General features: G+C 39.9%; 1 protein-coding gene across 1 annotated transcript; it reads right to left on the reverse strand.

The window, feature by feature from the left end:
• Positions 1-43,831: 43,831 nt before the first annotated feature.
• LOC118829127 (60S ribosomal protein L10a-like) lies at positions 43,832-44,521 on the reverse strand. Its single transcript, XM_036736087.1, has one exon. The coding sequence runs from the start codon at positions 44,503-44,505 to the stop codon at positions 43,852-43,854; it is 654 nt and encodes a 217-aa protein (XP_036591982.1). The 5' UTR covers positions 44,506-44,521; the 3' UTR covers positions 43,832-43,851.
• Between the last annotated feature and the right edge of the window lie 27,568 nt (positions 44,522-72,089).

The raw sequence follows: 72,089 nt of genomic DNA on the forward strand, positions 1-72,089 counted from the left end.
GCAATGGAATGGTACATGGTAGATTTAAGTAGTTTAAAACATATGATGCCACCAAAGAAACATGTGAGCAATAGAAAATATAAGGTGGTCATGTGGCAAGGGTGATACATAACTGAAGGATAGCCTATGCGGTGAACTTTTGGAAGGCCATAGACATAATCCCAAAAATGAAATCACAGAGCCATCTGATTATTTAGATGTCTGTGAATGAATGAATAAAAAAATATTTATCAAGCCATTCCTCCACAAGGGTTGCTGGTCTGGATGATGCCTGGGGGTTGATACTAGTTGGAAACAAATCATTCTGGGTTCACTGATTTTCCCAGAGCTCCTGGGTGGAGGGTGCTGGGTTGTCTCCCCTGACGTATAAGGGTGAGGTTTTGGCCAAAATTGTGTTTTTGACTTTACCATATGGAACATACTGACTATGAGAATCTTGCTGCTTCAGGGAGGTTGGCTTGTCTGCCCTATTAATGGCAGTTATTTGGCTGTAGGTGCTGGTGGTAAGTTCTTTTTCCACAGAGGTCACTCCTTTGAATGATGGCCACAAGGGTGGCCTGGAAACAGGGATGGTAGTCTTGGAGTGCAGTGAACAATTGTCTCTAAAGAATTACAAATGAGGGGGGAGGAGCCAAGATGGCCGATGGAAAGCAGGGACTTGTGTGAGCTCCCCCCCAGGTCCCTCCAAACACCTATAAAAAATGGCTCTGAACAAATTCTAGGACTGCAGAACCCACGAAATAGCAGAGGGAAGCAGGGCTTCAGCCCAGGACATCCTGGATGGTCTCTGGGTAAGGTCTATTGCACAGAACGCCAAGCAGAGTGCAGTGGAGCAGAGCCTAGCGTAGGCCACAAGGAGCAACCAGACCCGAGCCGGGCAGAACAGGCCCTAGCACCCTGAATCAGTGAGCTGTGGCAGTTATCAGACTTCTCAACCCACAAACACCAAAAACAATAGAGAAAGTTAGTGGGAAAAACTGTGGGGGACAGAGTTAAAAGAGTTCCCCCTTCGGCCAATGCCCTGGAGGCAGCAGAGGTGGTGCAGCCACAGAACTACAACTGCAGTTTCTTCTGGCCCCAGGCCCACCTGGTGGGAGGAATTGAGTGGCGGATATGAGCAGGAGTGCAGAGCCAGCTGAGATCTGAGTCCAGTCTGGGCTGGCCGTTCTTAGCGGAGGAGTAGCACTGGTGTGGCAGAGCTTGCTGTGTAGCTCTGAAAACAACAGCATAGACCCTCAGGCTTGGGACAAAGTACTCTATACTCTACAAGCAGTCATACCCCACTGAAAAACTCAAGGGTCAAGTAAGTTGGCTGGGAACATGGCCAAGCAGTGAAAATGGACTCAGATTCAGACTCAGACTGTGGAATCTTTCTTTGGTGACAAAGATGACCAAAACATACAGCCAGAAGAAATCAACAAAGTCAGAGAGCCTACATTAAAAGCCTCCAAGAAAAACATGAACTGGTCTCAGGCCATGGAAGAGCTCAAAAAGGATTTGGAAAAGCAAGTTAGAGAAGTAGAGGAAAAATTGGGAAGAGAAGTGAGAGTGACTTGAGAAAACCATGAAAAAAAAGTCAATGACTGGCTAAAGGAGACCCCAAAAAATACTGAAGAAAGTAACACCTTAAAAATAGACCAACTCAAATGGCAAAAGAGCTCCAAAAAGCCAATGAGGAGAGGAATGCCCTGAAAGGCAGAATTAGCCAAATGGAAAAGGAGGTCCAAAAGACCACTGAAGAAAATACTACCTTAAAAATGAGATTGGAGCAAGTGGAAGCTACTGACTTTATAAGAAATCAAGATATTATAAAACAGATCTGAAGGAATGAAAAAATGGAAGACAATGTGAAATATCTCATTAGAAAAACCACTGACCTGGAAAATAGATCCAGGAGAGATAATTTAAAAATTATTGGACTATCTGAAAGCCATGATCAAAAAAAGAGCCTAGATATCATCTTTCAAGAAATTATCAAGGAGAACTGCCCTGATATTCTAGAGCCAGAGGGTAAAATAGAAATTGAAAGAATCCACCGATTGCTTCCTGAAAAAGATCCCAAAAAGAAAACTCCTAGGAATTTTGTCACCAAATTACAGAACTCCCAGATCAAGGAAACAATAATGCAAGCAGCCAGAAAGAAACAATTTGAGTATTGTGGAAACACAATCAGGATAATACAAGATCTAGCAGCTTCTACATTATGGGATCAAAGGGCTTGGAATATGATATTCCAGAGGTCAATGGAGCTAGGATTAAAACCAAGAATCATCTATCCAGCAAAACTGAGTATCATGCTCCAAGACAAAATATGGATTTTTAATAAAATAGAGGACTTTCAAGCTTTCTCAGTGAAAAGACCAGAGCTGAATAGAAAATTTGACTTTCAAACATGAGAATCAAGAGAAGCATGAAAAGAAAGAGAAATCATAAGGGACTTACTAAAGTTGAACTGTTTTGTTTACATTCCTACATGGAAAGATGATGTGTATAATTCCTGAGACCTCAATATTAAGATAGCTAAAGGGAATATACATGTATAGAGAGACAGAGGTCACAGAGTGAGTTGAATATGAGGGGATGATATCTGAAAAAATAAAATCAAATTAAGGGATGAGAGAGGAATATATTGAGAGAGGGAGAAAGGAAGAGATAGAATGGGGTAAATTATCTTGCATAAAAGTGGCAAGAAAAAGAAATTCTGTAGGAAGGAAAGAGGGGGCAAGTGAGGGGGAATCTTGCTGTCATCGGACTTGACCTGAGGAGGGAATAACATACACACTCAATTGGGTATCTTACCCCACAGGAAAGAAGGAGGAAGAAGATAAAAAAGGGGGGACAATAGAAGGGAGGGCAGATAGGGGGAGGAGGTAATCAAAAACAAACACTTTTGAAAAAGGACAGGGTCAAGGGAGAAAATTGAACAAAGGGGGATAGGATTGGATAGGAAGGAGCAAAAGATATTTAGTCTTTCACAACATGAGTATTGTGGAAGGGTTTTACATAATGATACACATGTGGCCTATGTGGAATTGCTTGCCTTCTTAGGGAGGGTGGGTGGGGAGGGAAGAGGGGAGAGAATTTGGAACTCCAAATTTTAAAAACAGATGTTCAAAAAAAAGTTTTTGCTTGTAGCTGGGAAATAAGATATACAGGCAATGGGACATAGAAATCTATTTTGCCCTACAAGAAAGGGGAAAGGGGATGGGGGGGGAGTGGGGTGACAGAAAGGAGGGCTGACTGGGGAATGGGGCAACCAGAATATGTGCCATCTTGGAGTGGGGGGAGGGTAGAAATGGGGAGAAAATTTGTAATTCAAACTCTTGTGAAAATCAATGCTGAAAACTAAAAATATTAAAAAATAAATAAACAAACAAACAAATAAATAAATAGTAAAAAAAAAGGAAAGAATTACAAATGAGTATCATCCAGAGGGCAATGGAATGGTACATGGTAGTTTAAGTAGTTTAAAACATATGATGTCACCAAAGAAACACGTATGCAATAGAAAATATAAGATGGTTATGTGGCAATGGTGATAGATAACTGAAGCATAGCTTAGGTGGTGAACCTTTGGAAGGCCATAGACATAATCCCAAAAATGAAATCACAGAGCCATCTGATTATTTAGATGTCTGTGAATGAATGAATAAAAAACATTTATCAAGCACTCATTATATGCAAAGAGTGTTCAAGAAAACTAGCACCTCTGGTGTAAAGGTTTGCTGAGCCTTTTTTAGGGCTACTCATCCAATTTGGCTTCCAACTTCACCCAACTCTCATCTGTGGCTCAAAGAAGCTGTAGCGACCACATCCTGGTAAAACTGTCTCTGCAGATGGACCAAGCCAGGTTGAGAGTAGCTGACAGGCCTCAAACCATTCGTGAGTCAGGCAGATGTCTATCCCAAGCATGTGAAGACTTTCCACAGGAGAAAGGGCAGATGAGAACAATTTGTTCCAACAGTGTCCAAGAAGGCAGCTGAAGCAGGTACTGTGGAGTGCTTAGAGCTTTCTCAGACATTGAAGGTGCCAATATCATCCACTGCATCCTAGGCTACTGCCAGACATCTTGACTTTTGTCTTGCTGGTGGACTTCCGTGGCTCAGGAAGACATTGAGGTTGATGACTTTGTGCAACTCTGCCTCACTTAAATCCAATTCATTACCTTCATGATGTCATTGTCATCATCAAAAAATGAAGGACAAAAAACTTTATTCAAAGTACTATGTTGAAAGCAGGGGATCCAAATAGAAAAAGTGAGATAGTCCTTGTTCTTGAGGAACTCACATTCTAATGGGAGACTGGCTATATTTGGTGTCTATGGGGAGCATCAGCTATCCATACATCTATAGGTCTCTCTTCTTGCCAAAAGTGAAACAGCAAATAACTTCTTGACTAGCCTTGCAAATTATTTCATACTTCAAAAGGTGGAGGTAGCCAAAAAAAGAATTGCAAATCTGAACTTGAATCTAATTAATAAGGATGACCTGGCTTCTGAAGTGGAAAAGCTGATGAATCCTGGGATAAGTGGTCACCTCATCATAGAGTTCATGACGGAGTAGGAGAGGAAAGCCGGCTTTGACGTGTACTCTAGATTAGATGATGTAATGATAGTTTAAATTTGAATATCTTTCTCACCCATTAATAGGCCCATGTGACCTACTTATGTCACAGGAAGCCTAAATCACATGTGGTGGGAGGAGCTTGCTAAATGAGAGGGACTGAAAGCGTAGAGGAGGAAATCTTCAGAGCGGTTAGAGCTGGGGGAGAGAACAGATAACTGTGCTGTGAGTGGGTTTGTGGGTGGCAAGGCCCCAGCAGGAGGTGGGGAGGTTATGGAATGGAATTGTTCTCTGCTGTGATAATGTGTATTCATTTCTTTGTTGCTATGTGGATTGGGGTTATTGGTTTTGGGATCTGGTTCTCTGGTGTCTGAATAAATGGTTTACTTCTTTTACCTTCTATATAGTCTATATATATATATATATATATATATATATATATATATATATATATATATATATAGTATATATAGGCATATTGACAATTATCATCTATATTGTGCTTATTGCCTTGCTAAAACAGGGGAGAATATAGAAAAGAGAGGTAGAAAGAATTGGTCTAATGGCCTAAGATTCTACAGGGGAAATTGTCCCAAGAAAGATGAGGAACTCTCAAGAATAAAATTTTGAAGGGAGAGAAATAATTCCAATGATGAGGAAAAGGAGGAGATGTAGAGATGTATATAGCTGCACAGGGAACTCATTAGCCAAATGAGGTTTTTGAAATATATATAGAGGTGTTAGAACTATGAGCTGGTAAATGAGAATAAAAACAAAGAAGTATCATGACCCTCTTGAGAAAAATGTTATAGCTCAGAATGAGTCAAAGCTGTCAACTGATGCTAAGGAAAACACTTGAAAATGTCTTAGCTGATTTTTAGATGGAAACATCAAAGAAAGGCTAGAACTACTATTCAGGGTGGATGGGATAATGATTATGGTTGACATGGATAAGGCTGAAATATTCAGCTTTTCTTTTGCCTCTTGTCTTTTCCAAGAGAATGAAACAAACAAACAAACAAACAAAAAAGAACAACATGGAGTTGAAGTTGAAAGTAAGCGAAGGGATGGTAAGAGTGGCCTCAGATGCCTACAAGTCACTATTTTTATTATTCAGTCATTTTTCAGTTGTGTTTAACTCTTTGTGACCCTTTTTTGGGTTTTCTGGGCAAAGATCCTGGAGTGGTTTGTCATTTCCTTCACCAGCTCATCTTATACATGAGGAAACTGAGGCAAATTGGGTGAAGTAACTTGAGCAGGGTCACACAACTAGTAAGTGTCTGAGGCCAGATTTGAACTCAGGAAGAGGAGTCTTCCTGACTCCAGGCCCAGTCCCTGACTCTATCCACTGCGCCACCTAACTGCCCTGAAGTCATTAAGCCTGGACCAAATTTATCCTTAGGGAATTGAAAAAAAACTGGCAGATTCTCAGTGATTGATAAGCTACAGCAGGTGATCTTTGAAAGATAACAAAGAGCAGGAGGCAGTTACCCAGGACTGGAGAAAGGCCAATGTTTCTTTTTTGGGGGGAAATCAGAAGGAGCTAGGGTCTGGAAGATATAAGACCAGTAAGTCAGATTTTGATGCTGCCAAAATTCTAGAATGTATTAAAGGAGTGGTTTATAAGCATTTAGAAAGGGAAGGAATGATCCATAATGGCCAACATAACTTTATCAAGCATGAACCAGGGTTAAGGTAATCAGTAAAAGAGAAGATCTTTCCCCGCCCATTTGAATAGGCTTAAGGTGAGGCCCCAGGTGGGGCCAACTAAGGGAGGACTGATTAGATCTTTGCTCCTAAGTTTGACCCAAACCCCTAATTACCAGGTACTAAGCAGGGTCCTAAGGGGAGGTGCTAAGACCAGAGCCAATCACAGGAGTTTAAGTTCTGGTCGCTCAGATGACGGTTGATGATGCCTGAAACTGTATAAAAAGACAGAAAAGAGCTTGGAGATCGAGACATGGTGAAGGTGGGAGAAGCAGCAGTAGTGGCAGTGGCAGCAGCAGCTTCGGCCGAAGCCAAAGCAGCAGTAGAAGCAGAAAGAACTGAAGCAGGTACTCCTGAGAGCAGGGCTGACCCATGTATGGACAGGAGAGTGCTGAGCAAGGGCTTGAGGCCAGTGGGTAATCTTCTTACCAGAGCAGGAAAGCACCAATGATTTGGTTTAATGTCATGTTTTTCTGTAACCTCCTGGTTACTCTTGTGAGGCAGACTTATTGGCCTGGAAACTTTTGGCCAGGATATCGAATTGGGGACACTGGTCCATGGGTCTGCTACTTTGGAGCTTGAATAAATGCTTTAATTCTTTTGCCTTCTACTTGGAGAATTCCTTATATCCTGTGGTTCTGAACCATTCAGGCATATATATGATTTTCTTTGAAATCATGAATTCTGCCTTCATGATATAACCGGGCATATCAGTAGCCAAGATAGTGGAGCAGGAAGAGTCTCCCCACTCCCCCCAGTAACTACTCTAATCATTATCTAAGAAGAATACCTAGATGAATAGTGATGGGGAGGTTGAAGGAGAAACTACAGTTACAGTAGGTCATCTTTTCAGTTCAACATTACATATTTGACCTACAGGCAAGTGACTGGAACTCTAACCTTGGAATAAGAACGGGCTGGTATTGCAGACTCAGAACCTAGAGCTCCAGTCTGGGCCAGCAGTGTTTGGATGCCCAGAATTGATCACTGATTTAGCCCCCAGCCCAGGCTAGCAGAGACTCCAGAGCAGCCTTCAGGCTGACAGAGTCTGCTAAAGGTGAATAGAGGAGGCATGAAGATCACGAGGTAACTGTCCTTTGCTATATTAACATTTACCTGGGCTAAGACTTGAAGAGGGTGTCAGGACCCTTTGGGACATGAGCCAGATCCAAGTGTGGGAGATGAACCAAATAGGACAGAAGAGGAGCCAGTGATTAGGAACAAGAGCAAGGGGAGTTCATGGAGCAAAGCACTGCCAGTCAGGGGAATGCTATGAATGAAAGCTGCACGGGAGGCTGCAGTGAGTTGGGGTCATGTGAAGAGGTACAATTCCCAGATCTCATGGATCTTCTGTCTTCTGCAATGAAGGGGCAAATGGATCTTTTTTTTAATAATATTTTATTTTCCCCCAATTATCTGTAAAGACACTTTTTAACATTTATTTTTTAAAATTTTGAGTTCCAAATTCTTTTCCTCCTATCTTCCCTCCACTCTCCCTCACTCCTTTCAGAGGAGGTAATCACAAGATGGCTGAGTAAAGGCAGAGATTCTCCTGAGCTCTCCCCTAAACACCTCCAAATACTTTTAAAAATGACTCTAAACAAATTCTAGAACTGAGGAACCCACAAAAAGACAGAGTGAAATAAATTTCCAGTCCAAGACAACTTGAAGGTTGGCAGGAAAGGTCTGTTGCACCAAGGTGAGAGAAGAACACAGTCCAGCTCAGGCTGCACCAGCACAGCTACAGCCCCAGCAAACTAGGAGCAGGCCTTAGGAGTGACTGAATCATCAGCCGCAGCGGCAGCGACAGTCACAGCTTCCGGAGCTCTCAAGCCACAAGATAGTAAGGGGATCGAACAACTGATCAGAAGGAGATTACAGGGGTCTTTTTGATAGCACTGAGGCAGGATTCTGTTGCTTTGCTCATACTTGGATTTGGGTGGCAGTCCCAAGGTCAGGAGGAGCACTAGCACATCAGAGCTTGTGGCCACAGTGGAGGGGGGGGACCTTCCTCACAGTTCTAGGGCAGAAATGAGTGGTTGTGGTCACTCACAGATCAGAGCACAGGCCAGGAGAAGAGTAAACACACCTCTCCTTGTATCATACCACCTTGGAAGAACTGAAAACTTACGGGTCCCTAGAAGTATCTATGAAAATAGCTGCACAAAACCCCTGAAGCCTGGGACAGCAAGCCCTCCACACTGGAAACAGAGCCCCACTTTAACAAAGAATTAAAAGTAAAGTAATAGGCTGGGAAAATGAACAAACAATGGGAAAAAATTAACTAGAGATATTTACTGTGGTGACAAAGGAGATCAAAATAAATACCCAGAAGAAGACAACAAATTTTTTTGAGTTCCAAATTCTCTCCCTCCCCTCTACACTCATTGAGAAGGCAAGCAATTTGATATAGGTTATACATGTGCAGTCAGGCAAATCACATTTCCATATTAGTCAGGTTGTCAAAGAAAACACAGATTAAAAAAAGAAAAATTTAATAAAGTATGCTTCGTTCTGGATTCAGACTCCCTCAGTTCTTTCTTTGTGGGGTAGATAACATTTTTCATAAGTCCTTCCGGATTGTTTTGGATCACTGTATTGCCAAGAATAGCTAAGTCATTCACAGCTGTTCATTCTACAATATTGCTATTACTGTGTACAATGTTCTTCTGGTTCTGCTCACTTCACTCTGCATCAGTTCATGTAAGTCTTTTCACCTTTTTCTGAGAACATCCTGCTCGTTATTTATTACAGTACAATACTGTACTCCATTACAATCGCATACTACAGCTTGTTCAGCCATTCCCCAATTGATGGTCATCCCCTCAATTACCAATTATTGCCACCACTAGAAGAGCTGCTATAGATGTTTTTTTGCATCTGTCTTACCTTTCATTCAAGGCCTACGATTTGAAGGAACTGAGATATTTATCCTGGGAAAAAATATTTTGAGGGATACATGATGGCTATCTTCCCATATGAAATGGACCCAGAGTGGAATATCCTCATTTTACAGATATGGGAATAATAATAATGATAAAATAATCAAAGATTAATATTTTAGTAGCTGTCACGATATTGCTAACTCATAATTTTCAAACTATATAGAATGAAAGTGCCGAAAAAAAGGACCAAACAGAAAAAAAATCAAAACCATTTGTAGAGAAGGGGAGCTATCTCAGAATATCCTTATCCACGGGGTTTTCTTGGCCAAGATACTGGAATGGTTTACCATTTTCTTCTCCAGTGAATTAAGGCAAACAGAGGTCAAGTGACTTGGTATAGCTGGTAAGTGTCTGAGGCCATATTTGAACTCACCTCTTCCTAACTCTAGGCCCGACGCTGGCCACCAAGCTACCTAAGTGCCCATTTTATAGACAAGGAAACTGAGCCTCAGATTAAATGACTTGCCCAAGATCACATAACTAGCAAGTATCAGAGGCAAGATTTAAACCTAGGTTGCTCTCAGCTCCAGGTCCTGAAGTTTTTCCACATAGCATCAGAACTTTTTCTTTTCTTTTTCTTCCCTTATCTTTCCTTTCATTCTCTTTTGCTTTCTTTTCTTCTCATCCCTTGCCTTGCCTTCCCTTCCCTGTCTGTCTCTTTTCCTTCCTTTTTTCTTTTGCTAGGTTTCTCTAATTTACCCAGGCTGGAAGTGCAGGGGCTACTCACAGGCTTGATCCCATTACTGATTGACATGGAAAACTTTAACCTGTGCCATCACATCAGGTCACCCCTTTTTAGGTAGCGTCCTGGCCTGCACCTCCCAGGGGTTCACCCTATTGGTAACAGACTTAATGGAGACACCTGATCATCTTTAGCGCTCCTTAGCTCACAACTGCAAAGCTAAGCCATCATCCAGCCTCAGCCTCTCCGATAACAGGGATGGCATGTGCTAATACACCTGGCCAAAGATTATTTCATTTTGCCAAGAAGAATAAGTCTGATTTCCAGTCCACTTTAGGTCTGTATCATATGAGGAGATAGCCATCATGGATCTCTCTCTAAATCTGTTTCCCCCGTCATAAATATCTCAGTTCTTGCAGATCATCATTGTTTAACATTGATAGTTAGATCTCTAATCTCTTCTAGCATTTGGTCAAGTCAACAAGCATTTATTAAGTGCTTACTGTATTAAAATGGGGATACAAAGAAAGGCATGTTTATCCCTTAGCATTTGCTAGGTGTTTTGCTGTGTGGCTTAGCAGATGGAGTGCCAGGCCTGGAGTCAGGAGGACTCATTTTCCTCAGTTCAAACCTGGCCTCTGACACTTACTAGCTGTGTGACCCTGGGCAAGTCACTTAACCCCGTTTGCCTCAGTTTCCTCATCTGTAAAATGAGCTGTAGAAGGAAATGGCAAACTCATCTAGTATCTTTGCCAAGAAAACCCTAAAATAGAGTCACAAAGAGTGGGAAACAACTGTATAACAAGGAAAAAAAAACTAATCTGGGTCACTAGGGGCAGACACTATGCTTTTGATTTATTTGTATCCCTGATACCTAGCACAGTACCCCTGCACAGAGTGGGCACATATTTGCAGGTGCTGAGTCCTATTGAATGACTTTGGAAAAGAGGACTTTTCTTGATGGAGAATAGGAATACAGCTCTAAAGAATGAATGGTCTCTTAACATACTGTTTCATTGTGGCCAGGTAGTTCACTGGAAAGAAATTTGAATTTGGGGCCAGAGTCCTGAGTTGCAATCCTGACTCTGCCATGGTTGACCTTAGGAAGATGATTTCTCTACTGGGCTTTAGGTTTCTCATCTACAAAATAAGAGGGGTGAACTAGAGCGAGGGTTGTTGTTATTGTTCAGTCATGTCTGACTCTCCGTGACCCCATTTGGGGTTTTCTTGCCAAAGATACTGGAATGGTCCACCATTTCCTTTTCCACCTCATTTTACTGATGAAGAAACTGAGGCAAACAGGATTAAGTGACTTGCCCAAGGTCACACAACTAGTAAGTTTCTGAGGCTGGATTAGAACTCCGGGAGATGAGTCTTCCTGATTCCAGGCCTGGCACTATCCGCTGTATCACCTAGCTGTCTCTGGAGCAATGGTGTCAAACTCGAATAGAAATGGGTACCAGTAAACCATACACAAGGGTCTTTGGGGGCTTCATATTGACTTAGTTTTACAATGCAATATTATCTCTATTTTATTGTGTTTTTATTTATTTTGTTAACTATCTTCCAATTAGATTCTGATCTAGTTCAAGTGTATTTGGGAGTGATGTGGGTTTCATAAGGCCTGTGGGCCATACTTGACATCTCTGGACCAGAGGATTTCTAAAGTCCCTTCCAGCTCTAAATTTATGATTATCTCAGCACAAAGAAGGGGGGATTAGGATGGGAGAAAATGGATGATCTAGGGCTGTTAGGGGAATTCATACAGTGTTTTTTTTTGTAAATTTAAAATTTGAACTTTTAATTTTATCTTTTATTTTAATAAAGGAGGGTGAAAACTTTACCTTGAACACATTAATCACTCACAGAGCTCCAAGAACTTTCCATACGCATTACTTCCACATTTTTCATGAATGAGGTATGAGATCCTCCATTAATTTTTATGAGCGGAAACAGAGCCTTAGTGGTTAAACATAAAAAGGGACAGTGGATAATTCTGGACAACTTTGTACTTCCTTGAACTATCCAAAGAGTATTTATTAATTTAAATTAGCTGAATAAAGGCCTCAATTCTCAAATATACTTTGTGTGTTTAGACTTGAAAGACAGTTTGGTTTAGTTCTAGAGCTCTGATTTTGAGAGTCAGGACACTTACGTTCAACTCCTTTGACTTATTGGTTATGGGACCTTGGGTAAAGTTGCTTAATGTTCTTTAGTTTCTTCATTGTAAAATCAATAATACTTGCATTAGGCTTCTCAAATGACTGAGTTTTGGGGGGAAATACTTTGTGCTTTTAAATATCAAATAGGTGTTGAAACCATCTACTCAAGATGACTCCATTAGGTAATGGCAAAATTGGGACCCAAATAGAGAAGGCCTTCTTAATCCCAATGTAGTGCTCTGTCAACTAATTGTCAGCTGGACTCTCTGGCTTCTTTCAAGTGCCAGCTAAAATCCCAGCATCTACAGGAAGCATTTCCATATCTCTCTTAATTCTATTTCCTTCCACTTGCTGATGATTCCCAATTCATCCTGTATGTAGCTTGTTTGTACATAGTTGTTTGCATATTCTTCTCCTCCATTAGATTGTGAGCTCCCGGGGACAGGGTATGTCTCTTGTCTTTCTTTGTATCCCCAGTGCTTAGCCCAATGCCCGGCACACAGTGGCAGTCTAATAAAGGTTTATTGACTGATTGACTTAGTTTCTTTAGGAGAGCTCGCCAGTCCTTTTGGATCTTAAGATTGGATCTTAAGTTGTTATGAAATAGTGCCATACAAAAAATACCTAACTTGCCCCTGCTGAAGTGCTGTACCACAGGAACTGGGTTCAAATGCTATTTCTACATTTTATTACTTGTATGTCCTTGGGCACTAAAACAAACTCACGTCTTTAGTACACATTGTGCAACTGATGTGTGATTATCTGTGTCATCTGAGGCCCGTCACCCAACTTTCTTTGACCTCTGTTTCTTCATCTGGAAAACAAGGGGGCCAACCTACATGGTCTAATCATCTCGAAGGTCCCTTCCAGACTTATGATCTTACATTCAGCAGGTTCCTCAGGTCAAACATCCTTCTGCCCCTTTCCCCATGGGGACCTCTAAAATAGTATGAATTAGATGTGGTCCATGTGCTGCCCTTTATTATTATCCCAGAGGTGGCAAGTGATTGGAGGTAATTACAGGGAGGGAATTTGCCTGACAAAAGTACTTTTCACTCCCTGCTGAAGGGGGCTGTTTCCCTTCTGCATCAGTGACAACTTAATGGTTTGAAAAGAGAAATACTGCCAAGGAAAATGACACCTACTAATTTCTAACCTGGACCTGGTCCAGAAAGAATATTACAAAGGGGTTTTCGATTCTAGGGAGGTCCAAATATCTATGTTTGGTGCAAAGTGAAATGAATTGATTCAGTCCCTCCCCCTTAGAGGCTTCTAAAGATAAAATGGACTAATGTAGATGGATGTGAGAAGGAACAGACCATTAAAACAACAACAAGAATTGATATGTTTATAGTACTTGCTAGTTTGCATAGATGATCTCATTTGAGGCTCATTCTCTTTGGCAACACCTTTGCCCCTCTAGTCTATTCCTTTGATTGGTGAGTTCATCTCTGACCTTCACTTGAGGAAGCACCCATACCAGCCATGCTCACTCCAAATGTGGTTCAACCTGTGACTCTCTGATTTCTTTCCACCTCACTTACTCTCTCCTCTACATTTTTAAAGCTCTTTCCACACAAAAATGTAAGATACCTGAGGACAGGGGAGGGTCTTTCTTTTTGCTTATATTTGTATTCCTAATACGTAGCACAGTGGCTACCATTTTTTGTTGTTCAGTTGTTTTAGTCGTGTCTGATTTTTTGTGACCCCATTTGAGGATTTGCTTGGCAAAGAAACTGGAGTGGTTTGCCATTTGCTTCTCCAGTTCATTTTACGGATAAGGAAACTGAGGCAGAGTTAAGTGACTTGTCCAGGGTCACACAGCTAGTAAGTTTCTGAGGCCAGATTTGAAATCAGGAAGATGAGTCTTCCTGACTTCAGACCTGACACTATCCACTGTGCCCCCTAGCTGCCCCAACTACCACTAGTAAATGTTTAATAACTGTTGTTTCTTTCTTCTTTCCTTCCTTCCTTCCTTCCTTATTTTTTTCTTATCTATCTATCTATCTATCTATCTGTCTGTCTGTCTGTCTGTCTATCTATCTGGCTAGCTAGCTATCATCTAGCTGTCTATTTACCTACCTGTTAGTGTGTCTGCTTGTCTTGTCTGTGTGTCTCTATCCATGTAAGGTAGGCACTATGGTTGTTATACTCTTCCCCTCACCCTTTGTTTCTCTACCTTTTGGGAGGCTGGCCCAAGATATCCTTCTGGGTCTAAGCTGCAGATTATGTGCCAATGCCTGGAACACAGGCACTTAATGAATGCTTGTTCCCTCCCCACACCTCCCCCTTCAGGGAAGGTTTCATCGAGGTAGTGGAACTCAGGCTTACTCCAGTGCTTTTCAAGGAGCTCAAAGGACTTCTGTAACATCTTTCAAAGAAGTTGCAAAAACCGTCAATGGACCACCTACATTTACTCATCTCTTTCCCATTCACTCCTCCCTTCTGTGTGACAGTGGGGTGCAGCAGCCAAATTAGCTCGTGTGAGCTTTATGGCATTAATGGCATCAGACTGTTTAGATTAAGCGTTGTATTCGGGTCTGGGAGCCACATCTAAGGAAGAACCTTGAGGAGCTGAAAAACATCTACAATAGGGCGACCACAAAGGGGTATGGAAACTTTGCTGTGAAGGTGAATCGGCTGAAGGAACCAGGGGATGTTTTACCTAAAGAAAAGAAGAGCTTGAGACATATTCAGTGTCTTCAAATACCTAAATGGTTTCGTTGCTCAAGAGGATTGGCCTTGGCCCCAGTGGGCAGAAGCTCCAGAGACACATTTCTGCTCAATATATGACAGAACTTGTAAGAGTGATTAGTAATCCAAATAACAGACTGCCTCCAGAGGAGTGTGTTCTTCAATCAGAGTCTACAGTTATACCTTCCACATCGTGAGGGTTAGGGGCATGGCACCCTCACAATCTGGAAAATCCTTGTAAAAGTTTTTGACCCTCCCTTTGTACCAGAGAAGAAGTCTGAATTATTATGGCATTAAAAGAGAGAATACATTGATATTATACAATACTAAATATGTATTTTGTGCATTTTTGAGTTTCTAAACTTTTTGGTTTGTCTGCTGGCCTTTGAGTGTCATCAGCAGCTTCCATAAAACTCCCCCAAAATTCATGTTTAATTTCTTTTGCTACCTGTGATATATTAAAACCTCCATGGGGAAAGTGATGATGTGGAGGGATAAGTATAGTTGACCTGTGTTTCAGCTAAGAAGATAAATTAATGAACCTCTGAAAGAGCTGCCTCTAACCCTTCTCTGGGCTCAGGGAAAGTTTTGCATAACAAGCAGCACAAAATAAGCCTGCAAAGTAACTTTTAAAAATAAATTTGAGATGCGGCATGGCATAATTGATATAAAGGGGACTTGGAGTCAGGGAGACCTGAGTCCAAGTACCTTCTCTGACACAAACTGACTCTGGCCAAGTCACCTGTGTGGGATGCAAAACCCACACCAATTACAAAAAAGTTATTTTTAATAAGGAGCCATCTTGGGGTGGGAACAGAAATAAAATTTTATTCAATTCTCACAAGAATAGGGTGTCCTCTGCTAGAACAGATCTAGCAAGGGAGGCCCCTTACAAGGGCCAAAGCACCAATAATTATACCTAACGCGAGAGAATTCCCGCCCTCCTTTGACCCTTCTCACCATTGGCTGGGAGGCGGGCTTACAATCTGAGCATGAAAAACTAGACAAAGAACCGGGAAATCAAGGCACAGAAACTCCAATTCCCATTCCCTTAGTTAATGATTACAACTGAGGTGACACCTATAAATCTGAAGGAGAATAGGATAAGGGGAGAGGGAGACCCTCTCCATTCTTCTATAGTACTTTTACAGTAAAGGAAAGCAGGTCACAGTGATCCTATTCTTACTGAACAAATCTTTAAACCAGAGCCAGAAGAAAGAACAAAAAGTTTCAGGGTAAACTTTCCCAGAGGCTGAGCCATCAGACTCTCATGGCCTTAGCAGAATTTTCCACTTACCTATTTCCCTATTTCTTGATTTTTAAACATTTCTAAGTATTGATATGAATAGACATAGATATATATTTATACATATATATTCCCTGTGAAGTCTTCACATTTTATTGTCTCACTACCTCACATATCACCTAATCTCCTAGTGCCCTAGATTACTCTCTAAGACTACAAATTGCAGAGTAATAGGCAATCAGGAGGCAGCTAAGTGGTTCAGTGGATGGAATGTTGGGCCTGGAGTCAGGAAGACCCAAGTTTAAATCTAGACTCAGACACTTACTAGCTTATATGACCTTGAGCAAGTCACTTAACCCTGTTTGCCTCAGTTTCCTTATCTGTATAAGTGAGCTGGAGAAGGAAATGGCAAACCACTCCAGTATCTTTACCAGGAAAATGCCAAATGGGGTCACAGAGAGTCAGACATGACTGAACAACAAACAACAAAAAATAATCAACGTTGGTAGAATGAATTCCTCACCAGGAGCTCTCTTCACCGATGGAATCACATTATTCCTATTTTTCAAAAAGATAAATTTAGTTGGGGGTAGTGTTGGTGGGAGACAGAGACCATAGGATATACCAAAGCCATTTTGCTGGGATGTGGCAACTGGGTAGCTTCCAGTTTTAACTGATAATTCTTGCGAACTAGGTGCTAAACTCAGTTATTTCTTTGCTCTGAAGGAGTGAATTTTATAGCCCTTGGACAAAGCTCTAGCTGCCCTATCCTAGTTATAGCTCTGCCTCTAAGTTACTTTTCCTTCCACATCTGGGCTTCTATGATTCCTTGCATTGCTACCTGTCTGATAAGGCTGAGGAAATACATGTCCTCTGCAATGAACATGCTCACCAGTTTTATCTTCCAGTCTCTGATGATGCAGATGTTGTGTAAACTAAGGGAGGTTAAGAGGCTTCTTAGAAATCCACCCCTAGACTGGAAGTATGTCTGTTCTCAGTTCGGGAAATTTTTATTTAGAGAAACTGAGAAAGGTCCTAAGCTATTTTATAACACCAAGCCCTCGCTCTAACCTGTGTTCCTGATAACAAAGCTCAGAGATGGACCAATATGTGTGCTGCTGATAGACCGAAAATGAAAGTCTTCCTTTGTCCTTGGGAGTGGAAATTCCATTGTTTGGTCATTACATGACTTGCCCTGGAGTTCTAACTCTGGAATCCATGGCTTTTTAGTAGCAGCTAAAAGTCACGACTCTGTATGATGGCGGGAAGGTAGTGGTGGGGATTTCCACCCCTCCCACCAATCCAACTCCAGCAAAAGATTCCAAAGCACATTCCAGATAGCGACTGAACGACCAATGCATTAACTCTTTCTCTACTCACCTGACTATAGATTTGCCTCTGCCAGGGGTTCCTTGGATTGTGAAGATTTTGTTTATATGTTTTTAAGGCCTGTTTTACTTTTTCTCATTTTGACAAAGGAGGGGGGCACCAAGTACAAAACATTCTACTTTGGCCTTGCAAGATATAATAAAAATGCTTCTTTTCTAGTTTGGAATATTGGACTTGGCAGTAATATACTAGATCAGATGGAAACAGCTAAAATGCCTTCAAATGAACCTTGCAATTCATTACATGAAAATAATATAAGGAGTAATAAAGACAAATTCAATTGAGTGGGAGGGAATTAGTTACTAAAGTAACTTAAGGATAGAATCTCAGGTGGGGCTAGAATTTCATCTCTTCTAATAAATAGGATTTAGAGTCCTATATTCCTTAAAAATGTCTAGAAACATTTTAATGATATATTTTGTTTTTACTTCATTTTCAATTTTGAATGTACCTCTCATTTCTCTATGTAGTGAGTCATCTCTTGTAACAAAAAAGAAAAAAAAGAAGAGGTCAGCAAAACTAACCAACATATCAACTGAGTCTGATGGTGTATGCCATGTCCCATACCCATAGTCCCTTACCTTTGCAAAAATGGGAGGGTATGATACACTTCTTTATTTCTTCCTTGGGGCCAAGGTTAGTCTTATACTTTTTCAATTCCACCAGAGATGCCTGAATGAAGTTCCCTCCTACATATTGAGCAAGGGAGATGATAGTATTACGATTACATATCTTCTCTGAGTTAAGCTTTTCTGCTGATAGAGAGAAGAGAGGAAAAACAGTAGTCTTCTTGAAATGAGAAGCCCTGGGAGGGGATTGAATGGGTGTATGGTTGGGGATTCCTTTATGAAACTGAAGAAGAGTGGTAGATCTATAGTCTGATGGCCACTGGCTTCTTGGAACTCTACCCTTTCTTTAGTAGACAGAACATTGATTTTGCAGTTACCTTCTAAATTTTGCTGCCCTTGTGCAAAACCCCAGTTGTCCTACCCTAGTTATTTCCCAGACTCTAGGTTCCCTTCTGTATCTGAAATATTAGGATCCCCAAATTGGATTCCTGACTTTGCTACTTGCTACCTGTGTGACATTGAAAAAGTCAGCTAACCTAAATCTTAGCCTCCTCATTTGAAAAATGAAGATGTAGGATTAGATGACCTCTAATAGACCTGGGATCTTGGTGAAGCCCAGTAAGGTTAAGATCACAGTTACATCAGTAGCAATTAGTCAGAGCAGGATTTGAATTCAGAAATTGTAGAATTCTAAATAAAGAAGGGAAATTAGAAGCAACACTATAACTAGGGCAGGGCACCTGTGGTTTTGCCCAAGGGCACCAAAATTTAGAGGGTGACTACAAATTTAGTTCTCTATCCACTGCATCATAAAGGATGTTCAGTTCAAAGAATCAGGGGCTGGTAGACCTCAGCCCTATTTGACTCTTCTAATGCTAATTTAAGAAAAAATCTCAACCATCCTGCTCAACGTCCTTCCCTTTAAGGAAGGGCAGTGTTTCTTTTGCCCTCCCTCAGTTTTAGAAGGGATATTAAACGACATCTAGTTCCACAGTGGATAGACTGCTGGGCCTGGTGTCAAGAAGACTCATCTTTCTAAGTTCAAATCCAACTTCAGACAACTTACCAGCTGTGTGACCCTGTTTGCCTCAGTTTCCTCATCTTTAAGATGAGCTGGAGAAGAAAATGGCAAATCACTCCACTGTCTTTGCTAAGAAAACCCCCAATGGGGTCACTAAGAGTCAGACATAACTAAAAACTCTAACATCTTTCAGATAAGGAACTGAAGCCCAGTAAGGTTGAATGACTTGCCCAAGGTCATACGGGTAGCAAGCAGTAGTGCTAGAATTCAAATTCAGGAATCTTAGGATTCCAGGCCTAGAAGGAAACTTCGATCTAGAGATGTAACTAAGGTAAGGGATCTGGGGTTTTGTCCAAAGGTATCAAAATTCAGAGGGTGACTGCAAGAAGGTAGGAGGTCATCTAATATAACTCTTTCATTTTATAGATAATGAAACTAAGGCCCAAAGAGGTGAAATGAGAGCTAATATTCTCCTAGCCTCCATCTACTCAGTTGAAGGAGTATGTGTGTTAAATGTTCCTTCCTGGGACAAAGTTCTCATGGCCCTATGTTAATCTTGGCCCTGGAAATAGAACGTAGATGTAGTAAAACAGCTCCTCGGTGTAACCAGCCATCAGTATCTTTTGAAGTTTTCAGATGTGTTCATCTCAAACACCTATGCTTCCTTAAGTATGGAACAGAGCCTATGTGAATAAGCTGTCTTTTATATACCAAGATGATGCTACTGAGTTGAGACTACTATTGCAAAGAGCAATAGTAGTGGGTCTAGATTTGCATACTGAATCATCCCACTTTCTCTTCGTTATCCTTTTGTAGCCAAAGACACACATTTTTAGTATATTTCATATACTATATATAGTATATTTATAGTATATATATACATATATATATACACACACATATGCAGTAAGTAAAAATTTAGCTGTGGAACAAAATATTTCCTGTATCAATTTACTTAGCATACGTGGCAGATCGAACCTATGATTCCAGCCTCATTAATGTCATCATCTATTTGAGCTAAAAAAAACCCCCCATAACAACTTTCTTAATAATCACATGCCAATAGCTACCCCTTCAGAAGGGCAGACTTAGAATCAGAAAAACCAGAGTTTGACACCCTCCTCAGACATTTACTAGTGGTATGACCTTGGTCAAGTCACTTAACTGTTTCTTGCCTCAGTTTCTTCATCTGTAACATGAGGATAATAACAGCACCTACCTCAGAGGATTGTTGTGAGGATTAAATGAGATAACATACGCAAAGCACTCTGCCAACCTTAAAACTCTATATAAATGTTAGCTATACAATGACGATTATTATTTTAAAGTTGCATTATATTTTGAAAGCAACCACAAAAGTTTTAGCCACTAGTAAGCCTTTTCCTGTGCCTCTGTCTTTTTTTTTGGAAACTCCAGATTCCCATCCGCCTCCAAGGATCCCACCTACTTCAGCTTCCCACCAATGGACACTTTACAGGCATAAGCCTATTGAATAAATGTGGTTGTCTATGATGCTAATGATAAGTGACTGATGTGTTATTTCCTGCCAGATTTCCCACTGTCAGTTGGATTTATGTTCTTCTGGGTCTGACCCTCCTGATGTCTCTGTGACTTCCTGTTGCTGGGAATCATAGGAGGCAAACATAAGCAGCAGTGGTGAGAAACTCCCCTTCAGTCAAATGAAGCTCCAAGCTTGTTTGTACACAGTGATTTGCACGTCATCTCCCCCATTAGATGGGGAGCTTTTTAAGAACAGGGATAGTCTTTTACTTTTCTTTGCATCCCCAGAACTTAGTGTGGTTCTTGACACATAGTAGGTACTTAATTAATGATGACTGACTGACTTCAGAAATGACCATTTATGAGATGGATTACATATGATGTCTGGGCAGCTAGGTGGTGAAATGGATAGAGTACTGGGCTTGGCATCCTCATCAGTTCAATCTGGCCTTAGACACTTACTAGCTGTGTGACTCCGGGCAAGTCACTTAACCCAGTTTGCCTTAATTCTTCATCTGTAAAATGAGCTGGAAAAGAAAATACTAGACCCAGTATAAACCCCAAATGGGGTCATGGAGAGTTGGGATATCACTGAAATGACTCAACAACAACATGTGTGATGTCCAGAAGAATTGGACATGTTTTCAAGTTTTGAGGAACTCTGAAGATAAACTTCAGAATGCTTTGTGACTATTGTCCTCTGGTTGGCTGGGGAACATCAGCCTGTTATACAGCATGGAATAGTGGTAAGAGTGTTGGATTTGTGATCATTGGAGTTGGGTTCAAATCCCAATTCTCTTACTTTCTAGATATGTGACCTTAATCAAGTCACTTAATCTTTCTAAGAATTAGTTTCCTTATCTGTAAAATGGAGAGGGTTGAACTAGATGACCTCTGAGTTTCCTTCTCGCACTAATCCTTTGAGCTTATGAGAACAAGATGGGGAAACATAGCTGGAAATGGAACAAGATCTCTCACATTCTCTTCCGAGGCAGCAGCTTTATCCCATTGACTCCAGTTTTTAGGACGAAACTACCTTCCAAATTCAACCAGGCTTGTCCTCCCCACTGAGATTTATTATGTGTGAAGTGTGCTGTGGTTCTTTCAGAAACACTAAAAATGAGACATATGGTGTGATAGGTAGAGTGCTAGAATTATAGTCAGGAGGGTAGGTTTGAATCCCTCCTCAGACATTTACAGGCCATGTGTCCAGAATCACTTAGCTTCTCAGCTCCTCAGTGTCCTCGTCTGTAAAATGGGGACAACAGAAATAGCATTGCCTACCAGAGAGGCCTATTGTGTGGAAAGTGCTTGTAAACCCTAAAGCATCACATGAACGCTTTGTATGAATTTTGGAAATCTCTTTCTATGACAATGCGTTTTTGTACAGTAACTATTTTATTTGTGAAATGGACCTGCACACTGGAGGGAAATATGTCTGAACTGCTAAATAGCAAGCCAGGGCCTCATCATTTTAGCACTGCTTTTCTTCATCATGTCTAGCACATGCCCCTTCCTACTTCAGGTACGGTTTGGCTGTTTTGGATAACAAATTATGCAATAGAAGGTATAAGCCCCTATCTGGTACACTCTGTATTACCAGGCTAAACCAGAGACAAATACGATAGCAAAAACATTTAATGAAGACACGAAACAAATGTCGCACGTTATCCCAAATATGAATGAATTCGATCACTTTCACCAAACCACCTGGAGGAATGGGATAGAAACCTCCTGGGAGAAAGCTGCTCCCAAGCATGTGGGAAGATGAGATGAAACTATCAACAGGTTTCCTCCTGTCTGTTCTCTACTCTGTTATTGGTGGCTGCCTGGAGATGAGCTAAACTCTTGGAGGCAGGCTAGAATTCTTTGCAATCTTTCACTTTGCCTCCAGCGTCATCAGGATAATGCTAGGGCGTGCCCCATCTCTATTCATTTCCACAGCCCTGGAAGCCCTGTTTTCACTTAGCATTCCTAAGTTCAGGTCTCTGTTCAAAGCTACTGAGAAATGTCCCTAGTGGAGTCCAGTTATTTTTCTCTGTCTCCCTGTCTGTCTCTCTCTGATTCTCTTTGTCTCTGACTCTTTGTCTCTCTTTATATGAGGCTTTTCTTCCCTTCTGTATCCAAATTCATGCTGCTAGTTACTAAAAACCCACTCACTAGCAAGATCCCTCACCTTCATCTCCTTCTTAGCTCTGTAGGAACTCCACTGATGGAAGTTTTCTTTGGGTAAACATCAGCTCCCCATCTCCTCCTACACATGAAAACTTAAGTCCTTGCTGAAGAGTTTACCCTGAGGGCAGTCCTTGCCCATATGTCACAAACTGAAGCTCACAACTTGAAGGAGGGAATGAGAATATCTCTGAGAGATGGAGCTAGTGTCAATAGATGGGAAGGGATAGAAATGATGGATTGGGGTGGTGCTCATCCTGGAAAGTCATTGAAGGCATTGCTGAACCAGAAGGGCACCCTGAGGGAGAAACAGGAAGTGGCATGAACACGGAAAGTGAAACCACCGCCACAATCTTGGCCACGATCTCGGCCACCATCTTTCCTTACATCTGATGGAAACAGCCCAGGACACAGAGCCAAAGAAAAGCAGAGGAGGGGAAGGGGATAAGCATCTGTATAGTATCTACTGTGTGCCAGACACCATGCTGATCCCTTTTACAGATATTATCTTATTTGAGCCTCCCAACAGTCTCAGAGGGTAGGTGCTATCATTTTCCTTATTTTATAGTTAAGGAAACTGAGGAAAAGAGAAATTAAGTAACTTGTCCAGGGTCACACAGCTAGTGAGTGTCTGAGGCCAGATTCGAATTCATGTCTTCCTGATTCCAGACCTAGCACTGTATTGCTGCCCAAAAGACCACTGGGAATAACCATGCCCCCGAGACCACCAGCTGTGCTTTCCTTCTGGCCCTTGAAACCATCATTCCAGGCAGCGACCCCTATGGAGATGCCACCTGGTAATTAATTACTTCTGCAGATGCTGAAGCCTCTGCTGCCTTCTCAGTAACCACAGTGACCGTGGTCCCAGAAAAGAAAACCTGCCACTGCAGAGTCCTTGGTGCAGTCAAATGGCTCAGCATCAGAAACAGATGTGATATCATCAGTGGAGATGACAGCTAAGATAGCACATTACCATTTGCTTTGCTGTACTCTTAAGACCTTGGGACCCGAGTTCAAATCCAGCCTTGGACACTTGACACATTTACTAGCTGTGTTAACCCCAATTCCCTTCTCCCCTCAAAAAAAAAAGTAAGAGTGAAGGAAAACAGATGGAAAGTTCAAATGCTAAAATAGAACCTATGAAATAATCAAGGAACTTTCTATATGTGTGTTGTTTTTCCCCTCCACAGAATGTAAGCTCCTTGAGGACAGGGATGGTTTTGTTTTCATCTTCAGTTTTTTCTAGCATTTAGCTTGGTGCTTAAGAAATGCGTATTGAATGAATGAATGACCTAGAAGATCTCCAACATATTTGACACTCTGTTGGAGGGTTGGGTAAAATTTTATTTTTATATACTACATACATATATGTGCATATGTTTATATATGTATATAGGTATAGATATAGATATGTTTTTTTTTTCCAAGGTGAGAAGACAAGAGTGGCTTGAAATCACTTATAACTCAGCTCATGGAGCCACCAAAGTATGAAAGGATTACTGTAACATAGAGCTGCTCTGAAGTTCTGTCAAATTTGTGTTGGAGAGCCCAGGTAGACAATGTCTATAGCATTCTCAGAGGACATCCCAGAAACAGGGTCTTCCATCATTCCACCCAGGCAATCAAATGTGATCTTCATTTCCTGTCTCCCTCTTGGCTCTACTTACTTCAACTTGTGGCTTTTGTTGACCATTCTCTCTTCAGTGGATTCCTCAGAACTGCTTCCAAAATTCTTCCCACAGTTGCTGTGAAACAACAGTAAACTAGTCTTCAATTTCCTCGGGCTCAGTATCTCTTGGTCCTAAAAATGGCCCTATTCTGGCCCTGTGCCATTCCACTGTGGGGTGGAAGAATCTTGGGAACCTAACTTGGTGATAAAAGCTTTTCATGATCTTGAACTTACGAAGCCAGCCTTGATCTCCTCCCCCACTTCCATAAAAACGCCTAATGGCTCTACATCGATGCTGGCAAACAAATATGTTCTAGCCTACGAGAGAACATAATGAAGTCTGACTCAGTCATATGGTGGACAAGCATTTGTTAGACAACAACCACATGCCAGGCACTGTACTAAGTGCTGAGGATATAAAGAAAGGAAAAAAAAAAAAACACCTATGTGGGAAGGTGGTGCATTGGATAGCATGACTCCAAGTCATCCAGCCCTGTTTCTATCAATGATGGGAGCTTCTCGAAGGCACAACCATGCTTTTAATAATAATTACAATAGCAATAACATTTACATAGTACTTTAAGGTTTGCAAAGTGTTGGACCAGGAGTCAGGATAGACCTGAGTTCACATCTGTCCACAGACATTTACCGGCTGTGTGACCACTTGGCAAGTCATTAAACCTCTATTTCCCTCAGTTTTCTGATCTGTAAAATGAGGATAAGAATAGGACCTAGTTCCCAAGGTTGTTGTGAGGAACAAATGAGATAATAATTGTAAAGTGCTTAGCATAATGCCTGCCATTACCAACACCATTCTAGTATCTTTGCCAAGAAAACCCCAAATGGCATCAGGAAGAGTCAGCCATGACAGAAAAATGACTAACAAAATAAAAACAAAAGGAATGAAGCTTGAGTTGGAAGCTCAGCTGTGCCATTTACCATCTATGTTACTTTGAGTAAGTCAATTCACTTCTCTGAGCCTCAGTTTCTTCACCTGTAAAATGATAGGGTGTGATTAGAGGGTGTCTGAAGTCCCTCCCAGCACTTCACCTATGACCCAATAGAGGTAATGTATTTCAGCGAACTGATTTTATAGATGAGGAAATTAAAGGAGTGAGAAATGAAATGATTTGCCTCCCAAAGTCACAGAGGTAATAAGAAGCAAGACTTGGATTGGTTCCCAGCTTTTCTGACTCCAAATCTGGTTCTTTTCCCACCATACCATGCTGCTTTCTCTTGGCAGGATACAATACACTACCTGTTGGCAAATAAAATAGTTTAACAACCGGCTTTCCAGAAAAAAATATGTACTGCATAAATGTATACAATATGCTTTTAAATTTAATTTTTCTTCATTATTAACATTTCATCCATCACTTTGTTAAGTTTGGAAAATCAACAAAACAATAAATCAATTCCTGATTTGTGGCATTTACCAATTTCCAAAAAATAAATGCTCACAATGAAAATTTAACAATTGTCTCTAGAAAGCCAGTACAAGCTGGCTCCAGCACACCCCTGAAGTCTATATCTAAACTAACATAAATAGTATCTATTCTTTTTTAAAAAATATTTATTTTAATATTATTAATAGTAATTAAGAAAAGATTTTGTGATTTCTCATTAGTAGGTCAATTCAGCGATTAATCAATTTTCGTGTAAAGGAATTTTCTCTCGTATATATTCTACCTGCCTACAGCTATGATTTATCTCCTTTGGCTGGGATCTTGGGGGAAATGGACAACAGCTGGTCAATACTCTGGTCTAATAAAAACTTGTAATTTGAAGACTTTTCTCTGCACCAGACTACATTGTCCCAATGCCTAAAAAGCTACTCCTAATCTGTCTTTAGTCTCTTTTTATTTGAATCTATGAACCCAATGAAATCTTAGATTTTGGTTGTGAAACTCTCCCCATCTGCATGAGTTGAGAATAAGATAATGAGTCAGGGGCACTGTGGCCCTGAACAATATTTGGCTATAGAGTTAAGGACATTTTTTTTGGCTGATCAAAAATCCCTGCTCTGAAGCTGCTGATGGGTACAATGCCTTCTGTAGAAATGTGTACAGAGACCAAAATGCCTTGGAAGGACACCAGCAGTTGCTAATCTCAAATTCTTCTCTTGCAGAGAAAGCTTTCCCATTTGGCAGGAATTGATTTGGTTATGAATTGAGAAACTTTTATAGAGGGAGGGTGGGACATCATGAAAGGATGGAACCATGATAAAGGGGGGGGGGTGGGAAATGGTCAAAGGGCCAAATTGTGTATAAGCAAAAAAAAAAAATCTAGATAAAAACAAGATGATGCCAATTCCTCGTGATGCTATCTAGGATTCTAGAGGAGTCTGGTTATTTGGATCTGATTTAATCACTGCTTTAGCAGTGCAGATATGAAGGGCTTCCAGGTGACAACAACACATTTTATAACACAAGAAAAGAGATTTGGAATAGTCCAAGCCCTGCAAGTCAAAATACCTTTTAATTTGAGTCATCATCAAAACGATGGAACCAATAAAGAAAACTTGATGGAAATGGACGTGGAGCTAGAGGTAGTGTTTGGCAAGGGAAGGTGGCAGCAATCACTCACCTTTGCATGGAATACATTGACTCAGAGCTGCTACTTGCTATGGACAGGCACATTTCAGTCCTCTTACCAGGTCATTGCCTCCATCTGGGTTTTAAAATCATTTGGCCTCAAAATTATTTATTATAAACACAGCAATGGATAATTTGTGTGGATTCAGTCTCCTCGTCCTTGGAATATACTGATGCTTAATTCTTGATTTTTCCAGGTGACTAATGGCTATAGCATGAGGGAACAGTATCATGGGATTGCGTTCTCAATTTTGCCACTGACTTTCAGAGTCCTGAGTGCTGTCTGTTATGAAAAGTAGACACTATAATATGAATTCTTTGCTATTTCAATTTGCAGGAACATTTTTAGATGTGGTTTTCCTCTGATAAGCCATCCTTTTCTACTTACTTTTTAGAATGAAAGACATAAGCCATTATAAAAGATGGGAGATGTCTATCTAGCTATAATTGATAAAGTAATAGACTTGAGTCCATAAGTGCTGAGAGAGTCAATCAGTAAGAATTTATTAATTTTAAAAATTTATTTTATTTCCAATACACAGAACAAAACAAGCATTACCATAACACAGTACAATAAAAAGATGATTGTACATGAAGCTATAAATCTACCATGTACCACTTGCTATTCCCTCCAAATATACCCAAAAGTTATCAAATAAATTTCTTTTTTTGCTTTTTTTCCCCTCTCTCCTCAATAAGCATTTATTAACTATGTGCCAGGAACTGTGCCAAGTGCCGAGGCTACAATGAAATGCAGAAAAACAGTCCCTGTCCTCTAGGACCTCACAATCTAATGGAAAGAAATATTACCCCATTTGATCCTCACAATAACCTTAGGAGGTAGATGCTGTTATTATCCTCATTTTATACTTAAGGATACTAAAGTTAGGTGACTTGTCCAAGGTCACACAACTAGTAAGTACCTAAGGCCAGACTTGAACTCAGGCCTTCCTGAGTCTAGGTCCAGTGCTCCATCCATTGAAGAGCCTAGCTGCCTCTGAAGTTCAAATCTTGCTTCAGATACTTGCTAGCTGTGTGATGCTGGACAAGTCACTTAACTTCTCAGCCTCAGTTTCCTATCACTAAAATAAGGGTGTTGGACTTAATGATCTCAAAGGTCCTTTCCAGCTTTCATTCTATGGTACCATAAGCCTACTGTATCAATACTCTATCAAGTTTTACTCTCCCAACTGAAGCACACACTAGTAGGTCAGGTTGCCAAAACTTAATTGGCTGTATCTCCCCTTTAGAATTCTTAAGTGCCCCATGGGACTAGAAGGTGTCTCTTCTCTAGTGCTATAAACCTGAGTATCCATTCCCCTGATCCACACACACCATTTGCTACCAGGTACCCTAGTAACCTAGGTCCATTTAACCAATTAACATCAATTAACTTTTGCAAAGGGACATTTACTTAAAAGCTTTAACAAGAACAGAAGTATAACTATTTTCTCCAAATTCCTGAGGATGCAATCTCCCCTATAGCACTTCAGTCTCTGGGGAAAGTTAGGTCAGAGTTAAAGCAGTTTCTGCATAGCAGTTGCTCCACCAAGTTCACTTCCAAATGCAGCATGGCCGAAGGATGCATGAGTCCCCATTTCTGTTACTACTGGTATGGGATCAAGTGGGATGCTCAGGACTTTGTTTCCCATTAATCTGGCTTCTGGCAAATCCTGGAAGGGCTTCAGCTTCTCAGATTTCTGGTGGCTCTCACTCTGTCTCTGTTTCTTCCCCTCTCTCCTCTCCCTCTCCCTCTTCCTCTCTCCCTCCTAACATTTTGAGTCTCACAAGGTCATAGATGTCTCTAATCTCCTTCACTCAATAGCTGGAATGAATAGTTACAATAGAGACAGAAGCAATCAATAGGGCCATCCTCTCATGGGCCTCATGGTGCGGAGGTAAACTCCTGAGGCCTAACTTCTCACAGAGGACTTAGTCCTTCCTCTTCATTTGAACCCAAGTGTCTGGAACACAGTAGGCGCTCCATAAATGATTATTGACTGACTGAATGAATGACGACCACTCTTACTTTCACTAGATAGTGTCTTTTGAATGTACCTCAGTTCTGGCTACATGGCCAATCAATGGTACATTTCTTTATGTGTGGTTAGCAGACTGGAGATAGTTACAGATAGTACTCCAAATTGGGGAACAGGACATTTTTATTAAATGTCTCATGCCTTTAGGGAAAGTAGGCTCCCCAGCTTCTTTCACATGGGAATAGTATTGGCCAAACATTCTGATAACACATGCTCACTAGCCTCCTAGCCCCATGACTATGGGTGTGGGACATTGAATCTACTATCAGCCTGGGCTGATATATTGGTTAATTTTTCCTAACTGCTTTTTCCCCTCTTTTTTGTTTTTCTCCCTTGTTTTTTTTTTTTTAATTTTAATGAGGTATGGCTCAGATGATATTGGAGGGGGCAGAGAGAGACAGAGAGAGGCTAATCTGATGAAAACCAGTTGACACATGAGAGAATATAGGGGCACAGTGGGAGTGGGGAACAGGGAAAAATCCGATGTTAAAGAACAAGGTGATAAGATCAGGAGGGTGTAAGAACAGGATTTGGGAATCAGATTAGAGATGGAAGTAGGGACCATAGGGGTAGGATGAGAAGGCAGTGGCAAGTTAGAGGCAAATTGCAAACTGACAAGAAGATTCTGTAATTAGCATCTTCTCCTCCCCACCCCTTGCCTCTATTAAAGATAGCTGTTACAGTACTATGACAAAGTAACTTGCATATGTAGCATATTCTCAGGCAATGCAAAGGTCCTTTCTCTCTCTTTAACTAAAATACATAATTTACATAATCCTGATTCTATTAAAAGATTTGAAGTATTGTGAAATTATCTTTCCCATTTCCATAATTTTGTGAATACTACTATGGAGTCATGAATGGACTAGAAGTGGGAGACATCTTAAGGAATCATTGAGGTTGAACAGAGACCTTTTGATGAACTCAGCTTTCAGATGAGTTTTTACAAAATAGTAAAGGGTTATGTACCAAAGGACGAATAAGAAAATAAGAAATAACCAATAAGGACCATAATGTCATAAGAAGTCTAAAGCCCAGAATGAGCTGAGACTTACTAAAATACTAAAGACAGCAAAATGGAGTAAAAACAAAGGGATAGAGGGTGTAATGTTATAAATCACACAGAAAGAAGGACTAACTACTCAACTCCTATTCTGGTTTTGCTGTCCCCATCAAAGAGAAGGGCCTTCAAGCTGGTAAGGACAGGATGGATATGATTAAAAGAGTATTACTGTCCAAGATAAATGAGAATTCATTAGCAGAGCACTTAGTGCCTTTAAATAAGTTGAAGTCTTCCGGTTCATACAAATAACATCCCATGGTATTACAAGAACCTTGTCAATCATCAATAAGGAAAACAAGAGTGATATTAGAAGAGATGATAGACCAATGTTGCCACAATTTCCAAAGAAGAGGAAAAAGTGGACTAGAAACTGCAAGTTGATAGGATGGACATCCATTTCTACTAAAATTTTGTAGCAGATTATTAAAAAGATAGGAAGATCAAGTGAGATAATATTTATAAAGTGCTTAGTGTAAGGCTTGGCACATGGTGGCTGCTTAATATTTGTTCCCTCTCTTTCCCCCTCTCCAGCCCCTCCCCATTATGAGCACACAACAACAACACAAAAAGCTATAAACACTGGTTCACCAAGGACAAATCATGTCCGACTAACTTAAGTTCTATTATGTTAACTTATATTGTAGTAATTTATAACTATAGATTATCCCAAAAGTCTTTGAAGGGCAGCTAGGTAGCACAGTGGATAAAGCACTGGGCCTGCAGTCAGGAAGACTCATCTTCCTGAGTTCAAGTCTGGCCTCAGACACTTACTAGCTGTGTGACCCTGGGCAAATCACTTAACCTCAGTTTCCTCATCTGTAAAATGGTAAACCACTCCAGTATCTCTGCTGAGAAAACCCAAAATGGGGTCACAAAGAATCAGACACAACTGAAAAACAGCAACAAAAATCTTGAAGTTATTTATAGCAGTTTTAAGCTATTAAGGCTTAATAAGCCCACTAAGATTTTTGGAATACTCTGTATTATTATTAGTTACATATAAATATAATTAGTTATTTATAATTCCATATTGGCAATTATTTATACCTACACACATAAATACACACACATTCAAGTATGTGGTCCAGACTGGTCATGTCAGTGGCTTAGAGAAGGATGTCTCAGAGAAGAAGCTGAGATGCGCTGAAAGGTTCCGCCATTTAGCAGCACATAGAGAATTGACTCTAGACTCCTATATCCTGGGTGCAAACCTTGGTATCACATACAATCTAGGAGAATCTCTCAGTGCCCGTGGGTAACTCTCTGGGACTGTATAGAGCAGCTGCTAATGTAGAGGGAGTTTCCTCCCTGGGACTTCCTTTTCTAAGTCAGTGGAATTATAGGACTAGACCAATACGTGTGTTGTTTTATCTATATTACTAGCTCCTTGAAGGCAGGAATTGTGTCTGGTTTCATCTTAATATCCTCAGGACTTTATGCCAATGCCTTGAACATAGTAGCTGCTTAATATTTTTTTATTGAGTTGAGTTACATTCCTGGGTATATTAGACTGCTAATTCTCTGGGCAGACAGTTTCAAAACAGAACTGTATATTGGGTGCTTTTTATTATCATCATTCCAAGTCTCCAGGTATGGTGGAGCATAATAGAAGCAGCATTGCCAAGAAAAAACTCTAAACCAGTGTTGAAATCTGGAGCAATGACACTGCTTAAGTTGTAATCCCAGGCCCTCATAGGTCATCCCCATTCATTGGCATCTGCCTCTTGTCTTCCACCTCTTCCAGCAGCAATCCTCTGGGCTCTCCCTAGGACTTGGGACTTGTACTTGGGCATAAGGAGGAAAACCTTAATCAGGATTTTTAGCTAATCGTATACTCAAAGGAACCTGTTTCATAAACTGAAGCTTGCTTTGTCCAAAGCCATAAATGATCTTTGGTTATTGTGGATGCAAACTCAAAGGAAATAGTTGCCAATGACTAAAAGAATTCCACAAACACAACAGCAAGATGTGGAGCATATGGAACAAGATGCTCACAAATTCTCAACTCTAGAATGTTTTAGGATGGGATGTGAAGTAACTTGGAAAGATGTAAACTGATTAATGAGATGGTGGATTTTCATAAACTCAAGAAATTCTAGAATGGCAGAAGAGGAAGGAATCTTAGGAAATAATTTAGGCCAAGGGTTCCTAACTGTTTGTGTGTATCATGGATCCCTTTGGCAGTTTGGTGAAGCATATAAATTCCATCTCAGAAAAAAAAAAATGTTTTTAAATAATTGAATGAACCAGTAAATTTCATTTAGAGGTTAGTAAAAATGAAGGTGGAATATTTTCCCCCTCCAAGTTCAGAGACATCTTGAAATCTATCCATGAAACCTTGGGGGTCTTTGATCCCAGGTTAAGACCTTCTGACCTAGTTGTTTCTATTGTTCAATTATTTCAGTCATGTTCTGCTCTTCGTGACCTTATTTGGTGTTTTCTTGGAAAAGATACTAGAGTGGTTTGCCATTTCCTTCTCCAACTCATTTTACAGATGAGGAACTGAAGCCAATAGGGTTAAGTGACTTGCCCAGGGTCACACAGCTGCTGAGTATCTGAGGCTGGATTTGGACTCACAAAGATTAGTCTTCCTGACTCCAGGCCCAGTTCTCTATTCACTGTGCCATCTAGCTGCCCCAGGACAGCTCTTCATTTCATAAGGAACTATGGTCTCTAAAGACTGTGGGACAAGCAGAAGACATAAAACTAGTTCATGGTAGAACTGGGAATGGACCTCAGGTCTTATAAACCTCAGTTTAATGCTTATTCCTGGAGAGACACCATAATCATCTTAAAATACTTACAAATGTCTAAAAGAAAGAATAAGCCTGCTCTATGTGGATCTAAAAGGTAGAAGGGAATCACTGAAGATACAAAGAAAAAGATTTCAGCTAAGTATAAGAAAAATTTTTATTAATCATCTCAATCCTAAGATAGAACTGGTTGCCTCAAGAAACAGATCCCTGGAAATATTCAAGCAAAGGTTGGCAACCATCTTTCAGGGAAACAGAAAGGATTTCTGGAGATTGGACTGGAAGACCTTTAAAGCCCTTTCCAACTTTGAATTAAACGATTACCTGAATTTGGTCAATGTTGTTAGTTGAAATCAGTTATTTTAGGATCATCCCTACTTCTTTCTTTAACCCAGTTTCAGCTTGATTTTGCCTTAATTATTCATATGATGGGCTCAGCATTACATTGCTCATGCAGATATATGTAAGGCAGTACAATCTATTAACTTATTTTCTTCCCTTCAGCAGACAGCTTTTTTTTTGACTCTGTCACATTTTTTAAATAAGATTTTATACCCCGCAAATTACATGTAAATACAATTTTTAACTTTTTTTAAAAAAAGTTTTGAGTTCCAAATTCTATCCTTCTCTCCCCTCCTCTGTCTTCGAAATGGTAAGCAATCTGACATAGGTTATACATGTGCATGTCAGGCAAAAACATTTCCATTTTAGTCATTTTATGCAAGAAGACTTGAATGAAAGAAAAAGAAAGTTACAATAATATGCTTCATTAATTCTTTCTCTGGAGGTGGATAGCATGTTTCATCATGAGTCCTTTGGATCTTTGGTTCATTGTATGTATCAGCAAAGCAAGATTCACGACCTCGAGAATGACCATGAACATACCTGTATGGTTTGGAATCACAAAGTATGAAAAACTCTCTAGGTAGAAGGCAGAAGAAGTATAACACTTATTTAGACACCAGAGGATCAGATCCCAAGACCAATAACTTCAATTCGATATAACAGTAATTATATTCCAAAACCAGTGAGCCCACCTCAATGTGGCAACAAGGAAATTATAACGTAGTATTACAGCAAGGAACCAAGTCATCCTATTACCTTCCCCTCTGCTGGGGCCTCCCCATAAACACTCACAAATCTTAACGGTCTGCTTGCCTGTTCTCTGGTTTCAGCAGCTCTAAGGTTTCCACTCTCTGCTCTGCACTCTGCACTCTCTCTGCAGCTCTGTGGACCCCAAGTTCCTGCTCCTTCTCCTTTGGCTGAATTCCAACTTCTGAATTCTCTGCAGATTCTGAGTTCTATGGCTACCTTCTGGGTATATAAATTCTTTTTAGGGCTTGAGGGCTTCACACCTCTTGTGACCTAATTAACCTCATGCCTAGTAAGTAAAGAGTGTAGGCTTGCCTGCAATCAAACCTCTCCTAATCAAGTTTCCCTTAACTGGCTCCACCTGAGAAACTTTCCTTAACTAGCTCCACCTGAGGCCTATTGAATGGGGGGGGGGGAATCTTTAATCACATTGTCACCACGCTAAGTCACTCATAATTCTTCATTGTACAGTATTGCTGTTACTATGTATAATGTACTTCTGGTTGTGCTCACTTCATTTGTATCAGTTCATGTAAGTATTTCCAGGTTTTTATGAAATCTTGCTTATAATTTCTTATAACACATTAGTATTCCATCACAATCATATGCCACAACTTGTTCAGCCATTCCCCAGTTGAGGGACATCCCCTCCATTTCCAGTTCTTAGCTGCCACAAAAAGAGCTGCTATAAATATTATTGTACAAATAAGTTCTTTCCTTTTCTTTCTTCTTCTTCTTCTTCCTCTCTCTCTCTCTCTCTCTCTCTCTCTCTCTCTCTCTCTCTCTCTCTCTCTCTTTCTCTCTTTCTCTCTCTCTCCCCCTCTCTGTCTACCTCTCATTCTCTCTCTCATCTCTTTGGGATTACAGATTTAGCAACGCTATTGTTAGATCAAAGTATATGCAGTTTTATAGTTTTTGGAGTGTAGTTCCACATTGATCTCCAGAATGGCTGGATCAGTTCACAACTTCACCAACAGTGCATTAGTGTCCCAGTTTCCCAACATCCCCTCCAACATTTGTCATTTTCTTCTTTTGACTCTCCCATTCTCGAAGATTTGCTTAGATCCTGAAATATTTTTCTCTTCCTCCTCCTCCTCTTCCTCTTTCTCCTCCTCCTTTCCCAAGATAAAAAGGGACTTGCTTATTGTGACGTTTTTCCATTTTACAAAGAATGAAAAAAAATCAGGTCATTTCAGTGGAAGTCATTAATGTTGGCTCATAGCTGGGGAAATGTTGGCGATATTATCCTCCTAGTTCTTTCTCTCTATCTTGCCTACCCCATGGATTCTGATTTATCTAAACAGAGTTTGTCTTCCAAAGGGATGTAGGAAGCTTTTAGTGGCCTAATTTAGACAGAATTAACATTCTCTTGGCTGAAGGTCAACACTGATTCCATTGCTTTCCCTGAAATCAACCCTATGCCTCTAAATGTTCCTTACTAAATTGAATCCAATTGGCTTAAGAGGAAAACTGAGTCACATGGACTAAAAAAACTTGGCTGGGAACTTGTAAACAAAAGAAAACACTAAATGGCCTGGTATTCAGCTTTGGGGGAGGGGATGTTACCAGAGGGGTGAAGGATGGGTCATATCCTATTTAACATAATCATTGAGAGTCTATGAGAGAGAACAGACAGCCTGTTGCCATTTACTAATTTTGTGAAAAGCAAAGGAGTTTTTGCCAAGAAAATTATAATGCCAAAGGAATCTTAAAGAGGCGTGGGAAGGCACTGGAATAATAATGACTTAGGATTGATTCTTTTTTTTTTTTACAGGTATAGTGGAAAGAACCTGAAATTTTGCATTTAGAGGATGTGAGCTGAAATTCTAGCTCTGACATTTGTTACCTGTGTGACCTTGGGCAAGTCACTCAACCTCTGTAAGTATAGGTTTCCTTATTGGTACAAATGAAGGTGTTGGAACAGACAACCTTCAGTGGTCCCTTCTATCTTAAAATTGATCAAGTCTAGGTTTCTCAAGAGGGGAGGGGAGAGAAAGAACAGGAAGAGATCCACTATGGTTAGGATACATCTTCTAACATCATATTGTGACACCAAGGCTTCAAAGAAGGAACCATAGAAGGTTAGGGAATCTGTCCCTCAAGAGATAGTATGACACAGAACAATGCAAAAAGAGGAACTCTGTGTTCGTTAATGTGCTGGTACACACACACACACACACACACACACACACATACACACACACACGCGCACGCGCGTATGCGCGCACACACGTATATATAAAAGAAAGAATAAGCCCACTTGACTCATAAGCCAAAGCGTTTGGGCACAATACTTAGACCTAGGCTAATCTGTGCTTGTTGGAAGGAAAATGGGGTAGGTTTGACACAGCAGACAAGAATACTGCTAGAAATAATGAACCATGATAGTTAAGTCTCATGATATTATCAGGAAATAATCTTTTAAGGGGAACAGTGAGAGAGTCACTAGGTATTTAAGAGGATTCTAAATTTTTCCTTTGGAGAAGTCTAGGGGAAGATTTGAGAACAGGTTTTAGATGGACAGCGTGCCACTAGGTGATGTGGTGGGTAAGAACAAGCTGGACTTGGAGTTGAGAAGACCTGAGTTCAAATCTCTCCTTAGAGACTTCAGTATCTGGGTGAGTAAACTAAACTAGCTCATTAATTGTGTGACCATGAGTGAGTCATGACCTCTTTGTGCCTCAGTTTACTCATCTGTAAAATGATGATAATGGTAATAACACCTGCCTCCCAGGGTTGTTGTGAAGATGAGATAACATACATACAGCACTTTGTCAATATTGAAGCACAAAATACTAGTTATTATTATTAATTACTAAACTGAGGATGGTGGCTAGTTGTCCTTTACTTCCACTAAGGACCTGATAAAAGAACATGTACTTCTGTGTATAGGTATGTCTGTGCCACCTTTTCCATAATTGCTAGCATTTATACAGAGCTTTAAGGTTGGCAAAGCACTTTACGTACATTATCTCATTTGATCCTCACAACAACCCTGGGAGGGAGGTAATATTATCATTTCTATTTTACAGATGAGGAAACTGAGGCTGAGAGAGGTTTAGTTTAGAGGGTCACACAGCTAGTGAGTGTCTTCCTGGTCTTCCTGGCTCCAAGTTCAGCCTTCTAAACACTGTACCAACTAGCTGGAAGACTGTTATCACAGACTGGCCATGAAGTGATGAAGGCTAGAATTGAGGTGGTTGTTGGTGTGTGGCATGTGGATGGTGGGAATCATAGGATGCTAGAGGTATTTTTAAAAGTTTTACTCGTGACTTTTGTTCTTGCACCATCTCTATTTCCTAATATTCCACACTGGTTCCCTTGTAACAAAGAAAAACAGGCAAGAAAAACTTACCAAGAAAGTGGGCTTACATGCAGTGTTCCATACAAGTGGTCCCTCACCTCTCTCCCGAGAGGAACATTGGAGGTTGGGTTGACAGCTGAATGGCTATGGGGGTACAGAGGGAGAAGGAAAAATCAAAGATCATTTGGTTATGAAAACAGATGACTTAAAGGGTGTTATTAGCATTAATGAAGATAGAGATGTTTGGAAGAGTTTGTTTTGATAAGTTCCATTTTCAGGATGTGGATTCGGAGATGTTAGAGGGATATTCAAGCAAATGTATTAACAGGCAGCTAGAAATGTTGAAGAAGTTGGACATAGAGATATAGATGTGGGAATCCTCTGCCTAGTATCAATCATTGAAACCAAGGAAATGAATATGACCATCTGTAGGAAAGGAACCACATTCACCATCAGACAATCTCAGGAAAAGATGTCACTGAGATACAAACAGTGCATTGTGGTGGTGGCTATGAGCATGTTTCTGCTTCTTCCTGGATCTTTCTGCAAGAAAACATCTGAGATTGTCTTAGAGGCCAACCATTGTAGATCAAGATCTGTCAAGCCCTGCTCTTGTCATTCCTAGGTACCATTTGGATGCCAAGAGTGATATTCCTTTTCTCAAGCAAGGACACGTTAAAACTGAAGTTCTGTGCTGTATATACTTTCTATAATGTTGTTTTATTGGTTTACTGGGCTTTAGTGTTGGCATAATGCATGCCAGGCAGTGTTGTTTCTATCAGCCAACTTGTTTTCATTGCAATGCCCTGAAGGAGAGGAGTTATGGAAGCCGCCTGTGGTGGGTGGCAGCTGTACAAGTCAGAGCTGTACAAAGTAGCACATTGTCTGAGTGGGTTGGATGGATGCAAAATCAGGGCTTGTCCACTTCAGGGAGAGAAGAGGAAGAGATATGTTCAGCATTACAGCATGATGCAGTTTCCAATGAGCTCAGCCATGTTTCCATGGCAAAATGGTCATTCCATTAACGACTGGCCTGTTACTAGGGTGACTGCATTTATGGTATTTATATTTTTACATTATTAACATCCTGCAGCATAAAGAGGCATTGAAAGATTTTGTATTTTTTTCAGGCAATTTGCATTGGCCATGACCAGATAGGATAGTCTTCTCTCCTCTTCTTCCACACACCAGTACCAAAAATTTCTAAAAGAAATATTATTTTAAGTAATTGAAATTTTCATTATTAAATTATTATAATTATTTCTCAGATTCCCAATATCCATCTTTCTATCCTAAAGGGTTCATAAGGAGTTAGATATTTTCAGCATAGGCATTTAACTTAAATAGTCCCTTTGAATAAGATGACCATCAACTGCTCAAATACAGTCACCTCAAAGGTTGAAGAAGGTCCTTGTTTTAATAGCAAGACACTATAAAGATTATTCTTACAAGATGAAATTTTAGAGGTAAAGGTGAATAGAAGATACTAATCAATGGACCGTAGTTCATAAATTTATGGTTGAAATGCAATTCAGATGCCATGTAGTCCTACCTCTTCATTTTACTTAATGCAATTCCTCTATGGCCTACCCCATAATTTATACCTGAAGATTAGGTCTCCTAGAGGATGTAGCACTCATTAAACTAGCCCAACAGTGCAGAATGATAGTACCTACTGATATTTACCTTTAAATTGTTAGCCACAGGAATCAAAGCAAAGACACTCGCTGAAAAGGCATAGTAAGAAAAAATATAGACAAAATATCTTTCTTCCAAACCAAGAGTGTACTATCTCACAAATATACCCTGGATCAGTAGGGAGTGGATAAACTTAAAGTTCACAAGTAAAGAGGCGTATTCAAGGGGGGGATAACTTCAATTTCCAGTGCCACAGAGTCTTTTGTATTCTCTAATGATGCCTCCATGCTAATTCTCCATGAGTGAGACATCTTGGTTGGGTGTGTTGCTCTGCTGGGCTCATTGGACTTGCATTCTGCCTTAAAATCCCATAAGACTGATTAAAAAACTTTCCCAATTGGATCTGCGACTAACACTGGCCAACACTCTATTATGTGTTGCTATGTTTAGGAAATGTCTTTACATTTTGTTATCAAGTTTAGGAAAACTCTGAAATCTGAAGTTGAGCAATGGAGACAATGTGAGCCTAGACTTTGTTTTCTAGTCCTCTGATTGTGGAAAAAAGAAGATATTTAGGATGCTAGCTTGAAGAAGAAGGTTTTTGTTTTCATTTTAATTATATATATGTGTGTGTACATACATGTAGATATGTGTATATACACACACATATGTATGTATATATGTACATGTATATATGTATGTATGTGTATATATGTGCATACATAGGTATATATGTGTGTATATGTAGGTATAGAGGAGAGTGTATAATTGAATTGGTCAACTATAAGATCATGATTGTGAAAGGGAGGAAAAGAAGGCCAAAGTAGGAGGGAGGAAGCGAGAGAACAGGAATGGTGTTAGGGACTAGAGAGCATAATGAGGATGAAGAGTAGGTTTAGGAAGAGTGAAGCAGAGAACTCTAAATAGAAAGAGGGTAGAAGGTAATAAATAAAGGCATTTCAGAGTTCTGGATCATAGAGGTAGCCTATTTATGAATTATGTTGAGATCAAGGTTGTGACCAACCCTCTGGGTGGCCAACAGAGAAGTCATAGGCGAAAGGTGAGAGTCACAGGTGTTAAGATGGTTGATGAACTAAGATGTGGAAGGGAGGAGTCCATGAATGGAGGGCAGGCTTTCAGGTGGAGATGCAGACTGTGAGCCAGATATTGAATTCCTTAAGAAAGGAGGGAGGAATGATCCTGGATGCCAGTAAATGACAGGATGTAGATACAGCAATATAGAAGGGCAGGGAGGAGAGGTTGCTGAGAGCAAGTTGCTGGAGCAAACGTTATGTTTATTTTTTCTTCTGGTGCATTGTGTTGGGAGGCGTATTGGATGGATTACCCAGTATTACAGATGGTAACAAACAAGTCTTCCAGAGAGGTCCAAGTTCAATATAGTGACAAAAGTGGGAAGAATATGTATTGAAGAGACAAAGGATAAAGTGTGTATGTGTGTGTGTGTGTGTTTTGAGGGGATGTTAAGAATAGGTCTTCACTCTGGGTGTGGGGGAGTTGGGGTAAAGGAGTGAGGGTGGGTGTGATAGTGGTAGTAATGGAATAGTTCACTACCATATTCCACATATTAATTGTGATAAAACCAAGAAGAAGAGAAAAAGCAAGGAGCATTGGATTTAAAGTGATAAGAGCAGTTCTCATCCCAACTCTTCCACTAACCTGCTTGACAGACAGTGTGAGAGAGTATTGGGTTTGATGTTAGAAGATTTGGGCTTTATTCCTTGTCTCTGACATTCCTGACCTGTGTCATCCTAGATGCATTACATTATCTCTCTGTGTCCCAGTTCTTCTGAAGAATGGGAGGATAGAAGAAAGGTAAGCAGTTAACCTTTGCATAGATCCTGTATCAAGTAATTTAAAGTGACTTCAGCAATATCTATGAATGAGCAGACATTTCTTTCCCTACTGAACTCCAGCAATTGTTTGAGGTAGGGGTGTTGTGAGGTTCAAATGAGGGGATAGATGTAAACTTTTTTTTCAAATTTTCAAATGCTACATAAACGCCACTTATTGTGGTTATTATTGTTTGTTTTATCTTTCTCATCATCATCATTATCAGCCTCCAGTCTGGTGATGATTTCATGCCCTGAGCCTTCTACTGCACTCCTACGGAGCTCAAGCAATGATTATGGAGCAATACAGGGATGTGCTGGTAAATGTTTAACACCTAGATTCTCTGGGGGTAAAAAGATGCACACATATTTTAAAGTTTAATCTGTATACACTATTATCTAGACAATCAACCAAACAAAAGGGGGGCCCCCAGGAGAAAGTTACCAGTGGGAGAATGGGTCAGGCCTTACAAAAGGATATTCCAGATTGATAAGGCCACAGATATAATTGAATATTTCAAGTGAGGAAGTCTCAGACACTGAAGGAGGCTCCAGAATGAGATAGCAGAAATGGTATGGTTTTGAAATCTAGAAGCCAGAAACAGGTTCAGGAAGGGAATAAGGGCTTGCCCGGGCCCCAGGAGGAACTAGAGCAAGAGTTGTTAACTTGGTGTGAATTTTTAAAGAAATTTATTTTGTTAACAGCATTTCAACATAATTAATTTCCTTTGTAATCCTGTGAATTTCATTTAACACACTTAAAAACACTATTCTGAGAAAGGGTCCATAGGCTTCACCCCACTGCCAAAGAGGTCCATGAGACAAAAAAAGGTTAAGAACCCCTTGACTGGAGAATATCTACTCCTAGGCCTTTCCCTTTATATTTTGCCAATACCTTGATGCTACTGAATAACCCCTGCTGAAACTGACCTGTAACCTTCTTCTCCTTCCAATTCTGAACCTCCCAGAGATTTTTCTATCGTTACAAATATTTTAGGCTTGTGAACTCTGACAAAAACAACTAATATCTCAAAGTCAGCCCTGGGAGTGGTCAAATAGGCCCATTGAAAGGGTATAATATCAGACAGAAATGGAACATTGAAAAGCAGAACTTTATGAAAACAACCTTGTTGGCCTCTACTCCATTACATTAATAGCTCACCAAGGAGGGTAAACTTTTAGGGGAGAAGAACTAAAATCTCCCTTAATTTTGCATGGAAGTTTGAAAAATGAATGATTTTTAGGTCGTTGGCCCCTAAAACCATTAGCCAATAGCAAGAAAGACACTTAATTAGGAAATAATAACTTGAAATTTCCATCTTTACTATGAATTTCTTCATTAGGTTGTGGGTTGGGTGGAGGGAGAAGGAGATTTCAGTCCTCAGTTTTCCTGAAGGCTGATGGGGAATTAGCACCATCAAATTCATTGGTTGCTTCCTATAATCCGTTCTGCCCTTTGATCATTAGGATGCCTAGAATCACAGAATTGGGAGGGACTGGAGAAAGTGCTCTAATCTCTGGTGTCTATGCGAATGGGCAGCAGTTAAGTAATTAAAAAAATTAAAATATATTTTTTTAAGGCAATCGAGGTTAAGTGACTTGCCCACGGTCACACAGCTTTTATGTGGCTAAGGCCATATTTGAACTCAGATCCTCCTGACTCCAGGGCCAGTGCTCTACCTACTGCACCACCTAGCTCCTCCTCTAAGTAACTTTAGAGAGCGGGGTGATTCCTTTCCCGAATGCAATCCCTATGCATGTTTTAAATCTGCAATCATATTGACATTCTTTCCTCCCATTCATTCTAGAGTCACTAAAATGATATATTCTTCTACCACTGCTGGGGAATAGTATAGTCAACTTCTAATTATCCATCTCCTCAAAGGCCTTAGAGTAGAAAACAAATATATATTGAGTCAATCTTCAATATTCGTGCTAAACTTTCACAACTTCAAGCATTTGGGGAATTTTATTAGTAACCTCATCTTCACTTTTGTGTTGGCAGTAATGCACATCCACAGCTATGTACAGTAGAGAAAAAAAATGAGAGATGCAATATATGCAAGTTTATGGAGAGTCTGGTCTCCTAATAGGCACTTCACCAGTTTTGTTCAGCCTGCCATTGTAAAGAGCTCTCCATGCATTCATTGCATATTTCCATCATTTGCCTTTAAAGCTCAAGTTTTGTGTTGCAATTATGCCGCTAAAGTGTAGTGTAAGTCCTTTGGTCTCTAAGCACAAGCATGCAAAGTTTATTGAAAAAATAGTAGTATTAGATAAATTTTGTGCTGGAATGTCTGAGGTCATGGCTGGCCTTGAAATATTACACTTTTTGGTGGACGTGGGAAACTGACCCTCTATTTCCCATAGGTTCAATATATTAACATTTGCTTTTTTTACTTTTGCACCATTTTCTAGGAATGTTACCCCTGAAAAAGTTGGGGACTTATTGTACATATGCATACATATATGTTTATGTGCATATACATATTTAAGTTTTAAAAATTTTTTAAAAATTAAGTTTTTAAATACATTCTATTTCCTCCCTATGTATTTAAAACATATATGTATATATTTACTTTATGTATATTACATTTAAAATGTACAGGAAGGAAATATAAAATATGGTAGGAAATTATATATGTGTACTGTATATTTATTTAAAATGAATATATATATATATTTAAGTTTCTTACTCCAAGGCCTTTAAGGATACATACATACACACATATAAATATAAATATATTATACACACACACACATATACAGTCCTCAATTTTTGTGGAGTAATGTTCCTAGAAAACAGTAAGAAAGTAAAAAATGTGAATATTGGTACATTGAACCTATGGGAAATAAGAGTTAGGTTTCTGCAACCACCTGAAACTGTAATCTGCTAGAGATTGCTGAAAATATACTTTTCTGCATACAGCTCTTTATAGCAAAACATTAATTCTGATAACCTGCACTTTCCTAACACATTAACCATGGAATAACCTATAAGATCCAGTACTCAAAATAAAATCGGTAATATGCAAAATATTTTTTTCACTAGTAATTCCCTAGAAATTCTGTGACCTTTTGTGCTAACATCTCAATTAAAAAACAAACATTAATTTCAGACAATATTCACTTTTTTTTTTCAGCTTCTGCCATTTATTAATTCATTAGCAGCTTCCGCCATTCCTTAACAGCATGCTGATTTAATAGAGCCGCTGGGGCTTGCCCATGGTGCTCTTGATATACAATGCCCTCACATTTTGCCAGTTCTTCTTCAGCAGAGAAACCAGGAAATTGACGGCCAAATGGATGTTGTAGACGAGCTCGTCGTCTGTCATCTTCACATGGCCAATGGCCACCGCCAGACACAGCACCTTCTTCATCTGGAACTTGATAGTGGATTTAACCTCATCAACCTTTGCCACTATATTCTCATTGTGGGTGAGCAGAGATGGAAACTTGCCGGCTTTGTTCAGACCAGGGCCCAGGATCCGAGGGATTTGCTTGATCAAGGACTCGGAGGCCAAAAAGGCATCATACTTCTTAGCCAGCTTCTTGACCAATTTCTTGTTCTTATTTAACTTCTTCAGGGCCTCGATGTCCATGTGGGGGATCTCTACAGCCTTGGCTTCATCGCAGTGCTGCTGGTCTCCCAGCACACACACAGAAAACTTAGGTCGGGGGGTGGATTTGAGCCTGAGGGTGCCAGAGAAACGCTTGTCCTTCTGGGGGTCGTAGTTCTTCAGGCTGATCTGCAGCTCCACGGTTTCCAAAAACTTTCTCCGTTTGCGCTGGGTACCATGCAGGACCTCCCGCACGGCCTCGTACAGAGTGTCCCGAGAGACTTTGCTGCTCATGGCTGCTCACTGGTCACAAGCCGGAAAGGGCCAATATTCACTTTTTAAACACATGAAATCTGCAGTACCATAAATACTGCACAGCAAATTAAAGTCTTAAAACTAAAATATTTAGCCTGAATCTTACCTTTCACTGTGTCAGATGGTGGTATAAGGGGGTTGTATTATATACTGTGTTGCTGTAAACTCCTCCACCTTGGCCACCCTCTGAAAACCAAGGAAGAGGTTGCTGGGATTTTAGTCACTGATGTTGGGAGATGCACACATTGGTGAGGTCTCAACATCACTTTAGAGTACAGAGGACTCGCATTAGGCTTTTGGATGCATAATTGAAACCCAAAATGAGTTGTAAAGGCACACAGTGAAAATATGCAATGAATGCACAGTTAGCTCTTTTCTATACAACGGTAGGGTGAATGACACCTGTTAAGCACCTAGTAGGATATCAGCCATTCTACAAGCTTGTGTGCATCACGTCTATCATTTTTTTCTTTACTGAGCATTGCCATGAATGTGTGTGGCTGCCAACACAAAAGTGAAAACGAGGTTACTAATGAAATCACATGAGTGCTTGAAATTGAGAACCTATAAATGCTGCAGATTGAACACACATAATGTATATGTGTTATGTGTGTATGTATGTATGTATAGTCTTTGTTAATATAAACTTGTCTGCAGACTCTGAATCAGACCATGGCTTGTAATTTATTAATAATCTGGAAGGTTGATGATCGATTTCCTTCTCAACTCAGCTACCAGACATAGCTTTTTAAACCAAAACATTTACACATCTTCTTGCCCCCAAGAATTTCCAGGAGAGCATTTTCTTTCCCACTTCCAAATCCTCTAGGGTTCGGCTATCATTCAGAAATATTTTTGGCTTGAAAACCTTGGCAGCAAGTGGGCTGAAACTTAGAAAAATTAAGTGTTTTATTCATCTATGGCTAAATAGCTAGCAAGCAGAAAAGCTAGGTTTAGCACCTGTGTTGCTAGGGCTACTATGGGGATGGGAGACTCAAGCAGATGCTGTCACTGACTTGTGTGCCTTGTAGGAGGTTGAAGGGGCTGGGGTGTGCCTCCCTAGCTTTGGAAACTTTCTCATGGGATCATGTCTGCTCTTTTCTCTTGTGCCAGAGGTGGAGGTGTGTTTTTTGTTGTGCTACTGAGGTTAAAACCTCTTCCCAAATCTCGACCCATTGCTGGCATCAATCACACCAACAAAGATCAGTGGTTGCCAAATTTTCATTTTTATCAAGAGGCATGAAGCGATAGCAGAGAATAACAGGGAGGGAACAGTTTGTCTGGATAGGAAGAAGCTGCTGCTTGTTGCCCAATGCAGAAGCCAATAAAATTTCTCCTCATTTTAACATGCACCCCTTGTTGGAAGAGAGGAGAGACAGAACTCAAGTGAGTTAGTCAGCAGGTACTGAGGTCTCACCTGGTTAGAGATAGAGCAAAGAGAAATATCTGGACTTGGTGCTTACATTGTCTCATTAACCATAACTCTCCACTCTTAGTAATCTTTTGGGTTGCCCACATATCAGATTTCTCTGTCTTGCCACAATAGAGTCCTGGTGAGCAGAGGGCTGGGTGGGGGTCAGGAGAAAGGGGAAGGATGCTTCTGACAGGGTGTGCCCTCTAACACTCCAACCTGTACCTGAGCTCTTGTGTATGGATTTCAAGATGGAAGGCAAACTCTTCTCTGACAACTTCTCTCTCCCAGAATTCCCCCCCTCCAAAGTCCAGAAAACCTAGGTTCAAAAATGTTACAAGACTGGTGAACTCTGAGATACCTGATTGAATCTCTGATCTCTACGCCTCACAATGCTGGTAGAAAGGTATGAGGTTTGTTGTTTTTATTTTATTCAGATTTGAAGATTTTCTTCATTCAGCTGATGGCTAGTACAAGTTGGTATTTTACATCAGTCTAAAAAATGGTAAATGCCATCTGAATTTAGCATGGAGGAGTTAATTGTAGGAACTGGAGAAAGGAAGACAAGTTGGAAGAACTGGAGAATTTTCTCATCCTTTTAAGTCCCTTCTCAGTTTGTTTGCCCTGTGACTTCTCACAACCTCGGATGCATTTATCTTCAAATGCTAGCTCACCAAAAGTATTTTCAATCTCACTTAAATTATTTTTGGATCTTCTATATGACTGTTTCTCTTCACTAACTCAGGTGTATGGGCCTGGCTATGTTTTTCATATATATTAAAATTCTTACTTGCCCATGTGGTATCATAGAAAAGCACTGATGTGGGAGTCTGGGGACCTAAATTCCAGTGCTATCCATGACAATAAATATCTGGGTGACTCTGACTAACTTACATTCTTTTCTTGAGGCTCAGTTTTCCTCATCTGTAAAATAAGTTGTTTTTTTTTCATGGCAAGAGTGGTGGTGGAGAGAACCAAATGATCTCAAGGATTCCTTCAAATTCTCAGCTTGCATGATCCTTTAAGGTCAAGATATAGTTCCATTTGCACTAGGCTATCCATGGGTCCAGAACTGGGTCTGGAAGCCAGTGTGCCAAAGGATAGCTGCTCTCCCTCCAAAGATCGGGTGACTGAGTGTTCAAAGTGGCCTTGAGTCACAGCAGAGATTCCTGGAATATTGACCCAGTAAACAGGCCGTTGTATCATGATGGCCTAGTAGTGATGAAAAGCATGCAACCTCAAGTGGGGCAGTGCACTGCATTTGGGGATGACTGGTAAACATCATATAAGGTAATATATCTAAAGTACTTTTCAATCCTTATATGGGTCTACTGTATAGAATATTATGTGTAACCCAAGAATGTTGTCCAATGTATACCTGAAAATTGTATGTAAGAGACCAATATAATTTTCAGGTTGGAACAAGGCTAGGGACTAGACCTATGATTTTGTTGGTTTAGGGAACTTTCATATGAGGAAAATCCCTTTACCAATGCATGTTGGCATGTTCTCTGCAATTTGTCACCTTAGACAACTATCTCTCAGAGCTCAGGACTCTGAGAGGTTAAGGCATCATATGACCAATATGTGTCAGAAGCAGGTTTTTTGCTATCTTGCTTGTTTCCTACCATTGGGTAGCATTTTCCTTAGCAGTAACCTCTTAGGGTGCCTGAGTCACTATTATCCCTATCACAGATCCTATAAAAGGCCTTCTGTCTTGGGAGCTCCTTTCCCTCCCATAATGAATTTTTCTTAAAATGTTGATTTGAAGACCACTTTCTCTGATTCCATGTTGTGAACCTTATTCTGGGCACAAAAATGACTCACTCCATCCCTAAAAGAGCTGATGGTCACCTTTTGGGAGGGACACTATTAAAGTTTATAAGTTCCCCTGGATTGAAGCCAATGAGTAAAAGAGAAGAGAAAGCTCCCCAAAATGACCCCAAGGAAGTCTCTGATAGAAGGGTTACATTTTAAGCACATGTTACTCCTCTCTTCTTCCTATCTTACATCTCCAGCCTAATTTATTTTCCTGCTACTTATTGGCATTAGCTCTCTGCATGTTGAATATATGCATGGTTGTATGTATGTATGAGTGTGTGTGTGTGTGTGTGTGTGTGTGTGAGAGTGTGTGTGTGTTGTGTGTGTGTTTGCTGAGCTGGCAGACTGGAAGTTCTGAAGTGTGTTGGAAAGAAGAAAATACCCCTCGTAATGACAGATTTGGTAGGATTGAATTCTCTTCTTGAATGGCATAGAGGAGGAGCCATGTTCTGTCTTGAAGGAGATGTATGTATAATTATCATCCCAGTGGTAAATAAAAATACTCCACTGTGGTTTAGGAAAGGGAGTCTTATATCACTGGACCTTCATGTAGGAAAAATCTCAAGGCTGTGTGATGCCCTTTTTCAACTTTCAGATTGGCCACTGAAACTTGAACTTGACCTCAGAAAGCGGTGTGACCTTTGAATATGTGAACTCTTAATGTGTGTGATCAGATTTCCCATGTAATTTATTTTTCTTTTCTTCTTTACATCAAAGACTAGACATTTCAGAGTTGACTGCTCTGCATCACGAATCTAGAGGCAGAGGGTTGGACTAAATGACCTTTGAGGTCCATTTCCAAGACAGAAGATCTGATTTTTTTTGCACATGAAGTCCATCTATGAATATCCTCCCCTTGCTAATGCAACTCCCCCATCCTTTTTTGTTTGTTTTTCACAGTGCTCTACAGTAGGAGAGATTGTTGGTGACATTGTCCTTCCTGTGCCTTGGTGGCACTGGGTGCGGTGACATTTTTCCTTCTTGCAGACCATGTCCAGGTTAGTTATACTACCCAATACATGCCTCATTTTTGCTCAGAGTTCTAGGATTTGGGGTAATCAGGAGCCCTGACTGCTTTCTTTCTTTCTCATTCAAACCTATCAAATTCTGCATTCTGAAGGTGTTTAGTCATTTAGCACAGCCTCAGAAAACAACATTATTCCAGGAGCCATTTAAGGAAAGCAGATTTTAAAAAATCATGTCAGTTTCATTCATTTATCTTGATTTCAATAACTATTACCTGTGACCTTTGGCAGTTCACTTCATCTCTGTTTCCTCAGAGAGGAAATAAGAAGATTGGATTAGATAATACCTATGAAGTTTCTTTCATACTTATTAATCATACTATTCTATAATCCATTTATTCTCCATTATCCTCAGTTTCTCCATTTGTAAAATAGAATTATAATAATACCTGCTTCATAGGATTATTGTGAGGAAAGCATTAGTGAACCACACAAATGTTATTAAGCTCCTACTGTATGCCTAGTATGACACTTGGTGCTGGGGATATAGAGACCAAGAGGGCATCTTATTTCCTCAAGGAACTTACATTGTACTGGGGAAGAGGCAGCCCGTAGCTAGAAAACAAAATATGTACTAAGTAATTTAGGTTGCAAGAACAATCACAAGTATGAGATTGTATCAACAATCTGCCAACAGCGAGTGTAGGGGTGCCAATGACTAGCACACAGAAAGCTGCCAACACAGGTTCTTTGATCTGCTTTTCTAAGGAAATCAACTTTAAGGGGTTAACAATCTCAGTTTAATCAAACATACAAATATCATTCACAGTTCAGGGGAAAAGATCAGCCCCCTGAACTTCAAGGCAAATACAAACAGAAATTACAAACATCAACAGACAGACCTTGTCTGATTCAAATCACAATTCATAGTTACCAGAGAAGAACCAATGGGTCTGGGTTACAAAGCCGGGGTGGGTAGTTACGGCTTGTCCAGAGTCTCAACACTCCTTCCATGAGCATGCCCCAGAAGTCAAATGCCAGCTCTCTTCAATTATATCCTGTTTGGAGTCCTGAGGGCTCTAACCTCATCCAGGCTGGGTCTGTGAAAGTTCCCCATCCCGAGTATCACATCATATACAAATCAATGATTCCCAGTTGTCTCAGTGCTGAGAAATACTCCAAGACAAAAAGATCCCACTTCATCAGCCCCATTCAAAGGCCAGAATCCTTAAAGGCACTTAAGAGAAGAACAGCAAAAAGTCCCACCTTAATTACTATTACATAGATCCATAGAAGGAAGCATTTGAGTGGTGGTTTAAAGGAATTGAACGATTCCATGAGGTAGAGTTGAGGGAGGAGGTTTTTTTTATTTTTTAAGCATTGGGAACTGCCTAGGAAAAAAAAGCACAGAGCTGGGAGACCAAGTGCTGTGCACAGGGAATAGGAGGTGGTTCAGTTTTCCTGAACCAAGAAGTGTGTGGAGGATGATAATGTCTAACAAGACTGGAGAAGAACGTTGGAGGCAGGGTATGAAGGGCATGGAAAGCCAAACATAGAAGTTTGTGTTTTATCCTAGAGGAAAGAGGGAGCCATTGGAGTTTCTTGGAATGGGAAGTTAGCATGGTCAGACCTGAGCTTTAGGTATATCAATTTAACAGCAGAGTGAAAGATTAGAGAGAGAGGAAGAATTGAGCCCAAGGTTGAGACTATCACAACAATCTGGACAAGAGTTGTGTATGCCCTGAACCAGTGTGTTTGTGGTGTGAGTGAAAAGGTCAAATTTGAGAGAGATTGTGGAGGTGGAATCAATAAGATGTGGAGACTTGTGGGAGGTGAGACGTGAAGAAGAGAAAAGAGTTAAGGGCAACTTCTAGGTTATAAACTTGGTATCCTCAACAGAAATGAGAATGGAGAAGGGATTGGGTATCTTGATCTAGCAATCACCTATAAAGAGGTCATAGTTAAATCCATGGGTAATGATGAGAAAATGAAGAGAAAACATAGAAAGACAGATAATAGGGTTCATGACAGAGCATTGGAGCATATACCCAGTGGTCTCTGATTTGTTATAATAATGTTCTTCCCTGTTCTCTATTATTATTATTAACAATAATATTTAGCATTTGCATTGCTCTTTAAGGTTTTATTATCACATAGATCCCTACAGCCTTGTGAAGTAGGCACTGTTATTACCAACTTTTTGCACATGAGGAAGCTGAGGCAGAGAGACCTTAAATGAGTTGCCCACAGTGTCTGAGGTAGGATTTGAACTCAGGTTTTCCTGACTCCTAGACCATCCACTTTACCATCTAACTGCCTATAGAGAAGGACCGGGGTCTTTAGAGGATTTCCTTTCTTGGGTGAATAGCTTCTGGTTGTCAGAAATTCTCGAAGCGTGTATGGACATAAGAAGAGATACTGAGAGATACTTTGAGATACTCTGCTCCCATAATGCTTTTCATCAGAGTAAGAGAGGCTGCCATCTGTCATTTTCATAGACCCGTGGCAGTCAGGAAGGAGAGAAGGGAGCAAGGTTCCGCTTGAAATACTTTGAATTGCTATTGACTTCTCTGCACACCACTCCTCTCTGGTTTGTTAAAGAGGAAAAAAAATGCCAACAAAACTTCCTAAATAAATAGGTTAGAGAAAGTAGGTTACTGAGGGAAGAAATGTTATCCTTTCCTCAGGGCATCCTGTGGAACAGGGTAAGAAAACATCTCCTGATAATAGTAGCAATAATACTTAGCATTTATATAACGCTTTAAGTTTTACAAGGCACTTTACAAATATTCTGTCATTTTATCCTCACAGCAACCCTGAGAGGTAGCTGCTATTCTCATCCCCATTTTAGAGGGGCATTTACTATCCCCTTTGTCTGAAACAGTTTCAGATGGAGTGACTTGCCCAGGATCACACAGCTACTAAATGTCTGAGATTGGATTTGAACTCAGACCTTCCTGACCGCGGGTCTAGCACTCTACCCCCGCCTTCACCTAGAAGTCTCGAGGGGGATTAATTAACTGGCCATATTTATTTTCTAAAAAAAAAAATATTGATTGCTTTTGTTTGAATCTCACCTTCATTTCTGAATTTATCCTTCTTCCTCCTCTACCTAGAAAGCCATCTCTTGAAACAAAAATTTTAAAAAAGAGGAAAACAATTCAGGAAAATTAGTCAACATGTCAATTGAGTCTGAGAGTGTATATATATATATATATATATATATATATATATATATATATATATATATATATATATATATATATATATTCCATGTTCCACACCATCCTCTGCAAAGATGGGAAGGAGTTAACATTTTCTTATCTCTTCTCTGAGGCCAAGCTTGGTCATTTTAAGGTTAAATAAATTCTCATAGTTTCTTCCACCATAAGGAGTCCCTGAGCTCTGATCAACACAGAGACCAGCCATAATTCCAGAGGACAGATGATGGGACGCGATACCTACTTAGACTCAAGATGGTGAATGAGATGTACGTTTTTGGACACGGCCGCAGTGGGTATTAGTTTTGCTTTCCTATGCATATGCAATATTAATATTAATAATCCATTGTCCTTACATACCACTTTGAGGTTGTGACCCCATTGGGAGTTTTCTTGGCAAAGATATTGGAGTGGTTCGCCATTTCCTTCTCCTGATCATTTTTACAGATGAGAAAACTGAGGCAAACAGGGTTAGGTGGCTTAGAGTCACATGTCTAGTAAGCGTCTGAGGCCAGATTTGAACTCAGGAAGACGAGTCTTCCTGACTCCAGGCCTGCGCTCTATCCACTGGGCCACCTAGCTGCCCTTGGAGGTTTGCTAAGTGTTTTTCTTATGACATCTCATTTGATCTTTGCAACCTTGGGAGGCAGATGCTATAATTATTGCCATTTTATAGATGAGAAAACTGAGGATGAGCATGATTAACTGACTTGATGAGGATCACATAGGTAGTATCTAAGGTGGCATTCGAACTCAGGTCTTCCCGACACTAAATCCAATACTCTATCCATTCTGCCCCCTAGTGCTCATTGTTATAAGGATCTTGTTTATTTTTCTTTTTATTTTTCTTTTTTCAATTGGTGGGAGTGAGAGAAAATAAACTGGGAAACAAGCCAAAAAAAAGTAGTCCCCAAGTGTGTGCTATTTCGAGGTTGGCATAGTGGGTTGGAATGCACAGTATTCCTCTTTGGAAACTTGGTATTAAGCAGTGATACTTAACCTCTTGTCTTTGTGGATGGACCCTTTTGGCAATCTGGTGAGGTCTACCGACCTCTTCTCAGAGAAATCTTGGGGCCTACATTCATAATTTAAAATGTTTAGTCGTTTCAGTCATTTCCAACTCCTTGTGATCCCATTTGAGTTTTTTTTTTTTTTTTGACAAAGATACTGGAGTGGTCTGCCATTTCCTTCTCCGGCTCATTTTACAGATATGGAAACTCAAGCAAACAGGGAAAAGTGACTTGCCCAAGTTCACACAACTAATAGGTGTCTGGGGCTGGATTTGAACTCAGGTCTTCCTTGACTCCAGGCCTGGAGCTCTATCCATTGTACCACTTAGCTGACTTAACATTCATAATTAAAGGAAATCTTAAATTTCAGGTAGAGATTTTGTTACTGTTGTTCAGTCACGTGTGACTCTTTGTGACCCCCTAGACCATAGCACCCCAGGCCCTTCTAGCCTCCGCTATCTCTCAAAGTCTGTCCAGATTCATATTCATTGTTTCCATGGCACTATCTATCCACCTCATCCTCTGCCATTCCCGTCTCCTTTTGCCTTCAATCCTTCCCAACAACAGGATAATTTCCAATGAGTCTTGTCTTCTCATTATGAGGCCAAAGAACTTAGGCCAGATTGGAGGTTGTAAAAACCTATTTATCGTTTCTCAGATGTATTTTTCCCCAACCAAGTTCAGGGACCCCCCGATATCTATTCATGGACTCCTCCATATCCTCCAGGTTAAGAACCTCTGGGAAATTTGGACTGACTGTCAAAACATTTACTCTAATTTCTATAGACTCCTAAGAGTAACAGGATGACTATCTTCCTCTCCAGACAATAACTGACCCAGCGGGAATGGGGTCATCAGACTTGCCAATGGTGACATACCCCATCTCCTTACCCTGCCCTCCCCCGCCAAAACGAAATCCTACACCACTCATAACTTTCTACCACTACCTTTGCAGTCTAAACTGTCTCAGATGAGGAAGGAGAGAAAGTTGTGAAATGCCCCAAACAAACAGAATTACATAATAATTTTATTACAAATATCACAGAGCACTGGATTTAGAGTCAGAGACCTGGGGTACATACAATAAGGGAACTGGTGTTGCCTGCATGACCTTTGATAAGCTGCTTAATCCTTCTGAGCCTCAGTTTCTCATCTGTAAAATGAAGGAGTTGGATTTTAATCTTATTAAGAGTCTTTCCAACTCCAAAGTTTATGATTCATGATCCTCTGACCTGCTGCCAAGTTGACATTAACTTGTTAATAATTGCACTAGAAGTTCTTTTGGTCCTCTCACAAGTATCCATCTGGGCCTCATGACATTAACTTCTTGAAGACCCTTATCATCTTTTCACTTTTCTTATATTTCTACTTGATGTTAACCATTTTTTACTTTCCCTCCTAATTAAAAAAAAGAACCACTGCCATCACTCTAGTGCAGGCCTTCATCACTTCACACCTAGGTTACTGCAATAGCCTGATGGTGGGGTCTGTCTGCCTGAAGTCCCTCTGCTTCAGTCCCCCCTCCATTCAGACACCAAAGTGATTTTCCTGAAAGATGGGTCTGATCCTGTCACAACCCTACTCAATAAACTCCACTGACTCCCTTTTGCATCCAGGATCAAGTGAGAAAGACTGTGTTTGGCATTTAAAGTTTTTGTAGTGTTGCCTCCTCCTGCAGTTACAGTCTTCCTCAGTCTTCTTATAATCTTACTCCCCACCATATGCTCTTTGATCCAGTGACATTGGCCTCCATGCTGTTCCACAAACAAGACATTTCAACTCTTGGCCCTGGACACTTTCTCTGACCATCCTCCATGCCTGGAACTTTCTCCCTCCTCCACTCTGGCTATTTACCTCCCTGGCCTCTTTTAAGTCCCAAAGAAAATCTCTTCTTTTAATGGAAACCTCCCCCAACCTCTCTTAATTCCAGTGCCTTCCCCTTGTTAATTATTTCACATCTATATGGTGTATAACTTGCTTTGTATATATTAGTTTGCATATTGTCTTCCCCATTAGATTGTAAGTGCCTTGAGGACAGGGACTGTCTTTTTCTCTTTTTGTATCCAGAGTGCTTAGCATAAAGCCTGACATATAGTAGGTGCTAATAAATGTTAGATAGTATCACTCAGCTGGGAGTTATCAAACACCACTGCTCTTTTCTTCTCCTAATCTCTTTTTTGATAGTGCCTGTGAATTTTCATCATCATTCCTTGAAACACAAATAGCTGCATCTTCTTCAGATGGTTTGGCTCTCCTTCCCCTTGATTCTTGCCTCAGGCTTCTGGGTTTCTCCATATGAATGTGTCTTCTTACTATAGAATACTATTGTACTACTCCTTGTATGTATGCTTTCTGAGTAAGTTATGTCCTTCCATAGCCTTATTCGAGGCACAAATTCCATCTCACTAAGCTTTAAAGATATCTATCAGGTTTTATATATATATATATATATATATATATATATATATATATATATATATATATATATATATATGTGTGTGTGTGTGTGTGTGTGTGTGTGTGTGTGTGTATGTGTATGTGTATGTATGTATATGTATATAATATATATTTATGTATACACACATATATTTATATACTATATATAATGTGCTAAATAGATACATATATTTATATATACATACATACATTCTCTCTCTACATGTGCATGTGAAGATACACACACAGATACACACACTTTTTTTGTGTATGTGTTATGGTAAAATGGGTGGGACTTTTTTTTTTTTACTGTTTTCTCTTTTGGAATGCTGAGGTAATCAAGTACCTTCGATGAGTTTTGCTTTTCAAATGTAATGGAAAGCAAAGTGAACTTTTTGATGTCTTTGTTTTGGAGTGCTTCTCAGCACTGAGAAATCTTTGCTGACCTGCTTACATCAAGGGAAGGCCTAGTTCACATGGGTTTGAGTAGCATGGTTGTGAAACCCTTTGACCCTGAAGAAGTATATATAAACTTACAGGATGGCGTTTTGCCTTTGGGGGCACACTCATTGAAAGAGTGTTGGTGATGAGACACTGGGTAGCCATTGAAGCAGCCCCTGCTCCCATCCCAGATTTGAAAACCCAGATGTTGGTGCTTCTCTCTGGTAGCTATAAAAGAAGATCAAAGAACCTGTCCTAGCAGCCCTCCTATGTGCTGGTGTTATTGGCCTTACACACACACAGTAGTGACAAGTAGCATTGTTGTTACAGTGTGTCTGTGTTGGCATTCAAGGTTGAGTGACTTGCCCAGGGTCACATAGCTAGTAAGTATCTGAGACCCTATTTGAACTCAGGTCCTCTTGACTCCAGGGCTGGTTGCTCTATTCAATCTACCACCTAGCTGCCCCTATCAAGTCATATTAACCTGCTTGTATTATTATTATTAAGCTTTTTTAATTCAACCTGTTCATTATACGTACTTTGTGCATCATACAAAGACATTTCTGGTAATGAGTTGTATTGCTGGCTCTCTCCTTTGATACTATATCTGGAAAATTACTGGTATTCGCTTTAGCTATTTTTATTCCTATGTTGTACCTGTTATCCTTTAATAAAATACTCCTGTTATAATATGTGGTAAAAAAAAGTTTCCCTAACCCTTTTGATTGTATTTGCCAGACTCAGGAAAAAAATATTATTGCTGGCTTTCATTAGGTACCTAGCCAAAAGCTCATAATTCTTAGATTTTAAGCCACAGTTCACCTTTTCTCAGAAACCATCTCCTTACCCAGCTATTCATTGCCCAAATCCAACCAAAGTCCCTACCTTCTGTTGGCATTAGCGATGTCAATACCATCTGTGTCCTTAAGTTCTTTGCCTAGAACTTCATAATCCTTAGCAATATTTCCTAGATTTTTTGCTGGTGAAGTCATTTGCCCCTATATAGACCACAGTGGTTTTAAATTTGACAGGTCCTGAAAAGCTAACTCAGGTTCCAGATACAAACTTAGGAGAAGATAGTAGGCACCTCTCTTCCATTTTTATCAAGTCAATAATTAAGATATTTCAATACCACTCTATGGACAGCTAGGTGGTACAGTGGAGAGAGTGCCAGGCCTGGAGTCAGGAAGACTCATCTTCCTGAGTTCAAATCTGGCTTTAGACCCTTATTAGCAATGTGACCAATAATGGTTGCCTCAGTTTCCTCATTTGTCAAATGAGTTAGAGAAGGAAATGGCAAACTGCTCTAGTGTCTCCCCTTCCCTTCCCTTCTCTTCCCTTCCCTTCCCTTCCCTTCCCTTCCCTTCCCTTCCCTTCGCTTCCCAACACAACTGAACAATGTACTTGTACTCATCTTACTCAAGATCCAATACCTGGATGCTCCTGATAGAAGGTTATTTATACATGGTGAGTTCCCTGAGTTACCTTATGATATCATACACAAATACCTTGCCTAATTAATGGAAATTAGTACAATATACAGACCTCTAATGGAAGCAAAGCTGCTTTGGTTCTCATACAGAAGTTCAATTGCCAGGTTTATATTATCAACTAAATCTAATTACTGACCTCATTTCTTTGCTTTGCACTGAAACTCAGGTTTTCTCTTTGCATTTCCCTGATAATTTACTTTCTGTCACTACTGGAAAAGAGGCAAGTTGTTATTTATGTTGGACTTCTTACTTCCTGAGATGTGACAGTCACATGAAGGGTCTTCCCATTGACTGGATGCTCTTTTTTTAAAGTGGAAAGAACCTTAGCTATTGGCTAGTTCAGATCCCTCATTTAATATCTGATGAAACTACAGTATAAGGATGCTATCACTAGTCAGTTGTAAGTAGCAGAACTGATATCCAAACCCAAGTCTTTTGACTGTAAATCTAGTGATCTTTCCAATATACAATGATTTCCAAAGATTCTTGTAATAATACTAATGGATCACAAGGTCTAAGCAAGAGTGCTAAAGAATCTGAAAGTAAAAAGAGGATTAATCAATCAACAAGCATTTATTATATGCCAGACATTGTACTAGTCAATAGAAATCCAAAGACAGGAATGAAATAGTGTCTCTCTTTAGGAAATTTGCTTTCTGTAGGAGCAAGAAAACAGAAGATGACATTGAGAGCTCTGATCCTAGGAAAGAGAGGCTATTGTTCCCTGCTCTGACTTATAGTGCTAGCTAGATATGAGGGAAGAACAAAGTCAAGGGCTTCCTTGAAAACCCTGTCTTGACTTGACCCAAAATGGCAGGTCCTCAAACAGTGGGAAGTTAGCTATGGGTTATAATTAAGGTGAGGTAACATGAACCCTCTTATTACTGTCAGAGAGGAGACTCCAGTAAGTATAGTGGAAACCTAGAACACTGAATTTGGAGTCAAAGGACATGGTTGCAACTCCTGACTCTGCTTGTTACCACCTTCGTGACCTCTGGGAAGACTGTTCTGGGTATCAGTTTTCTGACACATAAAATTTAGTTTGACAAATAGTTATTAAATGTCTATTTTGCATAATAGAGGTGGCATAGATGTCATAATAAGTAAACCAGCTGTGTGACCCTGAGAAAATCACTTAACCTCTCAGTGCCTCTAATCAACCCCTCTGAGTCCATCCATCAGCTTCAGAAGAGAGAACAGTTGCTGATCCTCATTATTATAGGGAGTCGCCTCACATGGAATTCCCTAATTCCCCACACTATTGAAATCACAGGGTAAGATCAAAACGAAGAAGTAAATATGCAAGGCATATTTCTAGGTGCTGGCCATAAAGAGAAAGAAAGGAAGAAAGAAGGAGAAAGAGAGAAAGAAAAAGATAAGCAGAGAAAGAAAGAGAAAAACAGAAAGGGAGGAGGAAGGAAGGAAAGAAAGGAAGGAAGAAAGGAAGAAATAAAAAGACAAAAGAGAGAAATAAAGGACAAATGGAAAGAAAAAAGAAAGAGAAAAAAAGGAAGAGGCAAAGAAGTAAGAAAAGAGAAAGAAATAAAGGAAGGAAGAAGAAAGAAAGGAAGGAAAAGAGAAAGGAAAAGAGAAAAAGAGAGGAAGAGAGAGAAAGGACAAAAGGAAGGAAAAAGAGAAAAAAGAAAGGAAAAGAGAAAGAAAGGAAGAAAGGGGATATATATATATACATATATGCATATATATATCTCAAGATATATGTGCATACATCTCAAGAATTTTAATTCTGTTATATTTAACTCAAGAATTTAAAAACTGGAGTCACAAACTTATTTTTCTTTTAAAAATATTTTTATAAGGATATTTAAATATCATTGCTTTCCTCTACAATCTTATGCATTTCTTATTATGCATTTAAAAACTTTATTCTGAGAAGGGGTTCATTGGCTTCGTCAGACTCTCAGAGAGGTTCATGACATACAAAAAGATAAGAAACCTCATATAGATGAGCCTTCCAACTTGGAATCTAATTCCTATGATTGTTTGGCAAGTATCTCCCTGGGGGCAAGGAGAATGGACCTTGTACTGTCTGTCAAAGGAGCTTGGCAGCCAAAATATTCTGACAGTTACATTATCAAGTCAGGAGTAGCCAGCTGCCCACTGATTTTCTTATGAAGGAACGTTGTTTTGCTGTTTTCTCATGATAAATATGAGATTGAAACAGGGAAGTGTGCCAGGTACAGTATATCGGTGAGGAGTGAGGGGTGAGGGCTAGCATAAGAGTACAGGGAGTGCCTGTAGAGAAGATGTTGAGATCATTATTGATCAGGCAATAGCTTCTCATTTCAAGCTGACTGCCACATATACTAATTATATCTGCAAAAGGAAAACCCAGAGCTGGTTTCTTAAAGAGCTGTGTGTGTGTGTGACCTTGGGCAAGTCACCAACCCTCTATGGACTTCAGTTTCCTTATCTGTAAAAAGAAGGACTAGGACTAGATGGCCTCTGAGGTAAGCTCTATTTTTATGATCCAGTGATATTATCCAATCCAAACCGCATTTAAGTGCCTACTATGTGCTGGTCACTGTACTAAGTGTTTGGGAAAAAAATTAATAAAAAGAAAGATATTTTCTGCCCTCAAGGAGCTTACAGTCTAACGGGAAGGGGAGAGACAGCAGCCAAAAGGAGGCAGGTAGGCAGGGGTGGTGAGAGAGAAAAGGTTGTATCTTGGTCTGTGGAGTTGAAACCAGGCCAGGCAACAGGCTGAGTGGAGTGAGCCCCAAAGGTCCAGTTGACATCCTTTAAAAAGGAAGGCACTGGGAGGAGTTTAGTACTCCACCCTCCAGCCCTCTGATCAGAGGAGAGAGGAGGCTGAAGGGGGTGGTTGTCAGTCAAGGCTTCAGTTAGCCCATGGTGATGAGATTAGAGGTGGGAGAAGCACCTTGTTCTATGGAGCAGAAACCAGGTGGAGCAGAAGATGCCCAGTTGAAGTGAACTCAGACCCAGCTCTGTGACCTTGGCCAAGTCACTTAAATTCTTTGAGGCTCAGTTGCTTTATCTGTAGATCATATAATGGAGGTAATAATAACGGCTCCCATTTCTATAGTAGCTCTTAGAGGCTTAAGTAGCACTTAAGGGCAGCTGGGTGGCTCAGTAGATAGAGTAGCTTGTCTTCCTGAGCCCGAGTGTGACCTCAGACACTTACTGTGCCTGTGCGACCCTAAGCAAATCACAACTGTATTTGTTTCAGTTTCCTGATTTGTAAAATGAGCTGGATACTTCCATATGTCTCTGCCAAGAAAATCCCAGATAGCATCACCAAGAGTCAGACAAGACTGCAAAATGACAGAACAACAGCCTAGAGGCTTGCGAAACACTTTACAAATATTTCATTTGATCTTCACCATAACCCTGAGAGGTTGTTGTTCAGTGGTGTCTGACTCCTTGTGACCCCATCTGGGGTTTTCGTGGTGGAGATACTGAAGTAAGTTGCCATTTTCTTCTCCAGCACATTCTACAGATGAGGAAACTGAGGGTAAGTGACTTGCCCAGCATCACACAGTTAGTAAGTGTCTGAGGCTAGATTTGAACTCACAGAGATGAGCATTCCTGTTTCTAAGCCAAGAGCTCTATCCACTGTGCTACCTAGAGCTGAGTATATGATACTGTTTTATCCCTTTGGTTCTGCCAAATATGATCATAAAATATTAGACATGCATTGAATATGGGCTGAGGGTGTTGGCATACTTGGACTATGATCTATGCATGATTCTGCCTAGGACCTTAAGAGGTAGCATGATATAGTAGACAAGAATGCTGGTTTGGATATCAAGAGGACCTGGGTTCAAATCCAGCCTCTGATACTATCTGGGTGACTAACAAGTCTTTGTGCATCCAGGCTAGGGGAGTTTTTATGAAGTCATAGACATGGGTTTTTAACCTTTTTGGCATCATGGACCCTACTGGCAGTATAGGCTTTAGCCTATGGACCTCTTTTCAGAATCAGTGCATATTATCCAATAATAATATTATCCAAGAATAAATGTATTACATAAAATACATCATGTTAGAAAGAAAACCAATTATATTGAAATAGTTATCAAAATATTAAAAAAAATCCTACAAAATAAGATGACAAACTCTAGGTTAAGAACACATTTTGATCTATGGTATTCCCTATACTGATAATAATAATAATAACAAAACCAGCTAACATTCATGTAATGCTTTAAGGTTTGAAATGTGCTTTATAAATATTATATTATTTGATCCTTACAATAGCCCTGGGAGGTATGTACTATTATTATCACTGTGTACAGATGGTGAAACTGAGTCACAAAGAGGTTAAGTCAGGGACAGACTGCTACTAACTGTTGGAGGCTGCATTTGAACTCAGAACTTTCTGACTCTAACCCCAATGGATTTTTTTTCCATTGCACCATCTATCAGCCGCAACAGCCATTGATCTGTCTTGCTTTCTCAGTGTGGCATTGTCACTGTGTCTTTGGAGACTATCCTTATAAAATACAAGGTCTCATAGGTTCTGCCACCTTGGAATGTTGAGGGAATGAGCCCTGTGAATTTTTTATTAATGCTTCAGGCATTACTATTTCCGTTTTATGGGTAAGGAAACAGTAGCACATAGGGCTTGAATGATTTGGCCATTTTCACACAACTAATGAGCATTTAACGTGGGATTTGAACTCCAATCTTGTTGTCTCTTAGCATAGAAGACAAATATTGGCCAGCTTTCATATGGTTGGGTTCAACATAGTGGTATCAATGGTGCGGAAGTTATGGGAACTCTCAGTAGCTACATGAGGGTGAGATTTCAGGTGCTGAGCTTATGCTGGGAGAAGCATGATATTTGTGGAGTTCGAACCAATCGGAGCAACTGATAGGAAATGAACAGGGTTGCAGGGCTGTCCTGCGGCTCCAATGGGGGTAATGTTTATAAAGTACTTTGTAAACTTTAAAGTGCTCTATTAATCAGCTATTGGTACATAAGTTCAAATACTGGCTCTGTCTACTTATGTGATCTGGGCAACACTTTACATCTTTGAACCTCAGTTTCATGATCAGTAAAGTGGGGATAATAATGTTCACACTACCAATATATAGGATTGCCATAGAGAAAACTTTCAACAAACTTTCAAGTGCTATATCTGTTATCTATCCTTTCCTCCTTTTAAAGATATTTCTGCAACATATGCTAGAAAATATTATTTTCTTTATGTTTTGTTCCCTTTGCTGATTCTTCTGCTCCCTGTCCATGCATAAATCCTCACCTTTCTCTGTCCCTCTGATCCCAAATGCCCAACTTCTCCTGTCATTTTATCTGCCAACCTCCCTCCCTTCCCAGCCCCCACAAAAAAGCAGTCCCTTACTGATGTCTTCAAATGCATAAACATTTGTTGTTGTTCAGTTGCGTCTGACTCTTTGTGACCCTATTTGGGGTTTTCTTGGCAGGGATCCTGGAGGGCTTTGCCATTTCCTTCTCCAGCTCATTTTATAGACAGGGAAACTGAGGCAAATGGGGTTATGTGTCTTGCCCTGGCTAACACAGCTAGTAAGTGTCTGAAGTCAAATTTGAACTCAGGAAGATGAGTCTTCCTGACTCCAGGCCCAGAACTCTATCCACTGGGCCACCTAGCTGTCCTTGCATAAACATTGGAATTAGTTTAAAATCTATTAATATATCCCCCACTACTCCCTCCCCTAGCCTCCCCCCACCCCGCTTCCAGAACAGGGTGTGACCCTGGGTTATCCAAGTGTCTGCTGCAGAGGACTGACTCCCAGTTTGAAAAGGCAAAATAGAATTTACTTGGCTCAAGTGGCTGATTCCGAAGGAAATAGCTGGGCTGAGTGACTCAAATCCTTTGCATTTCTGGCTACTGCTTCAGTAACAAAAGCACCATTTGGCTACTAGAACTAAGCAAACAGTTTGTTATTAGGAAAGCTTATGAGGTTGAAATGGGGAAAAGAGCTTATTCATTTTTGCGTGTGAAATGCATGTGCCAGCAAAGGAGGACAGCTGGGGCCTGGGGAGACACTGATCCCCAAAGAGCCACTTTAAGAAACAACTAGAAAGCTCAGGTTTACTTCATATTGTTGCATTTGTTCCCAAGTGCCTTAAGATGCAGAATAATGCAGTGGAAGTCAGATGTCTTGAGTTCAAATGTGTGACTTAAAGCAAATCAAATAACCCCTCCCCTGACCTCACTTAACTCAACTGAAAAAATGAAGGTTTTGAACTAGATGATCTCTGAGGTCCCTTCCAGCTCTAATATGATATACATCATCATACATAATAATAATAATTATAATAATACTCTACTGCCACCCAACTCAGACAGCCCTAAGGTGCCCAGGTAGCTTGGTTTGGTTGCAAAGTCTTGGCTTTCACATCTTTTTCCTTGCTGTCCTTGATGTGTATGTCTGGACATTCAGAGCTACAAAGAAACCTTGAGGTCATCTAGTCCTACCCAGATGAAGGCAGGAAAGTGATTTTTGCCAAAGGTCAATAAAATCTATTTGCCTGATTAATCTTTAGGCTTTTAACAAAAAGTACCTAATTCGTGAAAAGTAAATCCAACTCTTCTATGAAAGACTAGGAAGCTAGATGCAGGTAAAGAAGGAAGGATAGGGAACTGAATTTCAAAGAACTAAAAGGCAAGAACACTGGATTAAGAATCAGATGAGCTAGACTATCATCACCACCACCACCACCACCACCACCCCATCATCACCATCACCATGATCAACATCATCATCATCATCATCTCATTCTCATCTTTTTAAATGGGTCTCAAATAAAGCTATGCTGAGGCAAGTCACTATTCTTTAGCATTCTATGGACTAATGTACAATTAGATAAATGAACTATTTTTTGAAATTGAATCAAAGGTATTTAGATGTAAGCTAATCCTCTTCAGGCTCACAGAAATCATCCCTAGTTCAACTTCTTAGAAGATAGGACAACAGGGATGATAAGTACTTCATTCTGATTTTGATTTCCTCCTATAGCTCTGTATATTCTGAAAGCTCTCTATGTGAGTGGAGTGTATTGGGTCTTCAGGGAGGACTAGCATCTCTGGTGTGTGGGCTACAGAGCCCTTTTCAAGGCTGCTCATCTATCTTTGGTATTTACCTGTCACCTAACTCTCACCTGTGGCTCCGAGAAGCTGAGTAGTATGTGCAGTGGCCATATCCTGGTAAAACCATTTTGGCAGATGGGCTAAACCAGGCTGAGGATAACAGATAGGCATCAAACCTGTTGGTGAGTCAGGGGATTTCTATCCTAAGCATATGACGACTTTCCCTGGTGGAATGAGAGAATGAGAACAATTTGTTCCAGTGGCCATGAAGGTGACCGTGGAATGTTTAGAGGTTGACAAGACACTGGAAATGCCAAGGTCATGTACTGTATCCCAGGCCATCACCAGATGTCCTGATTTTTCTCTTGCCATTAGACTCTGATGACTCTGGATGAGAGAGAGGGGACTTTGTGTAACTTTGCTTCACTTAAATCCAATTCATGTGCAAGTCAAGATATCGCCCTGTGATGTCATTGGTCCTTTTTGAAAATGAAAGATGAACAGCACCAACAATAGTTTGAAGGCTACTTGTTCCATTTAGATGGGACTTTATGAGTTGTATTTTTTGTATACTAATATTAATGAATACATTTTAATGGATTAATGTTCTCTTTTGGAAATTGTGGGTAATAGTTCAGTTCAGGTGGTCTAGTTGTAATCTAGTTTATTGTTTGAGTTCTCAAGAATATTTTTGTCATTATTTGTAGCACAGGGACATATTATTAGCTCATTAAAAATGGAAAGTTTCTAGTGTATAACTCTAGACACCCAATTATGTTTTGCATGGTATTTGGTAGATGGTAAATTTATTTTTGTTTGTTTGTTTTTTTTTTTTTTGCTTTTTGGCAGGGCGATTGGGGGTTAAGTGACTTGCCCAAGGTCACACAGCTAGTACATGTGTCAAGTGTCTGAGGCCGGATTTGAACTCAGGTCCTCCTGACTCCAGGGCCGGTGCTCTACTCACTGCGCCACCTAGCTACCCCCGATGGTAAATTTTATAGCCTGCAATTATGTGTTGTAGCTTCTACTGTTTTCCTTGTGTATAAAAATGTAGAGGCATACCTGTAAGTCAATGAATGTCTCCACCAATACCCAGTTACATTATCTATTTGTTGCACTTTTATCCTATCTTCCCAAATCATCTGATGTAGATGCCTCTTATGTGGCTTCTCTTCTTCCTCCACATCCTTTAGGAATAAAAGAAAATAAATCCTCCAGGGTCTTAGGAGAAAAAACATTAGGAATTCCCAATTGCCAATAGGTGTATAGTGCCACTGATGTCCAGTTACATGATCTATATTCATCATTAAATCTAGGCTTCTTAAGAACAGCTTTTAAGGAATTTCTGAGGACAATGACCTAATCTTGAAGTGTGATCATAGATCCCTCTATTTCTGCAAATCAATCAGCCTAACAGACATTTGCCGCTTTTTTGTTGGCTGAGTTTATCTGGCTGTTGTCCATGATAAGGCCTTTTAGTTCTGTTCTTGGATCTTTGCCATTTCATAAACTCTATCTTCTGCTTACATTTGGCAATAGCCTTTACTATTGCTTGGAAAAGTGATGACTACTTGTTCCAAAGTAGATTTTCCTATAGGTTTTTAAATTGTTTATAATAAGTTCTAGGAATGTCTATCAATTTTCTTCCTCCTTTTTGGAGAGCAAGTGTGTGTTATTTTGTCCACAGGTGCTTTTAGGTGTTACTGTGATAATCATTTTCAGATCTCTTAAAGTCTGTTCTATAATTCCAAAATTGTACATTGAGACTGAAATTGCATAGACGTTACTTGTTTTAACCATAATTGAATGTAATTGTTCTGTCATTCTTCCCATTCAGCTTTGATTTGCTCTTTGTTAAGAAAAGTGGGATCAGGCTTGCATGTGAAAAGAACCTGGGAAAAGACTAATAATTCATGTGTCACTGGGAAATATTCTAGACAATAATTACTGACCTTACCTAGGATATTGCATCTTTTCTGTAAGATTGTTTTTGCCATGATGATCATTAACTAGCAAGAAGGGCTCCTGTTCTTCCAAATATCTTGGTGCATCTTGAATTCATAATAGTGAACTACTTTCTCCTCTTTCTCCCTCTCTTCTTTTCACTTTTTCATTTTCTCATCTTCCTTTCTTATCTTCATTCTTCATTCCCAACCCTGACCTTTTTCCCACCCACTACCTTAATGAACCTGTTGATCTCAGATATGAACATGGTACTGGACTCACATCTCCATTTTCCAGTTGAAAATACCGAGTCCTGAATAAGTTAATAGAATTATTCCAAATCATGCATTTGGATGGTAGAGTTGGCATTAGCACCTATGGCACCTTAATGACCATTTGCATGTTCTAACTGTTATATGGAGAAAGATTTTTACAGAAAGGAAAGTCTAGGCTTGGAGGACCTTAGGGGCCAGAAAAGTGCCAGGAATTGTTAATGATTCAGGTAAAAGGAAAAGAAAAATCAGAGTGACTGAAGTAGTTTCTTTGTGTTTCCTTTGAGATTCTGGGACCAATTTTTTACAAAAAGATGGGATGGGATATTCTTTTTTTTTTGCTCTCACAAAAAAGAATTTGCCCCCTTCTTTTACAGTGATAAAAGTTGAATACAAGGACCTATAGACAGAAAATTTTTCAAGTTGTTTGTTTTTAGCATTTTTTTCATTTCGAGGTATAAATTTGAGGTTCAGAGCAAAAATCACTCCATCTGAAGTGTCAACCAGTGAAATGACATATGGTACTTAATAAACATGCCCCCAAATGAAATTGTTAACTGATTGACAGAAAGTTGAATTCTGAGTATTCAAGACCCCAAATAACAATTCTAGGATTTCTGCCCCCTCCCCTCCACTTCTTGCCCTTTGTCAATTTCGGAGTAAACATCCCTCCAGTAGAGTCAATACAACATTTTCTTTTCCCTTTTCCTACGTAGTAATGTTTGAAGTGCTCAATAAATGTTTGAATGAATGCTTGAAGGACGGTGAATCAATAGATTCCTAGCTGAGTCCAAGGCAGTTTGAGCAATTCTAATTTGGCCACTCTGAAAAATAAATACCTCAACAATAGTAACCTCCCACTACACCACTTCCCATGGTATTCAACCAACCTTTATTATTCAACTCTATCCCTGACTCATCTTATCCAGTTACATAGAATTTAATCGACACAAACTACTTAAAATGTCAATCCATTTCTAGACTAATCTATTCTCTCTCTTTTTATCTCTACCATCTCCTTTTCTTTTCTCTTATTAACGCTTTCTTCCTTATTTGCCCTTTCTCACTCTTTTCTTTTCATTTTTTCATCCTCTCATCTTCCTTTCTTATCTTCATTCTTAATTCCCAACCCTGACCTGTTTCCACCCACTACTTTAATGAACTGGCTGATCTCAGATATGAACATGTTACTGAACTTACATATCCATTTTCCAGTTGAAAACACTGAGTCCTGGATAAGTTAATTGAATTATTCCAAATCATGCATTTGGATGTTAGAGTTGGCATTAGCACCTATGGCACCTTAATGACCATTTGCATGTGCTGTTATATGGAGAAAGATTTTTACAGAAAGGAAAGTCTAGACTTAAAGGACCTTAGGGGCCAGATAAGTGCCAGGAATTGTTAATGATTTAGATGGAAGGAAAAGAAAAATCAGAGGGATTAGTCCCCTATATTGTACTTACTGCCAGGGCCCAGGGATAATTTGGATCAGAATTTGCAAAGAACACCTATCCTCTGAGGCTAAATTATGGCTGTTAAAGTGGTCATCTAGGCCTCACAGGCATGGAAATAACATTTTGCTCTGTCCTTAATGTTATGACTCCTTTCTGGTTATTTACCTACCAGTTCCCTGGAACCCTTCAAGTAAGTCATCACAAAGCCAGCCAATGAGTTATACTCGGTGCCCAGCAGCACTGAAGAATTTATAAGTTGTTTTCCCTCCTCTTCCCTCAGCTCCTGCCAGGGTAAGCCATTCATTGCACCTATAATTGGCCCCTCTTCTTGATTGGAGAGTACAAATAGCTATCAATATTAGTTACTCCTGAAAAGTAGGTGAATGTTATTTTAGCCCTATTTTCTCCCCCAAGGAGTTTGATCTGTTACATAAGATGGTGGAAGCCCATTTCAATGTCTTGCCCTACAAGAAAATTAGCAGGGAAGAAGCAAAAGGCATCAATAGAGTGTTTCCTATAGCAAGGTAGATATGGTATAGCATTGGATTTGTAAGGAGATGTGAGTTCAAAGCCAAGATCTGACATCTATCAGCTGAGTTATAATAAACAAGTTTTTGAGCCTCAGTTTCCTCATCGGCAAATAGTTTTGAAAGGATTCTTTGTAAAACTTTAAACATTATATAAATAACTTTTGATGGGACAGATGATTGATTGTGGCCCCAGGACTGTGACCAAAAGAGGGGAGCATTCTATCACCAGTTGGAGACATATAGACAGGTATAATGTGGGAGAATATGACCAAAATAATTCTTATCCACTTTTGCTAGTACTTAAGGAATGATTTTGCAATCTCTGAATTTAGGAGTTGTAAGAAACCTCAGAGGCCATGTAAGTTCAACATGTACCACCACTACCCTCCAAATAATCTCCACTATAGCACAACTGATATGTAGTCATCCAGTCTTTGCTTAAAAACTTCTAGTGACAGGGAAATTACTCTTTCCAAAAGCAACCCAGTTCACTTTTGGACAACTCTAATTACTAGGTAGTTTCCCCCCCCAACATCAGACTTAAATTTGCCATTTTCAACTTTCACCCATTCCTTCTACTTCTGATTTTTAGTATTAAGCCAAAGAAACTATAACTGTTCATCTACTTGAAAATATTTTAAGTCCTTAAAGAGACCTATAATTTATTTCCCTGAGCCTTCTCTTCTCCAGATTGAATAACCCTAGTTTATTCAACATATCCTCATATGTCATTCTGTTTCTCTTAAGAGTATTACGGCATAGAGATTTAGGATTATACAATTTGACTGCTGCTGGTTCACATTGGGGCCAACATCATGAATGGCTTCAGGAGGTCATGACCTTGGTTACTCTGTGTTTGAAATTTTCCACCTTTTAAATGGGAATGAACTTGTTACTAAACCTTACCTGATCTTTTGAGACTAGGTGACAGTATCTTCCTCAAAAAACAAGAGTGTTTTTAAAAACAGGCATATTTTCACTATAACTCTTTCCTAAGCAATCTTTACATGATCTCTTGGGTAACCTTTTTAGAAAAAAAAAGCTATTCAAATACCAGTAGGGAAGAGAAGAAAGAGCTCCTAAACTCACCTGACTGTGTAGTTCAGGTAGAATTAAAATCAACCTGTTTCCAACTGACATCACTCTTAGTTTCACTAAGAAGAGGTGTGAAAGCATAGTTGTTTTTGGGGTGGATGAATGTGGCTATAGGGTTTTCCTGGTCCTTGGATTTCCAAAGTCTGTGGCTAGAATGTACAGTGTGTGAAGGGCAGTAATGGTTAATAAACTTGGAAATTTAGGCTGTAGCCAGATGTTAAAGTGGTTTTTTTTGTTTGTTTTGTTTTTTTTTGGAGGGGGGAGAGCAATTGGGGTTAAGTGACTTGCCCAAGGTCACATAGCTAGTAAGTGTGTCAAGTATCTGAGGCTGGATTTGAACTCAGGTCCTCCTGACTCCAGGTCCAGTGCTTTACTCACTGCGCCACCTAGCTGCCCCCAGATGTTAAAGTTTTAAATGCTAAACTGAGTAGTTTGTAGTTGATCCTAAAGGAAATAGAGAGCTATAAGACCTTTGTAAGCAGAAGAATGATATGACCAGATCTGTGCTTTGGGAATATAATTTGACAGCTATGTGGAGGATAGATTGGAGACCCCTCTCCAATTTGAGGTAGGGAATCCAACGGCTATAGCTCAGGGGAAAAGTCAAAGGATCTTAGAGTTGAAATGTACCTCAGCTGTCATATTGTCCTACTCCTTTATTTGACGCATGAGGAAATTGATGTTTAGGGCGAGGGGGATGACTTATCCCTGTCACACAGGTAATAAGTAGGACAGATAGAATTTGGACCCATTCCTGTTGAATTTGAGTTCATTCCTCATCACCATAAGGTAAAGGGGGATAGGACTAGAGTGGTGACTGTACAAATAGAAAGAAAAGGATAGATGAAAAATACATTGTGACCATAGACAATGAAATAATGTCAGTGCTAAACCTATATGCACCAAAATGCATAGCATCCAAACTCTTAAAGGAAAAGTTAAATGAATTACAGGAGGAAATAGACAGTAAAACTATACTAGAAGGAGACGTCAATTTTCCCCTGTCAGAGCTACGTAAATCTAACCACAAAATAAATAAAAAAGAAATTAAGCAGACAAATAGAACTTTAGAAAAGTTACATATGATAAATCTGTGGAGAAAATTGAATGGAAATAGAAAGGAGTATACTTTTTCTCAATTGTACATGGCATATTCACAAAATTGACTGTGTTAGGGCATAAAAATGTCAGAAATAAATGAAAAAAGCAGAAATATTAAATGCACCCTTGTCAGATTTTAATGCAATAAGATCACACTTAATAAAGGTTTGTAGAAGTGTAGATTAAAAAATAATAAAAATAATTAGAAACTAAATAATTTAATCCTAAAGAATGAGTGGGTCAAAGAACAAATCATAGAAATAGTAATTTTATTAATGATAATAACAATGAGACAACACAGCAAAATGTGTGAGATGCAGCCAACCAGGACTTAGGGGAAAATTTATATGTCTAAATGAATATGTATAAAAGAGAGAAAGAGCAGATCAATCAATTGGACATGAAACTATGACCAGATGGGATTTATATAAGGAATGCAAGGCTGATTCAGTATTAAGAAAACTATCAGCATAATTGATGATATCAATAACAAAACCAACAAAAATCATGTCATCAAATCAACAGATGCAGAAAAAGCTTTTGACAAAATATAATACCCATTCCTCTTAGAAGCACTAGAAAACATAAGAATAAAAGAAACCTTTCTTATAACAGTAAATAATATCTTTCTAAACTAAGAGCAAACATTATCTGTAAGGGGTAAAAAAGCCTTATAAGTTGAGGGTTAAGCAGGATGTTCACTATTACCACTAGTATTTATATTCTATTAGAAATGCAAGCTATAGCAACCAGAGAAGAACAAAAATTGAAGGAATAAAAACAGACAACAAAGAATTGAAACTATCACTTTTTGCAGATGATATGAGGGTATACTGAGAGAACCCTATTGAACCAACTAAAAAAAATTGTTGAAACAATGAACAACTTTAACAAATTTGCAGGTGTAATGGTAATGTAAATGGGAAGATCTTTCCCACCCATTAATAAGCCCATGTGATCTGCTTAAGTCACATGGAAGCCTAAGTCACATGACTTTGAGTTACATGAAGCTTGTGGTGGGAGGAGCTTGCTGAATGGGTGGAGCAGGAAGGGTGGAGCAGGAAGGGTGAAGCAGGGCTGAGAGGAAGTTGGTCAGAGCAGTCAGAGTTGGGAAGGAGAGAGCCGGTAGAAGAAGTAGGGTGAGTGAGAGAGGGAGTGACTTTGTTTGTGAGAAGGCCAAAGCAGGGGAAAAACTTGGGGATGGCAGTGCTCCCTGCATTGATAATGTGTATAGATTTCTTTGTTGTTATGATGGATTTGTCTTTCTGGTGTTTGAATAAATGTTTTGGTTCTGTCTTCCATGGGGAGAGT

This window comes from Trichosurus vulpecula, chromosome 8, assembly GCF_011100635.1.
Source record: "Trichosurus vulpecula isolate mTriVul1 chromosome 8, mTriVul1.pri, whole genome shotgun sequence".
NCBI lineage: Eukaryota > Metazoa > Chordata > Mammalia > Diprotodontia > Phalangeridae > Trichosurus > Trichosurus vulpecula.

Bases quoted from the DNA above. Each gene is read 5' to 3' on its own strand.
- LOC118829127 (XM_036736087.1), bottom strand. From the start codon at position 44,505: ATGAGCAGCAAAGTCTCTCGGGACACTCTGTACGAGGCCGTGCGGGAG.